Source organism: Canis lupus, chromosome 1, assembly GCF_003254725.2.
Source record: "Canis lupus dingo isolate Sandy chromosome 1, ASM325472v2, whole genome shotgun sequence".
Lineage (NCBI taxonomy): Eukaryota > Metazoa > Chordata > Mammalia > Carnivora > Canidae > Canis > Canis lupus.
Window position 1 is genome coordinate 84,177,450 of NC_064243.1, and position 72,089 is coordinate 84,249,538.

Below are 72,089 nucleotides of genomic sequence, written 5' to 3' on the forward strand. Positions count from 1 at the left end.
TAATTATAGTTTAACTATCATCTCCTTTCAGAGTGTGGCAGAGATTTTGTAAGTAGAAAAACATGCTAGTACTTTATTGACACCTTTCAATGCCTCCAGATCTGGTCTAAAAATTTAGAAGGGCAGTTATGATAATAATTAAGGTTGTCTTCAACTTTAGCCAAAAACCATCCCACCTTTCCACATGTCAGACAGTCAACCATTTTCTCGTAGTCCAGGCAGAATGGGGCATAAAAACCAAAAGCTAAGTCCCTTAAAAGACAATGTTTTCCTTTTCTGTATCAGTCAAAAATGATCACCAACAAATTCCGATTTATTAGGTAAGATTCACATTTTTGATTGGTGGTATTGTGGGAAGTCTTTAGGGAAATTCCCAAATAGTTCATGACATTGTCAATATAGTACCTTATAATAATTTACCATTCTTTTGAGAATGATTGGTACTCATAGATTAATACTTCTGTTCCTGCATAAAGTGAACAAAAGAGGCTGTGCTCTTTATCTGAAGAATTGTCTCTTGATGTGTACAGTGGGAAAAAAAGAGTAGTGACTACTAATCCTCCATGTGAAGCCACATTTCATTTGATTATTTGCTGACTGGCTATTTGATATGACTATCTCTGGAAAAAGATCAGACAAAAATGTCTTCCTTTGTACATCCCAATAAAACGAAAGGGATCCAATAGGATTTCTCTGTGTGCTCACCTTTGTAACTCTGGGAAAGCAATAGAAAACTAATACACTAACCACATGGTTAAAATTAATTGGACATTTAACACCAGGCTCTTAAAAAAAGTGTGTGGGCATTGGAGGAGAACCACCTATTTATTAAATGCAGTGGATGGAGAAAGAAGCCTTGGCCTATACCATCATCTCCTCTTGGACTATCGCTAAGATGTATATGATGCCCTACCTAAAGCAACTGACCCTCTGGAAAGCTATGGAGGATATCTGAGTCTCAAAGTGTTAACTAAATAAGGAAGATCTTCACTGCCCTGCCCTGTTTGAGGGCTTTTTCTTCTGGCAGTGGTCTCTCCTTGTCCACTGCTCTCATAGGCAGAATCCAAGAGTATGTATTAGCAGTCAGGTTTCCAGAGAAACAGAACTAATAGGATATATAGATAGATTTTGATAAATATAGATGTAGGTACAGGTATAGATTAGATAGATGATAGATAGATAGATAGATAGATAGATAGATAGATAGATAGATATAGATGGATCTATCTATCTATATAAGTATATGCACATATACATATATGTGAGGAGAGATGGATAGATTTTGATAAATCTATAGATAGATTTTGATAAATATAGATGTAGGTACAGGTATAGATATAGATTTATAGATAGATGATGATGATGATAGATAGATCTATATCTATCTATCTATATAAGTATATACACATATACATATATGTGAGGAGAAAAGAGAGCCAATTGAATTCACTCCTTCAATTATGGAGGCTGATAAGCCCCATGATCTGCCATCTACAAGCTAGAGACCCAGGAAATATGATGATATAATTCCAGTCCAAGTCTGAAGATCTAAGAACCAGGAAAGCCAGTGGTATAAATCCTAGTTCAAAGGCAGGAGAAGGCCAATGAAGTAGGCAGGCAGAAGGAAAGGGAATGAGTTCAACCTTCTTCCACTTTTTCTTTTGTTCAGGCCCTCAAGGAATTGATATGCAATTCAAAGGCTGATCTCATCCTGAAACAGCCTCACAGATGCACTCAGAAATAATGTTTAGCCTGGGCAGCCCATGGCCAGTTAAAGTGACACAAAATTAACCATCACTCCAAGCAAGGTTGCTCTTCAGAGCTGTCTTGGCCACACTTGTCAGAAGCAGGAGCTGGATGCTCATTGGTGCATTTTCTCTTAAGGCCAGCGACTTAGAAGTGCTCCACCAATTATTATGGGCTCAACCACTTTTGCTTGCATAGGAGAAAATGCTATGTATTACAAAATAAAACAGCTCATGATGAGGTGACCAGTGACTACTGGAAAATTCTTTTACCTTTCATAAGTAAATACAGTTCATACAAAGGCTGCTACTTAGTAACTTTTCCTCATTTCCTAAAACCATATAGTCAGAAAGAATTTTAGATATCTCCTCTATTTTCTGAGAAATTCAGCAGTTGCAGTCATTCTAACAAATATTTATGGGGTGACCATTTCTAAAATAGTCCTAGGGTGGCCCAGATGGCTCAGAGGTTTGGCACCGCCTTCAGCTCAGGGCGTGATCCTGGAAACCAGGGATCAAGTCCCACATCGGGCTCCCTGTAGGGAGCCTGCTTCTCCCTCTGCCTGTGTCTCTGCCTCTCTCTTTCTCTCTCTGTGTGTCTTTCATGAATAAATAAATAAAATATTTAAATAAAAATATAAAATAAAATAGTAAAGAAATTCACATTGTAATAACTGCCACTATTTATTGAATAGTAGGCACTGTGTTAATTGCTTTATATTTAATATATTTCATATTACACAGTGTTCTCATAGAATACATACAGTTATTTTTGCTATATGTTATACCAAGAGGTTCTCCTTTTGAACTCAAGAAACCTGTAATCCCAGAGAAAAAATTAGCCAGTAACATATGATATGATATAATACACGATAATATAATGGTAGGATAGCCTGAAGTCAGAATTGAAATTACTTACTTTTCATAAATGTAGAGAGGTGAGGCCTGCATAAAACGGTAAGGATGACTTCATGGAGTGGGCATCATCTGTGATGAGTTTAGAAGAATAATGTTATTGACTCTCCTCATTGAGCAATTAACATGCACTAGGATCTGCATATAACTTGTCTCTAGTCATTATAATTGTACTTAGAAGAAAGCTGTTATTTTTTCTATTTTATAGACAAAGAAACTTATCAGGTAGTTGAAGTTTGTGGTTTTCAAACTTGAACATGCATTAGGATCATGGGGAGTCTTCGTTTATAAAGCACAGATCTCTGGGATCCACTCCCCAAGTTGTAGATCTGAGGTGCTGTTGGAGGTTTTGTATTTCTGCCGTGTTCTCTGCTGATGCTGATGTTGGTATTCCAGGACCACACTTTAGAAAACACTGGTTTAAGAAATTTGAAGCAAACTAATCTCACACAGCACGCAGCAGGATTAGGACTTGAATCACTGATCTGTCTCCCTGTGTCAAAAGGCTGCATTTATTCCTGCCATTGAACCTAAACATTGTCTAAGTCTGTTTAGTGAATGAATGCAATTAAAGTCAGTTCATTATTGTCTACTGCTTTTCTTCTCTAGCTCTCCTTTCCCTCAATAATGCAATCTGTTGGGGAAATTATTTGCTTGTTTGCAGTTATGCACATGCTAGAACAGGTCAAGAGAGACACTCAAATGAACACACCTTCTGAAGAGTGACATTTAAGAAATGACCTCTGATGAGAATTAAGTATTACCCTTTAAACTATAAGTTAATCTTTGGAAACATCATCTAAATTTGGTATCAGCAAAAAATACCTGTATTCTTCCTACTGTACACCGCACATTTTTACAATGCTCTATTAAGTTTTGAAAATTCTAGTTCATTTGCACTAATTTCTTTGATCCTCATAGCATTTCTGTGTCTATTGGCAGGGCAGATTTTACATCACTGAAACAGGAAGCACAAGATCAGAGGGTGAAGTGACTTGGTCGAGGCTCATTGGCTGGTAAATCTTCTGAATTTCCATGTGGAACATAGTCCCACCATACAGAAGGACTCAAATGCATCTTTAAGAATTTAAAGAGTAAGTCTTTTTGGTAATAGATTGTTTTTTATTTAAAATATGGTTATCCAAAAATAAATAAATAAAATAAAATATGGTTATCTTAATTGCTGAAATAATGATTTTCTAATCAAGAATTAAGATTGAGAGTTTTCAGAAGTGGAAGCAGAAGTAGAATTTCAGTTTTAATCATATTGCCAACATTAATGCAGAGGGTTAAAAATGATTACACACTAAATGAAAGGCAAGGCAAATTCAGTATAAATTCCACTTTCTCAATATACATATATCTCTAATAATTCCACTTATATAACTAGAGATTCACTGAGTTTGCTGCCCAGAATAATGAAGATTACCCTTTTATAAAAAGAGCCTAGAACACGAGTAGTTTTGAAAGATGGTTCTTTTTACTTACACTGGGCAGGGAAACATCCTACTTCATGCAGAGCTTCAATGCTAAGGGGGGCTGAGTTGGTAAAGTGATATTTCTTCTTTTTTTAATAATAATTGAAGAAATTTATGATACTAGGCCTTCCTAGACTTAACTAGATTACCCTAGGCACTTAGGGAAAGAAGTCCCTAATGGAGCAGAGATCCTAAAAGTAGAACAAAAATTTCACAGTCTTTTACATCAAGAGGGACCTCTGTTTAGTGCCCGAGGTCCATTCAAATTGAAATCCATGCAATCCCTCTTTTACACTTATAAAAGGCAAGCTTTTTGAACCTACTTTGCTTCTCAGATTTGCCTCTGAGGAACTATCACAAAATGAACCAAATGTTTAACATGGCAAATTATGTTACTTATATAATAGGATTCCTGAAAACCTGCAGCTCGGGATCTTGAAAGAAGCCACAGAGAGAGGAAACGTTGTGGCAGAATGTATCACCTAAGGTTTTCCAGCCAGAGCTTTGGGGAAGCGACAACAGTGGCATTTCCTAGTCCTTTCTGCTTTGCAGCAAAGATAAGTTAACTCAGTGTAGGAAAAGAGGTCAGGCTTTTTCTGTGGCAAACAAAGTTAAAAGCAACAAAAGCCTTGCAAGTGGTGGTCCCAAGCACTAACCAAAGAACCAGCCTCTTGTGTACTCTGTGGAGAGGTCTGGGGTCGTACGTCGGTTCTTTTAGCAACCTCCAGCATGGAGGAAAGAGCATGGTCACAGACTTCATCTTCAAATACAGCGCTGATGACACACATTGACAGAGTCCTGTTTCTCACACTTGAACAGATGACAGGATTTACATTCTTCTGTTCACCAAGTTGTTGATCTCTTATGAGTAGCTCAGTCAGAGGCATCCTTTTGTTCTATATTGGGGGAAAATGCATTACTGTTGATAAGCTTTGAGCATCCTACAGATAAAAGTGCATCCCGAAGCTAAATTTCAACTTACTTTGTGTCTGGAATCAAGGTGTTTAAGTAATGCAGGCACACTCATGCAAAGACTCATTCTACTGATGTTCAGTGAGACTCTAATGACAACAGTTTCACATCTTAATAATTGCAGCTGCACAGCACAGAAGCTTACTGTTTCATTTTCCCTCAATTAGCCTTCCCGAAAGATGCTGAATATTCAGCATGATTATTTTAGGGCCAAAAATTTGCCTTCACTGTTAACGGTAATCGCACCCTATGGCTAAACACTTGTGGTGATACGTCCTGAAAGAGTTTGATTTTTGTTGTTTGTTTTTTTTTTTAATTTACTGTACATTTAGAAAACTAGACTTAATAAAGCAGAGTTCATGTTAGATAGTTAAAGGAAAGTGTCAGAAGTTCAGAGTATAAGTTTGCATCATTTTTCTTTAAAAAATGAACATGATTATCCTAATGAAATAATGTCTTACTTTTGCTTTATTCTTTCTTTAAGCATTTGTTGCATATTGCCTGTAATGCAGTACCACTGGGCAATAAAACTGATCCTTCACATGAAGGAACTTACTTACCAGTTAGTTATAAATATTAGCCATCAGCTTCCTGAAACAGAGACTCTGCTATGCCTGACACATTATAAGAGCTCAGAAAATCAGTGTTTTTTATGAATATTAAAATGAATATTAATGAACATTAAAATATGAATTAATATTTTTAAAGACACTTGTATGAAAAATAAATTCAACCGTTGTCAAATGGATGCACCAATAAACATTATAGACATTATGCCACCAGTGATAGAGAAAGGAGAAAGCAACCTAAATTTAGATGGTTAGGAGAGATCTCTTTAAGCCTTAGGATCCTTATCTGCCTAAATATATCAGCTCAAATAAAATGTATTAATTGAGAATGTGTTTGAAAACACAGATCTCTGCTTAGTAAGAGGGTGTTGTATTTCATAAGGAAAAATGGAATTTGGTCTCAAATGATGGTCTTGATTCAGTTGGCCAAGAATGTAGTAAATATATTTCTATGACTGTAGGAAAGAGGCAGGCATGCGCAGGAGACAGCAAAAGACCAGTATGCCCACCTGCATTCTTATATGGAGTGTAAGGTTGGTATTGGAAACATAATTAGAGTTAGAGGGGTAGAATATGGGGACTTCGTGTCATAGAAAATGGAGAGTCAATGAAAAGTTTCAAACTGGCAGATAGCATGATGAAGAGCATAGTGTTTTAACAGTGTAATTTGGAGGATTTTGAGTAGCAGAATTGCAAAAAAAAGGAGAGTTTAAACTCTGAGAGTCCACCAGCAGGGTATTAGTTTAGTCTAGATGATACTCACCTGAACCATGGGGGATAGAACAGGCATCCATAGATCAATAAGCCCTAATGGTGGTCATTAAATCCACTATCATAACATATAATATGTAAAAGATATAAAAAAACTTGTCTCAGTGTTTTTTAATATTTAAGTAATTATGAGGGTTTTTTAATATATCATTCTCAGGACTCCTTTGACTCACTACAGATAGGCACCCTTTGTGGTTATTTACTCTTTTTCCATTAAAGCCAATCTAAAATGACCATTATTCAGCAGTTAAAACAAAACTTGATTACTATAAACTACTTAAGGAGGTGTTTAAAATTGATAGATGAAACATCTCAGCTCAATTGGTGATTAGGCATAATTGAAAAAAAGAAAGGATGAACAGAAGTCCTTACTAGGTTGTCTCTGATAATATTTTATAGAGATATTCTAAAGAAGTTTTCAGTAAAATGTAGGCTATGGAAAATAAAATGTACTCATTCTGTTTCTTAGCATGCAAATTTCACTAGGTGACAGATGAAATGTCTGTAGTTAACAATAGGAAACAATTTTTGTCTCACAATTTAAAATTTTTTCGTTTTTTTTATTCAGGAAGATTAATCACATGCAAATTCAGTTATCAACACTGTGTGTGAGGGAAAAATCCTTGAAAATGTGACCTCTCAGACCTTTGTCATATTTTTATTTCTGAGAAATTGGAGGAACAATATAGAATGATATGTGTGAAAATTGTATCAAGGTGTCTGACTGAATTTAATTAAGAAAAGCACTTGGTTTTAAAGATGTTTTTGGCATCTTTAAGCATTATATGCTAAGGTGCAGTTTCTTAAAAGAAAGCAATTGTCTAAAGTGAATCCAAAAACTAGAAAATGGAAACATAGTTGAAAAGAAATGCATTAGAATAATAGCATGGAGAAACTGCTGAATAATATTTTGATTTATAGTGAATATGAATATGGATGGCTTTTCTCTAATATGGATTATAAAATGGGGAAAATATAAATACATAAAAGTTATGAGGAGCAGGGGAGTAGGCTTTAAAACTTAGACATGTCCTGGAAATCTTACTTTTTAAAGTTCTCTTACTTAAAAGGGAATAGTCAGTATTCAGCGATTGCCTTCTGACATTTTTCTCTTTCAAAAGTTTAGGCAGCAAATGAGATCTTGTGCTTAATTATTTCAAAAAGAAGAAAATTTATTGATGATTAAAAAACTGTTAGAAATATTAAAAGAGATTGGGTATCTTTTTAGAGTTTAATCAGCCAAGAAAAAAAGTGTCGTGTAAGTATAATTAGCTGTTAACTACTAGAAAGTGCTGTTTTCTAGATAAGGAATTCTTTACTTGGCTGGTGGACATGCTCTTAGAGGTAGTGTCTTATCTGGAAAATGGAGATCATAATAGTAATTACTGCACTATCCTATTTGACCTGAGTCTCTATGCTTTGGAGTGCCATTCTTGAAATTTTTGAGATCCCCTTTGGTGCCTGGGACCAGGCAACAATACTCAGGAAGGGTGCCCTGAGCCCAGACTCAATCCCCTGTGGGTTGTGGTTACACACGTCTCTTGTATCCTCACATGGCAGAAGAGACTAGGAATCTTTCTGGGACCTCTTTTATAAAAACATTAAAGAGGCTTCACCTTCATGACCTAATCACCCTGAAGTCTTCATCCACTAATCCCATCATCTTTGGGGGTTAGGATTTCAATATACTCTGTTTTAAGAGGATATAAACATTCAAATCATAGCACCACCACAGATGATAGCACCACTTCATCATAAATGTCCCAAGAATTTCCAGGACTCATGTCTGTGGGCTTATTTTTGAGCCCTATACTTGGGCCCTGTTTCCTAGAAGGCAGCCTTGCAAAACGATAACTTTGTAAAATGATGTTGCTTGAAATTGGACTATTGAAACATTGTATGCACACTGATCTGGGTTATTCAAATTATTTATCTAGCCATGGGCCTTGCACAAAATATTTATATGGAACTTCTACAAAACTTGTTAGCCACATTATTATTCAGAGATATGGTTTTAAAATCCCCTGGAATAACTGATTCAGATTTATTGCTACAATAGTCATTTGTGAGATTTAAACTCTAGTGACTGGGCAGCCCTGGTGGTGGAGTGGTTTAGCGTCGCCTGCAGCCCAGGGCGTGATCCTGGAGATTGTGGATCGAGTCCCACATCAGGCTCTCTGCATGATGCCTGCTTCTTCCTCTGCCTGTGTCTCTGCCTCTCTCTCTCTCTCTCTCTCTCTGTTTCTATGAATAAATAAGTAAAATCTTAAAAAAAAAAAAAAAAAAACTCTAGTGACTGACATTAGGCAACCAACTATGGTTTCCTGGAAAAAGACATTTTAAAAGTGATATTTTAGCACAGTAAAGATAGTAAGGGTGATTTATCAGAAAAGTCACATTTTTAAAATATATTTTGCTTCATAAGAAACTCCACATTTTGCCCCCTTTTGCCTACAGTTTATCATGAACTAGCAAAATCTGTCATGGCCTAATATACCTGCTCTTGGTAAACTCTAATTTAAAAAGAAAGGTCCGGAGTAATGCATTCTTAGGAGGGAAGCACAAAACTGGAATCTGCATAGAAGCAGCACGCACACATCTTAGCTTCTGCATATGAAATAGCGTTTGCACCTTTTCTTCTTTGTACCAAGCAACCGTCAAGTATCTTCCACTCCCATCCTGCTCTTTTTCCCCTTACAACCCTCTTCCAACAACAAACACAACACATAGTCACTTTCAGGGGTCGTGACAGTAGAAAACAGTCCTATATAATTGTGAGAATCTGAGGGCTTCAGGTATACAATATATCACGGGCTCTACTATGCTGGGGACAGGAGTCAAAGAATGAGAAATGATTTTGGTAGAGGAGATAATTTCCTCTACTGAATATTGTACTGAAAATGGGTCATATTTGAAAAGGAAAGAATGACTAGGAAAGAATATACTAGCTTATTATAATGAAATTAGTAATAAAACAGCAGGGAGACTTTGTCATGGAATTTCCTGAAAGACATACATGAATCAAAACTAGATTATATTATTACTCAATCTCAGATCTCTCAATTTTCTATTTTATTAATATGATGGTGGTCAATGGGTTATTTAAAAACATGTTTCATTTTTCTGTTTTTCATTAGAGTTCCAGTTTTCCAAAGTATTTGAAGTGTGTTGAAAGGAAAAACCACTTAGTAAAAGACGTATGAAAAAGATAGATTGGAGTTAGCAGATGTTGATCAGTTTATCCAGTGCAATCAATGTAGGGAAAATTGCATTTGCGATTAGCAAAGCTATGAATATATTTATATTCATTGGAAAGTTTAGAGGAAAAGGATGGGGAGGTCTGTATTTAAAAGAACACCAGTCTAAAATTCTAGAGACTACAAAAAATGACCAGAAATGTGGTATTGGATAACATAAGTCCATCTGTGCATGAGTCTTATCATTTATAGAATACAGTGATTAAAATAAATTATCTTTTGGATCTTCTCCAGTTGAAACATTTTATGCTTTAAAAATCTTAATTTATATCATTCTATCAGGTAAGATTTGATAGTTCAGGAAAGAAATTATAAATTTGGGGAGATAAATTACATCATATGTGCCAAGTTTAGCAACACCTTTTCACTGTATTTAAATTAAACTTATAACTAATAAGTACATTTTCAAAAAGGAATATATCAAACAATTTTGAGACATAAGGTTTTTTTTTTCAATGTGTCTTAGTTAATTTCTCATAGTTAAAAAGCCTACTATAAAAGTAAGATTCTCTGTGTGTGTGTGTTTGTGTGTGTGTATCTCCATACTGATTAGCAATCCTATCCAATTTGTTAGAATTTGGAATCATGTGTCTCCTGTTGCCTTAAAATGGCAAAACTGCGAACTAAGAGGAAAAACTCATTAGTTCAAAAAATATACATTATTTTTAAAAGAACAATATATCTTGCAGAATTGATTAAGCCATGGAAAGAAAACTGTTTTGGGGGATTAAATATAAAAATTGAGTGAAGAATCAATGGAACAGAATGCTTGACTCCATTGATGCCACATCAAATGAAGCTAAATTAGAGGTAATATAATACAAAATTTTAGAGAGTTTATTGGATGCTTTCCAGATTGCACAGGTGTGATCTTTTGGACTGAGAGAGATACTGTGTTGGCAATGTAGAGAAACAGGTGGAAAAAATAACCCATCTTATGATAATGTGTGAAGACTAGAAAATATTGATGGCACATTGATATGATTAATAGGATGTAGGATTATTAGAAGGAAAATAAAATTGGCAACATTAGTACTTGAAATAGGAACAGCTGAGAGAACTAGTGAAGGAGCAGTTGGTGAGAAGAGAGAATAGACAGTGTCTTGAAACTTGATTTGGAAAGGATCTGTTGAAAAATTTGGGAATTTACTATTTCAGTGGTTTCTAAGAAAAGAATAAAATTTACATTACTTTAGCCAACAAGCTATATTTTCCAAAGCAAAGTCATTAATTTTATTCTATTTAGCAAGTGTTAATGTTCCCATTCTTAAGTGAGGAAAAAAGTAAATAGAATAATTAAGTGGCTTTCTGAATTGGTATAGGTTATTGAAAAACTGATATAGGAAAGCAGGTGCTCTTGTTTTATGATTGACTCTGTACCATTGTAGTTAGTAGCTTGACATTGGAAATCTTTGTAAACACAAAAGTAAAAATGGACTATGAAAGTCAAACAGAGAGGACCCTGGGTGGCTCAGTCAGGGAAGCATCTGACTTCAGCTCAGGTAAAGATCTCAGGATCCTAGGATGGAGCTCTCTCAGTGGGGAGTCTGCTTGTCCCTCTGTCTCTGCCCCTTACCCCTGCTTGTGCTCTCTCTCTCTCTCACACACACATAAATAAATAACATATTTTTTTAAAAAGACAAAGAGAAAGCTGTTATTTATTATTTAATAGCATTAGTTCTAACATTGGTATATATGAGGGTAAGCATATTTAAGAAAGGTAGGAAAGGAGATCAATAGGATGATTAGAAACAGGAAGAAAATTAATAATAAAAAATAAGGATAGACGAAATCTGTATGTGTAGAATTGGACTACCTATAAATAATGGTTAGAAATGACCCAAAAAGGTTTTCAAAGATTGAAGAAATCAGTATGGGTGGCAGCCCATTTATTGAAGTTTTTAGGAGTCCTGGATCTGGCATCTGGACCCTTTGTGGTCTGTCTCCACAGTAATCTATAGCCTTTTTCTTACTTATCATCATAAACTCAAACCCCCACCTCCTTTTAGATCCATAATATTTTGTGAAACCTGGATACTTTACCCCAGAGCCTCATCACAGATACACCTCATTCAATTATTGTACTGTAACTTGTGTACAATCTTCTAGCAGTAAATTCTTCATTCTCACATCTTCTGTAATGTGCATAAATCTTCTTTGACAAATTGCCCTTTTTAATGTACTGAAATTTAATTCATGAGTAATTCTGTGTGCTTTTCTAAGTAGAAAGAAATAAACATTTTTTTTAATTCTGTGTTTTTAGTTTTTAGTATGAAGATTAGTCCCGAATATGTATTGTGGGATAAATAAATAAACAGATGATTTCTTGGTCCTTGAATGAATCACACTACTCCATGTGCTACAACATATTTTATGGTGAAGCATTTACTTTACAAAATATTTGAAACAAATGTGAAGCAAAGAAAAATCTTAGTTTAAATTATTATTTGAAAAAAACAACAAGATATTTAAAAGCAAGATCTTAAGAGTAAAGACAGCTGTCATACATACCTATATCTTCTCTCTTTGTCACAAATTATTTTCCTGTTCAAAGCAGCAGAACTGTTGGTGGAAACTAAAAGTATACCCAAGATTTCTCCACAAATGTCTGGAGAAGAATATGGTAGCCTTCATTCCCTAGATACTACACAAGAGGTGATATAAAATATCTCAGTGACTAAGCATAATAGTTATTCAAGACTGATATAAAAACAAAACATGTGAGTTACACTATGACCTCTGACAATGAAGTAGGGTATGCAAGTGAACAAGAAGAATTTTGATGAGTTCAGAAAAATAAGAAAGGGGAAAAGGAGAAATAAATACAAATATAGAGATAATTATAAAAATAATATTATTTGTATAAATATAAATATAGAGATAATTATAAAAAAGGAGAAATAAAAAAAAAGAAACTTCAGAAAAATTGACAATAGACTGAATTCCTCTGTGGAAAGACAGCAATATGGTGGTAGGAGAGTAAAAAAAAAAACAAAATCCAGCTATAACATGTAGATGTTTTTACAGGAACATCTTAAATAAATTGGCAAAGTGAAATTTAAAATATAGGGCAATATATATTACATATCTGATATATGTAAAATAAGACAGCAGAAATGGCAATATTAAAATCCAAGTGTAACGCAATAGCAAAAGATTTAAAAAGAATAAAAAAAGAATCTATTTTTAATACAAAATTTAAAAATTTAAAAACATGATATGAGATATATCTATGCATTAAATGTATATAGATAACACATTATGAAACAAAATCATAATTACAAGGGAAAATGATAATTAAAAAGTCACATTAAGTAATTTTGCTACCTATGTTTCAGAGTTTGCTAGGCCAATAGACAAAGCATAAGGGTTATTAAAAACTTGATTAATTGAATCAAGGTTAAGAATACACATATTAGTATCTTCAAAAATACTTCTTTAGCACTGACAGTAGATAGTTTTCTAGTCATTGGGAAAGTGGTAATGCATAGAAAACAATAATAACAAAAGAAACATAGAAATTTATATATTTCAAAGAAAGACTGTTCATTCTTCTCATGGTCGAGGAGGTTGTTGGGTTTGTTTGTTTATTTTTGTTTGTTTGTTTGTTCTAAAGAGCATTTAATGGGCCAAAAAAAAAAAAAAAAAGATTACTAAAGCATAGTAACATTTCACAACGATTAGTCTGAATTGCTATTACTGAATAGTACTGTTGAATAAATGAACAAATAATGATTTTTTGGTTCTTGATGATAAAAAACATAAATACTTTAGCTTGAAAAATATAAATAACCTCTAATTCAAAAAGTAAAAAAACTCCAAACACTAAAAATTATTTAGAAATAATGAAGAGAAATTAGTGAGACACAACTAAAGCTGTACTTAAAGAACCAAGAGGTTCTTAAGTACTCACAATTAATAAAGAAATGATATTATCTAAGGCTGCAATTAATTTTAGAGGATAAAGTAAAAACAAAATGAAACAAATAAGTCAGAAGGAGTCATAAAATAAAGCTGAAATTATAAAACAAACAATAGGCATGAAAGATAAAATCAAAAGACGATTCTCTGGATAGATTCCTGAAATGGAAAAAGAAAATGGTGAGGCTGATTAATGGAAGAAGAAATAAATTTAAAGTATCACAACAGGGATGCTTGGGTGGCTCAGTGGTTGAACGTCTGCCTTTGGCTCAGGGCATGGTCCTGGAGTCCGGGGATCGAGTCCCACATCGGGCTTCCTGTGTGAAGCCTGCTTCTCCCTCTGCCTGTGTCTCTGCCTCTCTCTTTCCCTCTGTGTCTCTCATGAATAAATAAATAAAATCTTAAAAAATATATCACAACATTCAAGATTGATAGAAGATATATAATCATAAACATAGAAATGAATAATAATCTATGTGCAACTTTCCAGTATTAATTTTAATATCTATAGTGAAGGGATAGTTTCCTGGAGATATATAAACTAATATAATCAACTCAAGAAGGCAAATAACCATAGAGAAATTGAAAAAAATAGCTGAAGACCTACAATTTTTGAAAAACTACCATGTATCCATAGTTTTATCACAAAATTATATTTAACTTTTAAAAACAGAGAATTCCTTTTTAAAACTATCTCAGATAATATAAAGTCTTAGAAAAATGAATTTATTTCATGAAATTGTCATACCCTTATATAATACTTGTAAAAATAATTGAAAACATCAAATCATGTGGGGAATCTGGGTGGCACAGTCGGTTAGATGTCTCAATCTTTGTATTGGCTCAGATTCTGATCTAGGGTCTTGAGAGTGAGTCCCATGTCAAGCTCTGGGCTTTTTGCAGAGCCAGCTTGAGATACTTTCTCTCTATCCCTCTGCCTATCCTGCTCATTCTCTCTCTAATAAATAAATAAATTTTAAAAATTCAAATATTGATTAAATAATATTATGAATGTAAGTGCTAGAATTTTAATTAGATAATAAGTTGCATACAATAGTGCATTAAAAGATTATTATACCAACACTAATTAGGATTTTCTTGAAAAATGGAAAGACATTTTAGACCATAAAAGTCATCAATATAATTCATTAAAACCAACAAAACACTTAAATAATATTTAGCAATATTTAGCAAAAACACCAAATAACCTGCTATGTAAAATAGGCATAGATTGAAACCAATGTGTTAAAGATTATTTCAACCAGGAAACTGCATTGAAGAGTGAAATAATAAGTCTATTTTCACTAAATTTGGATGTACATTATCCCTACTATCATTGAGCCCCATTTTGGAAGCACTAAATAATGAAACAGGACAAGACTGACAGACAAATCCCTGACCTCTATCTCTGAAACTAATAATACATTACATGATAATTAATTGAATTTAAGTAAAACAAAACAAAACAAAACAAAAACAAAGCAAGTAATGAAGTAATATAAATATTTAAAATAAAGAATTGAAAATATATATGTTTTAAGGGTATATTTGCTTACCTTGGAAGTGTCAGAGACTTGAGGAAAACTAAGACAGGATTACTCAATCAGTTGAGTATGTATAAAGTAAAAAGTTAGTAACAATTAGTTCAAGGTAGAAATGGAAGTGAAAAGATAATTAGAGAGAAAAGTTAAATCATAAGAAAATCTGAAAGGCTTTATTAAAATATAAAAGCAGTGTAATAAATGGACATAATATTACAAAATGTTATGGTGAATTGAAAATGTAAATACTATGCATTTAAACTTTTCATTAATATCAAATTAAAAAGTTATAACAAAAATTATACAAAATAATTTAATATTCATTGGGAAGAAAACACTTCAGAAGGAAGTCTGAAAATAGCAAAAAAAATAGCAAATAGGATTGCATTATTGCATATGAAGTTTTAAAATACATCATAGATACTAAAAAGAAATTTCTAAAGAAATTTAGAAAGAAAATAATTATTTAATAATAAAGTACTAATACAAGTTTGTTTATAAGAAAATACCTATTTAGCAATAATTTGCACAGAAAGTGAATAGAAATTTTTCATGGATACATACCTACAGGGAAAAAATACAATAAAAGCATAAAATCAAAAGGCAAATAAATAATTGGGAGAATATTAACAATATATATGAAAAATTAGTCATACCATACCAATTATGTGAAAAACATTGTTTTTTTTTTTTTAAAGACAACACTATCATTTAATTTTCTATAGATAAGTGGACACATGCAGTAATACATATACAAAAACCTCAAAATGGTTAATTAGTATATACTTGGTTGTTAGGAAAAAGAAACTAAAATAATAATGTAACCAAATACTGAGCTTATCTTCATTTGTTCATTAGATTGGCAATTTTTAGAATACAGTGTTCAAATGAAGTGTTAGAAAAGAAGCCAGTATGTCTGGGATGTCTGGGTCGTTCAGTTGTTAAGTATTTGATTCTTGGTTTCGGCTCAGGTCAGGATCTCAGGGTCCTGGGATCAATCCCTGTGTCATCCTCTGGCTCTCTGCTCAATGGGGAGTCAGCTTCCCCTCTGTCTTTCCCTCTACTTTTCTCCCTACTTGTGCACACACTCTCTCTCTCTCTCAAATAAATGAATAAATCTAAGAAAGAAAGAAAAAAAGAAGAAAGAAAGAAAGAAAGAAAGAAAGAAAGAAAGAAAGAAAGAAAGAAAGGAAGAAAGAAAGAAAGGAAGAAAGAAAGAAAGAAAGGAAGAAAGAAAGAAAGGAAGAAAGGAAGAAAGAAAGAAAGAAAAAGAAAGAAAGGAAAGAAAGAAAGAAAGAAAGAAAGAAAGAAAGAAAGAAAGAAAGAAAGAGAAAGAAAGAAAGAAAGAAAGAAAAATATGTTAATACTCCAAAAAATTATTGGTTAAAGCCTGGTTACTGTTGTGCCCAAAATTGCAAATTCGAGAAACCACCAAGGAGCCGACACTGATGCAAGTGCACAAGGGTTTATTTGCAAGCTCGAGCTTGGGTCTGAGTATACCTGACACAGCAGAGCAGGGACTTGGACCTCGAAGTGGGTTACAGCTGGGTTTTTTCTAGGGGATTTTCAGAAGGCGTGGAGGAATTTCTCAAGTTCTGTTTACACTCTGATATGGGGCTTTCAAGGGCATTGAGCTCTGTTCTCATTCTAATATGGGACTTTCTGCCACTGACTTGGGCTCTATTGTCTTTCTGATATGGGATTCTCTGCCGAGGGCAATTCTGAGCTCTTATTCACAGGGGCCTATGATGGCTGTACTTGTGCTAATGCTAAACTTGAGGTGGAATGGCCTTAATATTTCTTAGCCTGCACATTTCCCCCTCTCAGGGCAACCTAAGGAAGGACCCAATTATGGGTCCGGGTTGGTCTAGAGTGAGCCAGTGGGAATGATTCATATCAATCTTGTTGCTGTTCTTGCTCCTGTTTACGTCTAGCCAAACCTTTTCTGACTTTTGCCATAGATTCACAGACTATTCCTGAGTGGTCAGTAAAGAAGCAACATTCCTCATTTGGGGCAGCACATAAACCCCCCTTGCTTGCAAAAGCCTCTCTACAGTTAAGATGCTCTCATCTTTTTAAACCTTAAAAGACTTTAAAAGCAAGGCTGAATTGGGTGCACATTTTTAAATGGCTAATGGGGATTGGTTCTGGCGTGAAGAGGACAGAGCATAAGCAACATTAGTGGGGTAAGTGAGAACAGCGCAGTCTTAGCTTTAGGGGATTGTCCTTGTCTGGTTGGGCTTTCCATTCTGAAACAAAGTCCTTGAGAACGGCGTGTGGGTCAGCTGGCTGGACATGGGTATAGTGGACCCAGGGTGTAATCTCATCAACGTTGAGAATGGTGGGAGTGGTCGGGATCATGATGTAGGGTCCCTTCCAGTGAGGTTGAAGTGTCTGGTATTGGTATCTCCGCACATACACCCAGTCACCTGGCAGGTATTGATGGGGGTCTGAGGGTAGCCCAGTCTCATAGAGGGCCCTCAGCTTAGGCCACACCTGCTCATGGGTTTGTTGTAACATTTGGAAGGAGAAAGGAGTTAGTGATCAAATTCAGCAAACACCTCAGGTTTTAAACTGAGGACAATAGGTGGAGGAATACTGACCATGATCTCGTAGGGAGTCAGTCCCATCTTATATGGGAAGTTCCTCACCCTATATAGGGCGAAGGGAGGGAGAGTCACCCAGTCACCACCAGTCTCCAGGGCTAATTTAGTTAAGGTCTCCTTTAATGTTCCATTCATCCCCTCTACCTGTCCTGAGCTTTGGGGCCTATAAGCAAAATGTAATTTCCAATCTGCCCTAAGTACTAGTGCCACTCCCCATGTTACCTTCCTTGTTCCCATATGAGTACTTGGATGCATTTTGGATAGGTCTCGCCATCCTAGCTCCTCCTGCAGCCAATGGTCAATGTCAGTCATTGGGGCTGAGGGCATTTGGTGGAGACGATATTCGTCTTATAAACTCAGGACAAGCACCTGAATCGGGTGCCCCCTTTGTTTAGGATTTTTGCCCCTTTGGGATGGAAGTGAATTTGTGCCCCCATCTTGGTGAGCAAATCCCGACCTAACAACGGGTAGGGGCACTCAGGGATGACTATGAAGGAATGGGATACCCGGTCGATGCTGAGATCCACAGTTCTTCTGGTAGTCCATGAGTACTGTCTGGTGCCATGGCCTCTTGCACCCATGAAGTCTTGTTTGCCAATTTCCCTTGGGGTTGTAATAAAACCAAATGTTGTGTCCCAGTGTCCACTAGGAATTCAATGGGTTGCCCTTCCACTCTGAGAGTTACCCTGGGCTCGGGGAGGGGTGCTGAACCCCGACTCCCCTAGTCCTCCAGGTCCTCCGTCTCCAAGATCTTGGCAGGGGCCTTAGGTCTTTTGTTAAAACAGTCTTTCACCCAGTGGCCCTCTTCTTTGCAATAAGCACATTGGTTTTTGTTCAGCTTAGGGCACTTCCGACGGGGACCAGGGCCATCCTCTTTACCTGTCCTTGAAGCCAGCTTCTTGAGGTGCCTCTGTCTTTGCCATGGGTCATCCATGGTTGTGGCCAGCAGGATCTTGGCCAGGTTTAGAGTCTGCTGGTCACTTAGTTTGGTTTGTTGCTCTTCCAGACTTTCTTTATTATTATAGACTCTTTCTGCTATTATTACTAAGTCTTGCAAGCTCTTCTCTCCTAATATCCTCTTTAAGAAGGCTGCTGGACTCTCATCCTTACCCTGTCTTACATAACCATACCTTGTCCAGATTGGTAGGCTTGCGCTGGCAGCCTGGAGACCTGCCATTAGAGTCTGGTGGTGGACCCGGAGTCTCTCCTTACCTTCAGCCGAGTTGTATGCTTTGGGGGGTAAAAATAGTTTTAGCCAAGGAGGGGAATTCTTGATCATGTCCTGCCAGACCAGGATGTAGGGCACCTGGGTTAGGGTGGCTGTCCAGTTTGTCCCTGAAGATCACGACCTTAACCTGTAAGATAATAGGTAGGTGGAAAGTTCCTTCTTGGGACCATCCCACGTCAAAAGTTGGCCATTCTGGGGATCCCTGGGTGGCGCAGCGGTTTGGCGCCTGCCTTTGGCCCAGGGCGCGATCCTGGAGACCCGGGATCGAATCCCATATCGGGCTCCCGGTGCATGGAGCCTGCTTCTCCCTCTGCCTGTGTCTCTGCCTCTCTCTCTCTCTGTGTGACTATCATAAATAAATAAAAATTTAAAAAAAATTTAAAAACAAAAGTTGGCCATTCTGACATGCAATAAGTTTGACATTTTCCTCCCCTAGATGAACAGTTATGACAGTTAACAAAGACACAGTAACACAGACAAATGCACAAACAGTTAACAAGGACATAGTAACAGACAAATGTTCCAATGCGGCCACAGAAGCAAAACAGAAAGTAATCCGAACGGCTGGCAGCCGGTCCCCCTTACAGATGAGGACCTCGTCCTCCAGGCAGGGGCAAGCGACGTCTCCTCAAGACTCCCGGTGGACAGCCCGCCAGTGCGACCGCTTAAGCTGATGTCGGCCCAATACAGATTGGAATTCCTACAGGTAAAAGTACAGTTTAGAGCTCTCAGAAAATATGGCGCAAAAGGTGGAAAAAGTTGAGTGCACTCACCATGCATGAAACCCTCCGGATAGGGTCCTGGAGGTCTCTCAGATCCCAGGTGAGCCCCCAAATGTTGTGCCCAAGATTGTGAATCTGAGAAACCACCACCCTGCTCCACTGTGTTGAGTATACTTGGACCCAAGCTCAAGCTTGTAAATAAACCCTCGTGAGCTTGCATCGGTGTTGGCTCCTTGGTGGTTTCTCTGATTTGCAATCTTGGGCACAACAGTTAGAACATTTTATAATCTGGCAATTTCATTTAAGTGAATATTCCAGGATCCCACGTTGAAGAAATTATTTAACAAAGTTAATGGCATCAGAATGACTTCTCATATAAACACATACAAAAATAATATCACAGCATTGTCTGTTGCAGCTAAGATACAGAAATTAGAACTTTTTTCATTAGGGAATGATTGATTATGGTGATACAGAATATTACACAACAACAAAAAAGTAATTTACATCAATATGTATAATAAACTGAAAGATGTTGTCACTAAGTGTTCTAGTAACACATTACATGTTTTTTATATGTCTATGTATGTGTATATATTATATATATATATAAAATAAGACTACTTTGATTTTTTTTGCTATCTTTACTTTGTAATTCTCAAGTAGTGCTGTAAAAGTATAATACTTATTTAAATGTTACCTTTGAGATATAATACTCTTGTGTCTAATGTGTACACATAATGGTTATATCTTTCCTGATGGATTCACTACACTCAAATAAAAGAAACAGAATGAAAGAATTAACTAATTTTGATGACAAACTTGAGAGCTTTTTTTTTTTTTTTTTAAAGATTTTTATTCATGAGAGACACAGAGAGAGGCAGAGACATAGGCAGAGGGAGAAGCAGGCTCCATGCAGGAAGCCCCATGTGGGACTCGATCCCTAAACTCCGGGGTCACGCCCTGAGCCAAAGGCAGAGGCTCAACCACTGAGCCACCCAAGCATCCCTAGAGCTGTTTTCATAAAAACAGATGTTTGGTTCCATAGAGCGTTTTCATAACGAGAATGTTATTGAAGTAGACTGCTCACCTTCTCCCTTCAATGATGATAATGATATGAAACAAGAATGAACCATTAGGGGAGCCTCAATGGCTCAGCGGTTGAGCATCTGCCTGTCCGCTCAGATCCTGATCTCGGGGTCCTATATACAACATACTACATACTACATACAGCATACTACATACTAGATACTACAACAACATAGTATTGTTACCTGAAATAAATCCTTAAAGAAGAATACTATAATTCTGCACTGAAATTGCAATCATTAATTTGATCTGCCAAAATAATGGGGCACCAGGTATTGAAGGCAGAGTGCAGCAGAGTATTGTGGCCACATCAGGATGGCAATGGAAGTGAATCTAATCTGTAGAACTTCAATTTGATGTGTCAAACTCAACAGAAGATAGATTTTTCTCATTCAGGGCTATGCTGTTGAGGATTCAAGCATGAGATTTAGTAGTGGGAAAGAAAATAAGCCTAACTGAATAGTTTTATGTTGGAAGAGATGATGTGACTAGGAAAGCAAACAGATCAGAACTTGACCTTGGATTTTGGCTTAGGAGAAAGTGAAGAACTTGATATAACCTATAATAAAAGTAATATTTGAGCAGCGGTAGATTTCTTGGAAGAAGACTTAGATCTCTGTGTTTGTCCTACTGAATTTGTTGTGCATTTAGAACCTACAAATTGAAATACTTAAGCCAGTGAGAGATTCAGAAAAGAAAAATTAAAGGAAAAAACCAACATGAATCAAGATATGAAATCTTCCTGCTCTGGGTAATAAGAGGAATTATGAGAGAGACAAAAGTAGCTGCCAGTCTTTTGTTAATGGAAGTGCATAAGGATTATATCTCTAACTTTTTTGGTGGGGTATCAATCACACATTAGCCTGCATGCATAAGGAAGAGACCCAGAGGTATTTGTCTGAAATGTGAGATCTTAGCAGCTAAATGTCAATCCACCCAAAGTAGGACCCTGTAGGCCCTGAAGGGTTGACAATCCTCCCAAAGCATCTTACAGCCAGAGAGCCTGGTACAGGGGGGAATAGAGCTCAATTTCTAATATGATTTAGTCTAAAGATAATTAGAAATCTTAGTTCAGTCCCTAAAACCCTTCCAGAATTCACATGAGTTTGCTGGAACACTAATGGACTTGGCCTCATCATAAATTTCTGCTTGAACTTGCTTATTCTGAGTTATTTCAGTATTCACCAAAGAGAAGTTAGTGTACAGTTTTCCTGCTTGGGTATCTTCTGTCTCAGGGAGTGACTGATGAACTAGTTAGTGAGTCTACCCCCAGGTAACCACAAGGGTCAGACTCCACAGATTGCCCTGAAGGGCAGCAAACACTAATGAAAATAAGATGTGAAAATGGGACAAGAGAGAAAATAAAAAGAAACCCACTCAAATATTGATAGTTTAATTACTAGTTAATAGAGAGCTGAGGGACAGATAACTAGAGTCAAAAACTTACCCTTCTCTTCATTTTATAAATGTTGGCATTACAGAAACTTCTAGTTTACTCAGCTCCCTTCTCTTCATTTATAAGGGAGATTGTAAAAGGTCCAATGCTAACAACGGGCAGAACCCATAGTATAAACTGGATCTTTTGGCCTCCTCACTTCTCCCTTTTCTCTTTTGCTTTTTGTCAGATCACTTTGTTGGGCAGTAGTGACTGGGAGTGCAATATTCAACTCCATGAACCCTCTCAATTTAGCTAGATGCATAGATACACTGTATTTGAGGAATGCATTTGTCCCTCACAGCTTGTTTGTTCATAACTATAAGAGTCTTAAGAACACTGCCTGTTTTATTTATGGACCAAAATTATTATAAAGTTTGAGTAAGATTGTATAAACATATGATCAAATATATAAAGATGATCTACATATTGTAGTTGTAATCATCAAGTTTTTACAAAATAATTTTTAAGATTTTGGGGGCAGATTTAAAAAAAAACACTATGATTTCATTTCCTCTCTCCACTATTAACCTCATCATTGTGATGTGTTTGCACTGAAGAGAAGGAGAGAACAACTAAATTATGTTCCTTCATGTTGGAAATATGGGCTGGTCTGGGAATGACAGTGACATTGGGTAGACAGTCTCAATGTTGGGATCCCTAAGACACTTTGAAGGGTTCATGAGCTCAAAATCATTTTCATAATAAAGGTAAGCTATCAGTTGTTTTCATTTTTTTTCTCTCATGACCATATAGTGTAGTTTTCCAGAGACAACATGACATGTGATATTATAACAGATTGAATGCAGGACATTTGAAAATCCAGCTGTCTTCTATTAAGCCAGGCATTAAACAGCTTTTTAAAATGTAAAGCAATGCCATTCTTCTCAAATTGTTTTGGGATATTGGAAAATAGTTACTCTTCACCAAAGCATGTTGTTTACATTAACACTCAATGGACTTGTTACAGTTTTAAACTAAATAACTAAATAAACATATTTATCATTGTTGTTTTAATTTAAATTATAGTAAATTTTGATATTACACCGAACATAAACAAAAACTCCTAGGGGTTCTCACTCATCCTCAGAGAATAAAAGTCCTGAAGCCAAAAATGCTTAAGAACCACTGACTTAGAAACTAGCAGAGGATGGTCAGTGGATTGTTAAGATGCAGTAATAGTAAGTAATAATATAAATAAAATATTTGCAGCATTTTAGAATTCACAAGATGCTTTTCATTTCTTTGAATGATTCGAATCCATGATATTTTTCGCCATTAGATAATACTCCCTTTCATCATTTCTCTAATCCTCCCATGCCTTCAGTTCTCAACTGTGTATTATGTTGAACCCATTGGCAAGGGCCATTTCCATGCTAAGTTCATAACACCAGAAGAGTGGAATAGTAAAGTCCGATTCTGAAAATGAGAGTTAAGTGGGGCGCCTGGGTGGTTTACTCATTTGGGAATCCAACTCTTAATTTCAGCTCAGGTCATGACCTCAGGGTCCTGGGATTGAGTCCCAAGTTGGGCTCCATGTTCAGTGGGGAATCTGCTTGAGATTTTCTCTCTCCCTCTCCCTCTGCCCCACACACTTGCATGTGAGCTTGCGTGCTCTCTTGCTCTCTCTCTAACGTAAATAAATCTTTTAAAAAATAAATAAATAAAAATAAGGGTCAAGAGAAATGCGGTGAAGACATCTTTACTTTAGGCTCAGTTTCCTTTTGAGAACCGTAATAGCCTCTTGTAAGTGACAGTTGATGGATTCAACTGCACCAGTCAGCTTCTGCACCTGCTCCCCTGTAGGGGCTGTAGACTTTTTTTTTTTTCTCTTTTTGAGGCCATTAACAGGGTTCTGGCAGAATTTCCAAGATCCACATTGTTCCCAAGAGTCCATTTCTTTTCTTTTATCACATTCTTTTTAGACCTTTTAAACCTTCTTGTTGTAATCTGTATCCTTACTTCCTGTCTTTTCTGTTCTTCTGAATTGTCAAAATTTCTGTTCCATACCCACTCTTGAGTTAACATTAATTAAATGTTGTTGCTTAGATGTGGAGAAGGAAGGGATGGGAGAAGAAACTTTCTTGCTTTGTTTTATGTATGTCTGTACGAATTATATATGTATATATGAATGTATGCATGCATGTATTACTCAGACTACATAGGAAAGACATGAGTGTGCTATGCAGAAGAGGAAGAAAACAAATCCCACCCAAGGGAAGGAAATGAGTTTAGATGGGAAGACTTGGTAGAAATCTAGACAGAATTCTTCTCTTGATTATCTAGCCACGATAAAACTGTAAACTCAGATGAAAAAGTATTATAGGAACACTTGGGTATCTCAGTGGTTGAGTGTCTGCCGTTGGCTCAGATCATGATCCCGGGGTCCTGAGATTGAGTCTTACATCTGGCTCCCCATGGTGAGCCTGCTTCTTCCTCTGCCTATGTCTCTGCCTCTCTCTCTCTCTCTCTGTGTGTCTCTCATGAATAAATAAATATAACCTTAAAAAAAGAGAGAAAGATTATTATATTTGAAATGATATCTCTTAGAAAGCTCAGGTGTCTATGAACGCTATTCTGAGCAGAAGTTTGGGCTAATCTTTTGACATGAGAGCTTACTGCCTAGATAATTCTTGACTCATTTTCCCCTTCTTTCTTAATCTTAGCTTTCAGTATCCTCCTTCTGCCATCACCCGGAAGGCTGAAAAGATTAAGAAAGAAGGGAAAAATGATGGAAAGAAAAAAAAGAAGACATTTGTGAGGGTCATTGTTGTCATTGTTGGTTGCTGTTAGGAAAAGGGAGGGGAAAAAGGTACTTATGCATAGGGCAGAGGCCAAAGAGAAATATGGGAATTTTTTTTTTTTTTTTTTAGTAGGCAGATGAGATAATGGTTTATTTTCTCCTGTCAGCATTTTCATTGATTTTTAGTTGCTATGTTATTTCTTAAGTAACGTTTTATAACCTGGTCCTTGGGAACCGTAGATTAAATAAATGATTAATTTGCCAGGCTCTAAAACATGATTTTAAAAGTACTATCAACCTTGAGGGGGGAAAAATAAACAAACAAACAAATAAATAAATAGTAAATAAATAAATAAAAACAGTTACGTAAACAATTAGGTGGCAAATTGGAGTGTCAACATAGGTGCTAATTAGTCTGCTGAGGTCACTTTTCATGGAATTTTTTTTTTAAAGATTTTATTTATTTATTCATGAGAAACACACACACACACACAGAGGCAGAGACACAGGCAGACAGGGAAGCAGACTCCATGCAGGGAGCCTTTCGCGGGACTCGATCCCAGTTCTCCAGGATCAAGCCCTGGGCTGAAGGCAGCGCTAAACCACTGAGCCACCCAGGCTGTCCCTTCATGGACTTTTGAAATAGATGTCATTCAGTGTGTTCATCTACATTCTAGAGAAAAAAGGTGTCATTTCTTATTCTTCAGTTCAAAAACATTTCCCCTGAGAGTTGGCCAGTCCAGCCAAAACTAACTTCTCCTGGTTTCCTGAAAATGCTGAAAATTACTTTTAAACTTATGATTAAACAAAACAAAATTCAAACAGAATCAACAACTTATCTAAATAGATAATTTGAAAAATCCTCAGTTCTGACCAAGACAAATGGTTTCAAGTTTTCTTTTGTGTTTCCAGAAAATATAGCTCTGTTGAGTTGTTATTTTGAGCACTTCATGAGGCAGTAAGAGTATACAATGGGCTTTGGTGAGAAAATAAGGTAGTTTTTGAGGAGGCAGGTGGAACAGGATAGCCATATACTCTAAATATGTCTGGAAGAGTCCAGAGCAGAAATGGTAACCGTGTAATGAGACACCTAGGGGAGAGGCCTACAAAGAAATAACAAAATAAATGAAGCATCCCTTAATTTTGGCCTGTTCCTTGTTTTATTCTTCTAATATCAGAAAACAACTTCATGTTTTTAGATTTTCAAAAGATGAGTGTTTAGACTTGGATTAAAATGTGATGAAGTTGAAGAATCTTCCTAAAGTCTCATTGTCCTTTGTTTTTCATTACTTTTATGATATTGACCTAATCCATATATTTATTGTTTTTACACATGCCTTGTTTTCATCAGCATATAGTGAATTATTTGGAGTCAAGTTTCAAGATCTGTTCATCCATATACCCTCTGATGATTATAATAATATGTGTTTGTTGTTTTATATATTTATTTTAAATATTTAATTATTAATTTATTTGAGAGAGAGAGAATGAGAGAGCACAGAGGGAGAGGAAGAGGGAGAAGCAGACACCGCTGAGCTGGGAGCCCAAAGCTGGGCTCAATACCGTGACTCTAGGATCATGACCTGAGCCGAAGGCAGATGTTTAGCCGACTGAGCCACTAGGCACCCCAATAATATATTTTTTAAAGCAGGTAGTTATCTCAGTGAATGAGTAAAAGGTACTACTATGTCACCTGTTCTCATTTGTACTTGTGTTTTCATTCTAGATGGACAAGACAATATTACACATGTCCTTCATTCAACACTGTTTACTGAGTATCTATTATATGCCAAAACAAACATTGTCCTAAGCTCTGGGGGTATAAAAATGAATGAGAGATAAAAGGAGTTTTCTTGGGATCCCTGGGTGGCGCAGCGGTTTAGCGCCTGCCTTTGGCCCAGGGCGCGATCCTGGAGACCCAGGATCGAATCCCACGTCGGGCTCCCGGTGCATGGAGCCTGCTTCTCCCTCTGACTATGTCTCTGCCTCTCTCTCTCTCTCTATCTCTGTGTGACTATCATAAATAAATAAAAATTAAAAAAAAAAAAGAAGTTTTCTCTTAAATAGTTCAATGCTTCTGTTGTCATGTTCCCTAGGAAAGAACCAGATTCCATCTAGTTCCTTGGTAATGGTATAGATGTCTGAGTTTATGAAGCACAAGGGCTTTCAAGTTACACATGTTTTTGATTTAGTAAGTTGATGTGTAGTGATATCTTTTATTTTTTTTTAAGACTTAAAAAAATTGTTTCAGAGAGAGAGAGAGAGAGAGACTAGGGCAGAGGGGCAGAAGGAGAAGGACAAGCAAACTCTGTGCTGAGCATGGAAATCCCCTTGTGGGGCTCTATTTTAGACTCAAATCATGACCTGAGCTGAAACCTCAGCCGCTTGACCCACTGAGCCACCCAAGCACTCCAGTGGTATCTTTAATTAAACAGAGGATGAGAATTAATATTTATTTAAATAAAACTTTATATCCTATTATTTTATCTGTAGTACCTAGTGCAGTAACTTCCATATAGTGGGGACTTAATAAATATTTGTTTACTTGCTCATTGAGTAAAGGATGAATAAAAGTATAGTGTTAGAAGAAAATTTAGTGGTCAAGTATCTTTAAGTTATTAAGAAAGAAATTGAAACCTAGAGATTTGCAGACTCCTGCCAACACTGTAAATTAAACTAGTTTGTTACAGATGGGATCTGGAACCCTATTACTTTGACTAGTAGTCCAGTGTTGAGTTCCCTGCATGCCGCAGTGTCACTTCTTAAATCATTTCTAAGTAAATTGAAAGGTGGAGAGGCTAATGGCACATTTTAATTTTAAAGTCAGCTTCAATACTTCCCTTAAAAAATAAGTTATGGATTAGGTAAGACATATTAAGTCATTTTATAAACCTGTATGTTCTAGGAAGTGATTATTGCCATCACAAAATTAAATTGTTTAGCGTAATCAAGGTCAGCCAGTATCCTATTGCTTAACTTAGTCACCTGCTTTGAAGCTAAATACTCTTATGAAAGATTTTAAATATAATCTGAGATCATCATGTTTTGCTTAAAGTGAATGTATGCTAAGAACTCACACTTCTATTTATGATCCAATTTCTACTTTAATTATTTATTAGTGTAAAACATTTGGTTTTTGTTTTGAAGTAATTTTTCCTGCTACAGTTAATATAATTAAAATTATTTGGATCTCCTAATTATTTTTGGATATATAACAGACATTTTGTTAGACATTATTCAGTAATAGGATGTTATGACTTTATTTTAAATGTCTTTCTTCATAACTAATGTCCATTAATAATTTGTATTTGAGGTACAAACTTCTTATGGAAACATATGAAGTAATAACTTTTCATTACTGAAGTGGGGATAATGTTGATTGATTAAGTTTCAGAAAAGATCCATATCCTTATATTGATATTATCTAGGTAATCTTGGATAACATAATCATCCTGAATTATGTTTCTCTTAGATTCAAACGCCATTGGAAACCTTTTTCAAAACTCTTGGAAAGATTCATTGTTTATAAGAGTCTCCTATTCCTATTGAAAATTCATATTCCTAATGAGATAAGGTTGCAAGTGCAAGGATTTCCACTGTAGTATTGACTGTACTAGAGAAAATTTGGAAATAGCTTAAACTTCTCAATAGAATACGGAAAAGCAGTTTAAAAACTTAAAAAAATTTCAGGGAGATAATATGCCATGGTCTCAAATATTCTTTTCTAATAAAGGAAACAACTACAGAAAGCTTCTATTTGTTCAAAGTAATTAGTTCAAAGTAACCAAATGCAAAAACCCTAACAACTCCCCCTTCAAAACAAACATATCAAACTTGATTTTCATTAGAATGTTATTTCTTCACACTAATAAATAAAAAAAACAAAGACCCAGATTATATATATATATATTATATATATATATAATATATATATATATATATATATATATACAACAATTATTGAGCTTCATCTTCTGGACAAGAATACCAAGTTAGTCTCTTCATAAAACACAATTACAATTTGAGGTCACTTCATATTTGCCTCTTTTGCCAGCACCAAGTCTGCCTCATCTGAATCTTTCCATTTCATGAGAAACATTAATTCTCCACTGCTGTCTGTGGCACCAATTATTCGTTCAGGGTCAAGACCTCTGGCAAAGCCTCTTGGTTTACCAGCCTTTCGCTTCTGGCTGCATCCAGAACCAAATTTGTAGTCAACCTCTCTGCTTCTCATAGCATCTCTTTTCTTCTTTGATTTGCTATCTAACATCAGATTTGCTGTCAGATACAGATTTTCTTTTTGTACCATCTTTTTCTTTACCAGCTTTTTGAGAATTAAGAAATGCTTCAATTAACGCTGGACAATCTAAATTTTCTTCAGGTTTCCAAGTATTGTCGGCATCTGTAAATCCCTTCCACTTTAGGAAATACTCCTTCCCATTCACTACACGGCAGTTCAATACTTTTTCCACGACAAATTCTTCAGGCTCCGCCTCTTCTACTTTTTTACTCTTTCCATTCTGTTTCTTTTCCATTTTTTGCAATGTAGTTTTATTGGAGGCCAATTTTTTTGTTTGTTTGTTTGTTTGTTTGTTTTGTTTTTTTCAGACTTGAAGAGCTATTATTCACCGCCTCCGAGCTGCTCCGGGTCCCGGGTCTGCACCATCACCGGCCCTGCGTGCCTCAAGCTCCAGCCCAACATTTATAGAATACTACATCCAGCAACAGCAGAATACACATTCTACTAGAACTTATATGGAACTTCACCAAAATAGACCACATTTTGGGACATAAAACACACCATAATACATTTTTAAAAAATAGAAAACATTAAAAGTTTGCTCTCAGATTCCAGTGGAATTAAACTAGAAATCAGTAACAGAGAGCTGGAAAATCTCAAAATATTTTGAAATTAAATAATTCCAAATATCACATTGGTTAAAAAGTCTTGATAAATATATATATACATATATATATGTTTCCTTTAGTCACTTTATTGACTATATGTAGTAATAATATATTGATAATCAATATACATATTGACTAAATGAAAATGAAAATACAATTTGTCAAACTTTGAAGGATACATTAATAATATTTAAAAGAAATTTTATAGCATTAAAAACATACATTAGAGAATCAGAAAGACCCAAATTCAATAACTGAAGCTTTCATCTTAAAAGAGAAAAGTGGAAGCAGGGAGAGGAGGAGGAGGAAGAGGGAAAAGGGAAAAAAGGGGAAAAAAAGGAGGAGGGGGAGGGAGAAAAGGAAAAGAGAAAAAGAAAGAAAAGAACAAATAAAGAGTAAGCAGGACAAATAGAAATAATAAAAAAATAAATTGATAAAAATTGGAAACAAAACAATAGAGAAAATCAACAAAAATCAAAAGCTAGTTCCTTGAGATGATCAATAAAACTGATAGATTTCTAGACAATTTTTAACCAAAAAAAAAAAGGCACGAGAAGATGCACATATCAGAAAAAGAGGAATAATCACTAGTGATTACCTGAACATTAAATGGATGATGAAGAAATATTATGAATAACTTTATGCCCACAAATTTGAAAACTTAGAAGAGATGGACCACTTTCTTAAAGAATACATATCCCCAAAACTCACACAAAGAGATGGACTAAATAGTCCTGTAATGATTAAGAAAATGAAATAATAGTAACTTTTTTAAGTAAAAAAAGTTCAGATGTGTCTATTTGGTGAATTTTATCAATAATAAAAAATAATACCAATTCTTCTCAAACTATTCTAGAAAATAAAAGTAAAAGAAACATTTCCTAATTAATTCTGTAAACTCAGTACTATACTACTACTAAAACCAGATTATAGGGTTACAAGAAAGGAAAACTACAGACCAGTGTCACTAATGAATATAGATGCAAGATTCCTCAACAAAATACAAGGAGATAAAATCTAACAAGGTGTTTAAAAAAATGCTTTACAACCTAGTGAGTTTATTACAGATATGATAGACTGGCTCAATATCAATCAGTGCAAACCACCATATCAGTAGCCTAAAGAAGACAATTATTTGATCATATAATTTGAGAAGGAAAAACAAACTATTTTTATTTAAAAGAAGGATAAATACTTAGTAGAAATACATATATATTAGTCATTGCCATTTTCTTCATGGAAGAAATATAATTTTTTTTATCCTTCATGATTTTAAAAAAATTGATTTTACCTTAATGAACAGTCTGAAAATATAAAATTTGAAAATATACATTAAATTTCACTTGTTTCTACTGAATTCATTTTTAATATGTTTTGTTCAATAGTAATAATTTTCCTATGACTGGTAAATTGATATTACTTACTAACTCAGTGTATCTGAACAGGTATGTGAAACTAGGCTTACTTATTTCAAGCATCCCTAATGCACAGAACATTATACTTTGAAATCAATCTACATATTTTCCCCAACATTAAGACAAAAAAAAAACATATTCAGAGATACCTTTAATTATAAAGAAATAATTGTTTTAATACCCTGGCAGAAATAATGTTCTGTATTTATCAGTTTTATTTTCTACATGATTGATGTGGCAATAATAAGTGAAAAGATTCTCCTTTAGATTAGTGTCTTATACCTTTGTCCCTTTATCAAACTATAGCTGAATACGTATTCCAAAATTTTGCCAAGAAGCTATTCTATGGAATCAAGGTTTCCTGTTTATCTCTAACTACTATTTAATAAGGTCTTTCCCAGATAAACTAATTGCTGCGTGTGTGTGTGTGTGTGTGTGTGTGTGTGTAAACAATGAAAAGTTACAATGTTTCTGATTTGGTTTTATATGCAAGCCCCTATTTTAGATTGTCTTTAATTCAATTCAGAAAACTACTTCACATCATTTTGGACATAATAGAAATATTGTATAAACAGATTTATGAGGAAATAAATGCTCAAAATTAGACAATCACTTACATTACTCATTTACTTATGATAATGGTTCTTATGTTTATTCACTAAAATGAAAAATATAATTGTCTATTTCTTGAAAATCTGTCAAATATATGTATGTCTGAACTAAATCATTTAGTGTGGAGACTTCCACACTAAATGATTTAGTTCATTTATGTGTGAACACTCAGGGCTTATATACATAGTTCAATTTTTGAGAAAGATGCCTAAAAAATTATTAACTTTGAAAGTAACACATGTGCAAAGAAGTATGGTGAAAATTATGAAGAAGGAATCCCTGGGTGACTCAGCGGTTTAGCGCCTGCCTTCGGCCCAGGGCATGACCTTGGAGTCCCGGGATTGAGTCCCACATCAGGCTCCCTATATGGAACCTGCTTCTCCCTCTGCCTGTATCTCTGCCTCTCTCTCTCTTTCTCTCTCTTTCATGAATAAACAAATAAAATCTTTTAAAAAAAAGAAAATTATGGAGAGCAAGGACAAATATTTTGTCAACTGCAGAGAAAAAATTAATTTGGATAAACATGCATAATAGGAATTTGAATGTTAAGAATACCACAGAAATGTCATCATCATCATCATCATCATCATCATCACAATTTCTTTGAAATGACCTCATGTCACAATTGTTCATTTTGGAATTTAAGAGTAAAAAACAAAAAATGAGTAGTTTACTTAATATCCTTCTTATTTTAAAGTCTTCAATCTTCTGCTTATGCCACATCTTTCATTTTCTTTTTCAGTTATTTGCCTAGTATATATATTTTCATTTTTAAGTTTTCAGTTTTTGTGTATTTTTTGTTTTATTTTATATAGCATCACTGATAGTATATAGTGAAATTTTATTTTTTTTGTTTTAGTCCAGATTGAGAGTCAAGAATTTTTTAACCAGTTCGTTTAGCTCATTTATATTTATTGTAATTTATAATATTTTGTTTTTATTTCTGCCACTTTATTTTAGGCTTTTATTAACTATGATCTTTATCTTTCTTCTTTTCTATCTTTTGGATGGCTAAAGTTTCACTAGATGTTTTGTTTTTTATTTTTATTTTGTAATATTTGAATTATTACTTTTTATTCTTTCAACCCTTGTTTTATTTTATGTTTTTTAAAGATTTATTTTTTTATTCATTAGAGATGCAGAGAGAGGCAGAGACATAGGCAGAAGGAGAAGCAGGCTCCTGTAGGGAGCCTGATTCGGAAGTTGATCCCAGGTTCCAGGATCACGACCTGAGCCGAAGGCAGGCGCCCAACCCCTGAGCCACTCAGGCATCCCTCAACCCTTGTTTTAAATATAACTTTACTCGCAGTTGTTATGAAGCTCAGATTTATCTGATTTTCCTGGATAAGTCTTTTTTCTTTTCCTTTAATACAGATATGTCATAACAAAATACAATGCATCTACATTGTATTGATTATATCAAAAAGAATTGTATTTCTTTCTTATAAATATTCACGCTTTCATCAATTCTGATTTTCAATCTCCTCTTAAGTTCTGGCACCTGAGGATTTTTTAATTTGCTCTATAATGCATGTAACCAAGAATTTTTGAATATTTTTGCTGTGAATTCTAGGTGTTTACATGTATTAGAAGGTAATTTTAAGCTACCAAATGGAATAAACTGGGAGACTAAATTTTTTTCCTCATTTTCTTTGTGTGTGAATAAATCCACTTTGCACTCATTCAGTCATCACGGGAAGGCACAACTTCCATATGACATGGTGAGCTGTTTTATGTAGCTGTCCTTGTTATGAGGAGTTATATTTGTTCTACATAATAGATAATCTCTGGGAGATTTCAGAATTCACTAAATGTGTTGTGCGTTAACTGTCTGGCATTTTCAGCCCCACACCGTGCCCCATGTCCCAATTTCATTTGCTGTTAATTCCCTTCCTTTGTTGTCTTCTTCATTCTGCTCACTGAGTTTTTCCTGGCCTCAAAATGGGCCTCTCTCCTGGCTCAGTTTTTCTGAACCATGTTATAACATGGATGAACTTCAAAACACTAACAAAGCTAAATGCAGTACATCAGATGTTGTATCATTTCCTGTATTTGAAATGTCTGGAAAAGACAAATCTGTAAGACATAGAAAGTCTCACATTAGTGGTTGGGAGTGCTAATGAGGATTGATTGGAAAAGAGCATTGGGACCTTTCTGGAAGGAAGAAATTATTCTAAAATGATTGTCGTAATGGATGCACAATATTCCTGGTATATTCACCAGAAACACTTAATAGTACAATCAAAATGGGTGGAATTTATGGTATGTAAATGATACTTCAAAAAAGTTATTTAAGAAAAACAAAGCTAAGACTTCCTGAACTTTCTCTTTTTCCTAACCTAAAACACTGATGTGAATCTTGGAAGTAGAGCACATTTATTGCAACCTTGAAAAGAAAAGTTACCTGCTAAGTGTGGTGAGAGAGGAATGTGATCTGTTGCTAGTACAGTGAGCTCAGCATGGCCTGTTTTTATCTGGACTCCTTTTATTATGAAGAAACAAACATATGTATTTTTCTTTCATATTTTTAATACATATTATGCATATATCCGTGTTTCTTTTTAAAAATTTGAGTATTCCATTGCTTGGATGTACCACAGTTTATTCATTTACCAGTTGAAGAACAAGTTGGGTTTCCTGTTTTTGGCATTTATGAATAAAGCCACTATAAGTATTTGCATACAGATTTGGTGTATACTATTTTAGTTTCTCTTGGAGTGGGATTTGTGGTATGTTTAATTTTGTGTATGTTTAATTCTGCAAGAAACTGCCCATTTTCCATTTCTCAAGCAATGTATGAGAGTTCCAGTTGTTCTGCATTCTTTCCACAACTTGCTATTATCCTTTTTTTAAAAAGGCCACTTTAATTAGAGAGTATGTGGTGTTTCAGTGGGGTTTTAATTTCCAATTTTTTTAGTGTAAATGATGTCAAATGTCATTTTCAATTTTTAACTACTCTAAATGATACTGCAATATTGGGGTAATATTCAGAGTACTTAACGACCACCAGCATAGAATGGACACCAATCAGTAACTACAGACACAGGGCAATTGGATCAGAGCAGAGGTTCTTTAAGAGTTGAGATATAACCAGATGTACTACTTAACAATCAGCTCAACATATGTCATCTCACATGAATACGAACAAAATTATAGGATAATATCTAGATGTAGAACTGAGGGAGGAAATAACAACTGCATTTATAATTTGGGTACTTTTTTCTTTTCTTTTCTTTTCTTTTCTTTTCTTTTCTTTCTTTCTTTCTTTCTTTCTTTCTTTCTTTCTTTCTTTCTTTTTTTTTTTTTTTTTTTTACTAAATTTCCTTTTATGGTCGATATGGCAATTAGCACTGCTATCACGGAAGAAGAGACAATTTGCTTTCTCACATGTTTGGTGCCATGATGAGATCAAACTTTTTGCTCTTTGGCAATCTGCCCAGTGAAAACTGGTCAGAGAAGTTTAATTTGGGTTTCTTATTGTAATTGAGACTACCTTTTCACATGTTTATAGTTATGTATATTTTCTTTTCTGTGAATTGTCAGTTTATGTTTTGTGTCTTCTTTTTTCTTTCTAATGCATTCAGAGTATTTTTCTTCAGGGATTTTAACAAGTTTTCATCTGTATAAACATTATTGCATAGTGACATGATATATAAGTAATTTTTTCTCATTTCAGTTTGTATTTTGGCTTTGTTTATTGTGAGTTTTTCCATGGAAACTTTACAAAATGTAATTAAATTAGTCAATCTTTTCTTTTATGACTTTTGGATTTATACCTTATTTACAAAGTTTTCCCACATTGCAAAATTAATTTTTAAATTCTCCTATATTTTCTTTTAATGTTATTATGCTGTTTATTTTTCTTTTGACATTTATATATCTGATTCATGTATGATTTATCCTGATGTAGTGTGTAGGCGTGAAGGTTATTTTGCACTTATTTATTTTTCCGGGGAATTGAAAAAAAGAACAACCAAAAAATTTTCCTTCACTGAGTTGAATTATTACTTCATCATAATCATAAATATAATTATCTCTTGTATTTCAGGCAATTGAACTTTTACTTTATTCTATTGATCTATCATCTATACCTGTGGTGGTAGTACACATTTTAAGTATTGTAATTTTAAAATGTATTTGACTAGTAGGGAAAATCTCTCATCTCTCTCTCATGCTTTTTCAGCTATACTTGTATGCCTTTATAATCATCATGGATTTTTACTAGGATCACATTAAATTTATTGATTAAATTATGGAGAGTTGACAACTTATAATATTGAGTTTTTCTTTCTAGAAACATGATACAACTTTTGATTTGTGCAGTATTTTCTTTTATCTCTATTTGTATAGATTTTTAAGTTAATTTTTAAGAATTATGATGTTTATGATCGTTAAGATTATTTTATTGTAAATTAGGCCATTACTTATGATTTTTATAAGACTGCTGATTTTGAATATATGAAGGTTAGTATTTCTGTGTGCTGATATTGTCTCTAGCCTCTATGTGATTGAATTAGCTTTTTGCTTATGATACTTTTGAATTTGGCTTTCTTTGGTTTCCTCGATAGCTAGAAATTTATCTGTAATTAGTTGGGTTTTTTTCCTCCTTTTCAATTAATTTTATTTATTTTTTCTTTCTCTAATTGCTTCAGTTAGAGCATTCACAACAATTTTAAATGGGTAATTTCAGTTTAAATTGTTGTCTTTTTCTTGACTATAAATGGATATATGTCTAGTGTTTTTCCATTTCAAAATGATATCATCCTTGGGCTTGTAAAAGGTATTAAAGAAATATCAGTCTGATTCTATTTTATTAAGAATTTACTTTTTAATAAAGAAAGATGCAGAAATGTAGATTTTTAACCAAATGAGTATATAACATTGATCAGCATGAGTAAGTTCTTTTTTCCCTTAGATCTATTCATATTGTAATTTGTATTAATTATTTCAATATTTTATTTAGTTTTTATTTTTATTATATTCTTAAGTGATATCAGTGATTCCATAGTTTTAGAATTTTTGCTGGCCTTGGTAACAATCTTAAATTTTAGTTATAAGAATGTATTAGAAGAAATTCTTCTTTCTCTAGGCTCTTAAATATTTTTAAAAATGAGAGTACCCTTTATTTTGTAATTTAGTAGAATTTTACAGTGAATCCATCTTGTCCTTATGTTTTCTATTATTTGTTCTTTGTAAACTTTATTTGCTTTTCCTCACCTCTGCTTCCACTTCCAATGCTAATTGCTTTGTTTAGATCTTTTATTATCCTAGGGTCTGTTATGGTGCATTTCGAATTATTTAATTAAGATATTCAAGTCTTTTGCATAGATCTAATAATTTTTTTGGATCCTTTAATTCACTCAATTTCTATATTTGCTTTCTATTTAGTATTTATTTGCTCTTTCACTTCTTCTTCATTTTCTAATTATATGCTGAAAAGGTTAAATAGTAGGGTTTTTTTTTTTCATTTTTAGAAGAACCAGCTTATAGATTTCTGTTTAACTATTTTTTCAATAATTCAGTATTTTTTGTTTTATTAGATTTTGTGTCAGCATCTTCCCTCCATTTATGAGTTATATGTTTATTTAACTTATTTTTATTACTTCATAACATAAATATTTAGTACTGTGAATTTCCCTTTGAGCATTGCTTCATGTATACCCATGAGTTTTAATCACAACTATTTTTTTTACAATAGTTATTTAAAGACGTAATTTTAAAAAATTCCAGGTGATAGACATGATTTCTAGTGTTTTTAATTTTCTACTTTTTTGGATGGTCACCATACAATGAAATTACTGCATTTTTATATTTATTTTATGGCCAAATACAATTCAATTTTTATGAATGTGTCATGAGCAACTGTATTTAGAGTAGAGAGTTACCAATAATTATATCTAAATCTATATCTCAATTAAGTGCACTTTGCTGATTAATCTGTAGTTTCTTTTTTTTAAGATTATATTTATTTATTCATGAGAAACACAGAGAGAGAGGCAGAGACATAGGAAGAGAGAGAAGCAGGCTCCATGCAGGGAGCTCTATGTGGGACTTGATACTGGGTCTCCAGGATCCACGCCCTGGGCCAAAGGCAGGGGCCAAACTGTTGAGCCACCGAGGTATCCCTAAACTGTAGTTTCTAATGCATTTTGCAAAGTATTTCTGGTACTTCTTACTTGTGGACATAGTATAGGATTGCATCTCTCTTCCTCCACCGTATGTTTGGGTGGGGCCATGAAATAAATTGCAAGCCAAAGTGACACATGTCATTTAATCGCTGGGGAGATGGCCCAGAGTTTCTTTTCCATCTAACACAGAACCTGGCAATGTTAGAGACCATGGATAATCTAGCATCTGGTGTCTCTTAGTGAGTACTCTGAGTGGAGGCCCCATCTAATGCTTGAAGACATGTGGTAAAAGCAAGAAATAAACATTTGTCGTTTTAAGCCATTGGTATTGAGGTAGTTTGTCATTGCAGTTAAACCAAAGCAGTATTGATAGAATCTCACATAATCTTACTTAATTTTGCTCACTTGATTTGTTATTGTCGGGAGAATTACCATGTTTGTCTACTGATGTGTTTCCTGCCAACTTCTACTTGAATCTTCTATAGTTTTTGTTTTATGGAGATTGATCCCAAGTTAACTGACATGTAAGTCTTATTAACTGCTACTTTATCATAATTACACTATTTATCATAATGAAATCACCTTTTTTTGTTTCACTTAATGCCTCTTTACATGATCTTAAACTCAATTAAGATAGCAACGCATGATTTATTTTTGCTTTTATTTGTTAGATTCCACTGGCCATCTTTTTATTTTGAACATTTCTAGGTCACAAAGTTTTAGGTATGTTTCTTCTTTAAATCATAGAGTTTGGGAAGTTTAGAACAATTTTGCATAAATATCCAAAAGACCAATGATTATTCTCAATTCAGTCTTGCAGTATCTTAAGACTCCCATTTTTAAATTTTTTTAATTAAAAAAAACTTTTTTTTAAAGATTTTATTTATTCATGAGAGACACACAGAGAGAGACAGAAATGGAGAATCAAGCTCCTCACAGGGAGCCTGAGGTGGCACTCAATCCCTGGGCCTACGATTGCACCCTAAGCCAAAGGCAAACGCTCAACCACTGACACACCCAGATATCCTAAGACTCCCATTTTTAAAATAGATCTTAAAATTGTGCTCAATGTGTGGTTATTTTTGCTTTTTTGTTTTTGCTTGATAGAAAAGTTTTTTTCTTTTCTCTATCAAGTGGTTCACTCTATATTATATTCTTTTTAAAAAATATTTATTTATTTATTTATTTATTTATTTATTTATTATTTGAGAGAGAGAGAACTGGGGGAGGAGCAGAGGAAGAAAGAGAGGCAATCTCAGACTCTGTGCTGAGCCCCCAACTTGGGGCTCAGTCTCACAACCCTGCGATCATAACTTGAGCTGTAATCCAGAGTGGATCCTTAACTTACTATGCCATCCAGGTGCCACTCTATATTATATTCTTAGGTATATAGAGACACATGAACACATGCACACATACACAAGGTATAAGGTTTCTATATTTATTTACTTTTCCACTAGATACAGTTATAAAATTTGTATATTTCTTCCTTCTCACCTTCTTTTTTTTCTCCTCCACTATCTATTTCTTATTATATTCATAGTATTTTAGTGTTAACATTCATAGAAAAGATTATTTTTTTCATTGTAGGTTTGTGAATTCTATCTTGACTTTTAGCAGCATGGTCTCACTACTTCTGTGCCTTTTTATTTTCCTTTAGCTACCAAGTTTTCTTAGTTTTAATATTCCTTAGCATAATTTCTCTTTTTATTAGTACTAAACTTAAACAGATGTTCACTAACATTGACTTGGAAATGTTTTGAGTTCTTTCTTGGTTGGTTCTTTTATATCCCTTAAGAAGAGTTAATGGAAACCTTGTCCCTTGGTTTCTACTAGTGTACACTCATGGTTTGTTGACTTGCTTTTGTAGTAGAATGAGAATATTGCCAAGTTAAAAAAAAAAATCTTTCTTCCCCATCTTTAAAATTGTAGATATTGCTTCACTGACTTCTAGCATTTAATGTGGCTGTAGAAAAATCACTGATTTTTCTTTTATAAGTGTCTTTTATTGTTTTTATACTTAGAATTCTTGAAATATAAAAGATCATCCTTTTTTTTTTAAGTATGACAAATTTATTAGGCTAGGAGCAAAATTCATTAGTTTGATCAGTTTGGAAAAATGTTCCCAGTGTCATGGTGACCTTTTTAATAGGTAACCAATTCTTCTTTGAAAGACCATTTTCTTGAATAACATCGTTAAATAATTGTTTGTTTCTGCTATTCTCATTTTTTTCATGGATTCTAATAATGCAGTAGGAGAATCTCTTTTGGCATCTTTCATCCCTATCATTTTCTCTAATTTTTAATCTATTTTTATTTCATTTTCAAAACCTGATTTATTTATTATGCTCTGCCTCATCCATTGGATTGTTAGCACTATCCTGTTGCTTTAAATGTAATCTTCAAATATGAAATTTCATTTTTTTCTCATTATTTCCCAAGATCTACTAAAATATATTTTGAATTGGTATGTTGTCCTCTATCTCTTCCTTGAGTTCTTTAACTCTAATTTATGCTCTACTTTCTATTCTTGTTCATAGAGACTATCAATATTTTTATTATTATTTTTATTTTAATTTATGGTAAGTATTCTTCATGGCAAAATTTTCTCTGAGAATTCTTCATTAGGCATTTGTTTTTACTTTTTTTCCCTTAAAAAAAATTCTTGCTGAAGGAAGTACATTTTCTTATACTAACCATCTTGGAGGATATTTGTTTTAAAAGAGACTATGTGCAAATTCTAAACCAATGGAATTTTCTTTGGGAACTGAGTTATTGTGTTAATCATTTAGTCTTTCCTTCTCAACATATCAATGAGATGAATAGTGAGGGGGTGGGGAGGTGGAGGGGGTAGTTATACAGAACATTTTCTTTTTAATTAATAAACTTTATTTTTACAGAAGTTTAGATTTATAGCAAAATGGACAAGGAGTACAGAAAGTACAAGGGGTTCCCATATACTTCCTGTCCTCATACCTATACAGACTTCACCTTTATCAATAACCTCCACCAGAAAGTTAAATGTGTTATAATTGATGAATGTACAATGACACACATTATCACCCAAAGTCCATAGTTTACATTAGGACTCACTCTTGGTGTTGTGTATTCTATGGATTTTGACAAATGAATAACACATATCCATTTTTGTAGTATCATTCAGAATAGTTTTAGCACCCTTAAATTCTCTATACTGTCTTTTCATCTCTTCTTCTCTCTAACACCTGGCAAATCATTGATCTTTTCATTACCTTCAGAGTTTTGTCCTTTGCAGAATGTCATAGAGTTGGAGTCACAATTTTTAGCCTTTTCAGATTGGCTTCTTTCACTTAGTAATATGCACTTTAAGTATACTCCATGTCTTTTCATGGCTTGATTGCTCATTTGTTTTTAGTGCTGAATCTTAATTCTGAATCTTAATCTTAATCTTCCATTGTCTGGATATTCCACAGTTTATTCCTCCAATCACCTACTGAAAGACATCTCAGTTACTCTAAATTTTGGCAGTCATGAATAAAGCTTCTATGTAGATACATATGCAGGTTTTTGTATGCTTTAGTTTTGTGTTTTAATTTCTCAGTTCGTTTGAGTAAAGACCAAAGGAGTATAACTGCTGGATGGTATGATAAGGCTATGCTTAGTTTTTTAAGGAACTGCCAAACTGACTTCCAAAGAGACTGAAATTTAATGAAGAAGAATAAAACCTATTAAATGTATTTGTAAATAATAGAAAAAGTAATTATTTGAAGAATAATGTAATTATTCATATTTAGTCCTATTTTCTTCAAACACCCAGAAAGCTAAATTTTTCATCCTGCATACTCTATCTGAAGGAAAAATTAATTTAAAAATTGAAAAACATAGAGACCCAAAAGTTCAGTTTTGAGGGTAAATTTATTTGTAGAGATTTAGCTTTTCATAGCATTAGTATTAATTAATCTTTTTATATTTGACAAGTACTTCATCATTTTTTACAACTTATTTCTCATATAAAACATATGGACCACCCAACAAATAGTTGAAAACAAAACAAAACAAAATTACTCTCCTTATTTTAGGCTATGTCTATGCCAGTTCTGCAAGTGATTTTGTAAAGCTAATAAGGTTCCTATAATTCTATTAGGTGTATAAAATTTGTATTAAACCTCTCCACAATTAATAATGTCAAAATTCCATTGAAATGCTTAACTCTTATTTATTTTAATGACACCAGACTAAGGGGAAATATTCAGACTTAAGCAGATGAGAAGAGCGAAACTGACCTTTAAAAACACCTTTTGTATGCTGGGCATTCTTTTGCCTACAAATATTATATGCCCTTCTTCCAACAATTCTGCAAGATAAAGATTGCAATCCTATTCATAAGTGAGAAAATAGACACTCAGAGTATTTGGTGGAACTAAAGCTGTCTGATTCCAATGGGTGATCTTGCCTACTTCAATATACTGTATCCCAGCAGCAGTAAAACACACTCCAGATTCCTTCACTAACAGGAACATCAAACAAAATTACTCTGGAATGCATGTCTGAGACATTTTGTGTTTAGTGATGAGCAATATAGCACAATGCAATGGATGAAACATGGTCTTTTGACCCAGGGGAATGTTGATTAAGAGATTGGACCTGCTTTTGTGTCTCAGTTTTCTCTTTTGCAAAATACAAGTAGTAGTAACTACTTTGAAATGTTTTTATGAGAATTTTCAACCATCTATTTTAATACACTTTTTCTAAAACACCATGGTTTTGATAAATGCTGTATGGATATATATTGAAAACATACCAGTTTCAGTTGTACAAATTGTTGTTTTTCCTGTTGTTTATCAATCTGATTTCTCTGGCTGCTAAAATGCAAAGGATTTGTGAAAATATGCACATGGTTAGATTTCATTAATTCTATTTTTACTTAGAAAGTAATGCAAGGGGTCTTTTCCCCAAGACTAACTCCTTTCTTCTCCTTTCTTCTCCTTCTCTCTTTCTCTCTTTCTCTCTTTCTTTCTTTTTCTTTCTTTCTTTCTTTTTTCTTTTTCTTTCTTTCTTTCTTTCTTTCTTTCTTTCTTTCTTTTTTTCTTTCTTTCTTCTTTTTTTCTTTCTTTCTTTCTTTCTTTCTTTCTTTCTTCTTTCTTTCTTTCTTTCTTTCTTCTTTCTTTTTTTTCTTTCTTTCTTTCCTTCCACCTTTTTGTTTCAACTCAGAAGGAGGGAGACTGGTGAACAACCATGCTGTATGTCCCTCATATTAAATGTATTAATTTCTCTTTTAGCTATTTTGTATAATGGGATTTAATAAGATTTTGCTTTAAGAAAGCTCCTTAAAAAACAGACAAGCAAAAAACATATAATTTTTGCCCAGTCTTTTAAATTTATGGATGTATGACACACAAATCTAGAAAATATGGCCCCAAATCACATAGAATCAGGATAATGATGTTCTGATGTCTAGGGAATTTCATTAATATGTAACCCCAAATTTATAGTATAAAGCCAGGTTAGTTACTAGATAATAGGTTTGAGTGGAAAATAAATTGTATGTGTTGCTTACCCCCCCGATATTTTCTCTACAATAATTGAAAATTCTGAAATTTAAATTTCTTTATATTAACAATACTTCTTTGAAAATTTAAATTCTCCATAAGGATAACCAAAGTAGTAATCATAATCATAAAATTAATATCAGATTGTTTTCCTTTTACAAGCACTCTGGAGGAAATGGATCTTCAGTTGAATAAGATCATAGCAATAAAGGTAAATTTGAAGCCTATAGAACTAGAATAAAAAAAAAAACAAGCTTAAGGGAAACGTTACACTGAGAGACACTAAGATATCAGGGATCAGAAAATGATACTAGGACCTTTGTGTAGATTTGGAGAATGATGCTAAAAGGTTAAAGATTAAAGATGAAAGGTTAAAGATGAACTTTTCTCTCTTGTAGTTCTGCTTTAACTATGCATTGGTTGTAGTGAATTGGGGAAGAACTTTTTTGGAATGTATGTTAGACTACATTTCCTGGGTTCTACTCTGGAGAGTTGGATTTTATAAATCTGGAATGGGCTGTGGCATTTGTACTTTTAACAAACTCCTAGGAAATGCAGATAAAGTGAATGACCATGATTTGAGTACCAGTGAATTAAGGGATATGCAGAAACTAGAATTGTGATTCCCAAACCTGGATACATGCACAGTAGAATCACCCAGGGAGCTTACAAAAATGTCCCCTGGCCACTTCCTCAGAGATTATGTTTTGATTGATCATGATGAGTATAGGAAATTGATACTTTTAAAAGTTCCACTAGATGATTAGTATGTTCAGCAAATTTGAAACTACTGCAGGCCAACGCTAGAAGGGCAACCAGCATTGCGATGTGAATGACTGAGATGGTTCTTGCTATAATGGGATTAACTGCAGAATGCTGAGAGGCAAGCAGTCAGTACCGTCTCAGCAGATTATTTCTGAGGGTAGGCAGACCCTGTGCTGATCTTCACATTGTTCCAAAAAAAGATAGATATCCAGTATTTTGAGAAATGTCTACAATATTCAAATATTGACAGCCATTTCAAAGAAACTTTAAACGACTATGTGAATAAAAGATAAAATGTTAAGGGCCAGATAGAGCCCACAAAATACAGATTGTAAACTAGTGATTTTGAGTATTTCCAAGCAAATGTTTTATTGGTTCTAATTGGTGTCCAAATACGGTGTGGGTTTTTCATGTAGAATGATGTCTAGTTCTTAAAATCAAATTGGAGTTACAGCTAAGTTGAAAGAATGACCTTTTCTGTCTTTGATTGAAAGTAGTAGCCCGGATGAAAATGGCTTGAAAACTTTAAATAGGTACTCAAATATGATGGATTAATGTCATTTTGACACAATAGGTAAATTCTAAGATTTGAAAAGAAAAACCACTATATAATGAAACTTATGTTGCCCTAATGATTTGGGTTCTCACAGTTCATTTCACAAATATATCTACATCATACTTCAGCTCATTCAACATCGAATTTTGTCTTTATATCTATCCAGAATATTAGATTATGCTTTAACTGTAGGAAATTTCCTGTCCCACAACTAATCAATTCAGGGATAACTCTGCCCTGAAATACTGTACATTTTATAACTATAAAAATTTCATGCTGTGTGTGTTTAAATTTGCAGTGCTATAAATGATGATAACTCAACTAAAATATTATTAAAATTAAATATGTAAAGTTAAAAAGAACTCTAAACAAAACATTTTGTTTATACTGTTAGAGCATCTGTTAGTCTAACAGACCCTTCTGTGTAATTATTGATGAGGTCTATATAACAGCTCTCCTACTACTGAATTAACAGAGTTTTTCAAAAATACAGCAAGTCTGTAATTGAAATATGTTTCAGAATTTTCACACACATGTGTTGCAAAATGAATGTATCATGTAAATGTAAAGCATAAAAAAGAAGATGAGTCAGGAGTCCTTCTATACCATAGTAAATACATCAAAAAAATATCTCTTCCCTTTCATCTGGCATCGTATTATCATTCTAATACCGTAGGTAAGGACACTCAAAGGTTTCCAAGGTGGAAGGGCTATAGTATGATTTTACATAACATTAACTCACATTTTGTGCCAAGTGTCTTCCTCCAATCTTTTGGTTTTAATAGGGATTCAATAACAGAGACTCCATTTCTCCAATCAGCAGTCATATGACCCTGACCGCTGGTTTCTCTACTTTTGTCAACATTCTCAAAATGCAAATCAGAATAAAAGGAAAGCTACAACTGCCAAAAATGACTTACAGCTGGGGTCAAAAAGTCAAATGCCTACAGGGGACAAGCAGGTGACATAAATGAGGGAAGAAGGCCAGAAATACATGCCCAGTCTACAGGTAGAGCAGCTCTTCAGATATGGCTAATGGCTGTCATGAACAATTGTAGGTCATGTGTTGTAGTAGCAGATTGTTCAACAGAAGCCAGAAATCTGAATTTTTCAGGGAAGATATTCTGCTTTTTAAACATTTCCAATCTATTGAAATGCCTTTATGACCTGTGTAAGCCAAATAAAATATCTATGTGCAACATCAACCTCTGGCGTAAAGGGGCAGAGATTGACAACTAAAGAAGCTGAGATAAAATTCTTACAGTAACTATGTTACAGAAAACATATGTTGGAGAAGTGTTATACAAATGCCTACATGCAGAAACAAGCTTCTCTCTAAAAATGGGTCACCGAAAGTTTGGTTAAATGTAAATGAGGTAGAGGACTGGGGGCTGTGATAATGGCAGACTTTTTATTCATGCATTCATTCATTCATTCATTTGGTGAATATTTACCAGGTCTTATTCTAGGTACTGGGAATATAATTCTTAAAAAAGAGAAAGAGAGAAATCTTTTTTCCTTTGCATTTACACCTCATTGAGAATATAGCCAAACAAATAATACCTGATAAGCATTAAAACCATTCACTGTAATGCAGTAAGTGGTATCAACGATATTTAATTATATTAATTATAGGATTGTCAAGTTGTGAAGTTTATGAAAAAATGCTGTTTAGTTATTCTTCTAGTTATTTTGCAAAGAAGGAAAGGTGAAAAGAATTTTCATCTATATTAAGTTTATTTCATGGATGAAAAATAGAATTATTAAAACAGAGACAAAGTAGAGTGGTGGTTGCCAGGAGCCAAGAGGAAGGGGGGATGGGGAATTATATTTTAATGGATGTAGGGTTTTAGTTTTCCAGAATGAAGAGTCCTGGAGATGGATACTGGTGATCGTTATACAACAACATTATTGTGCTTAAAACCACTGAAATATAAGCTTAAAAATAGTTAAGATGGTAAATTTTATATGTATTTTACCACAATTTATAAAAGGGGGGAAAGAAAACCGAAAAACAGGTAAGGGCCAGAATGTAGTCTGTGAGCCATTGTTTGCTGACCCCTGGTTTAGTGTATACCCTTCTGGGTTATCTGATTCTGATATGATGTTAGCTTTGAGTTATATTATAATCTGTAAATTGTAGATCACTGACAGCAATGCAAAATAATAATTTTCTAAACAGAAAAATAAACTCTGTCCAATGCAAAATCAGTTGATTACTTTCTCCCCATGGAAAAGTGATTTTCATGTCTATTTGTAAATTCATTTTTGATATTTATTTCATATATATTTGTATTTCTTTGACTTTTCCTTTGGACTGCTTATGGCATCTTGACTGGGTTCCTCATTTAATCAGTTCAATCACATGTTTGTTTTACAGCTTTAGAAGATTTCTGATTTTACCTTTTTTGGAATATAATCCATTAACAGCATTCATATTGTTGATGCCTGTTTCTTTGAGGTAGAAGTTGTATCACTATACACTTGTAAAATTATGTGGCTCACCATTATAATTTGTTCCTGGGGGTATTAGTTGAATGGGCCATTTCAACCAATTTTTTAAAAAATATTGTGTTTTCACTTTTAAAAATTGGTTAAGTATTATAAGCAAAATGTGTGTTGTACATGAAAGTGAAAAAGTCCCAAGTGAGGCATTCCAATCCAGTCATTCCCTATCTCGTACAGAAGGTAAGAAGAATATAAGTATTCCCTTCCTCAAAGCTGGCATGCAATTAGCAAAATACCTCACACCTGAATTTATGTCATTTGCAGGTTGCCACTTGATGCAAAGCAAGTATTGAAAAGTACTCTGCAGAAAACTAAAATAGTGTAAGGGGATGGTGAGTGGGCCAAGTCTGGGTAGCAGTGCTAACTGACGGAGGCCTTTTTGGATGCCAGCGGACAACATCCATTCAGGTTCCCACTTAGCAACAGTGTTATACCTTATTGAACCTCATAAAATGAAGAAAAACATGAGAAGCTTTATATATGGCAACACAGAGCAAGGTCTATGTTCCATTTTTATTAGTTAGGTGCAGCCTACAGAGGTTATACTTTACCCTACCTAGTTGATGCAGAAACGAATTTATTAAAGGGCCATACATGGCTAGGAGGGCAGAAGAAGCAAGTGTTAGGCTGACTGTGCAGGTCGGCTTCACAAACCCACCCCATATAACTGGGTCTCAGAGAGAATTGATGATCTTGCCAACATCAGACTGGGAAACCTTGTCTCATTGGGAAACCCAAGGTGTAGCTGCTGGCTCTAGACCAGTCAGCATCTGCTAAAACCCAACCGAGCAAAATGGAAGATGCAAGCCCTGCTTCTTTTCTCACAGAATTCAGTGCATGTTGTCTGCAGTGCATCTGATTGGTGTCACTGAAACCACAAACCTAGGTTTGAGCAATTCTGGGAAATGTACCCTATGACCTTCCATCTCTGTGACACAGGAAATCATTAGAAAGGAGGTCAGAATATATGCCAAGAGAGTTAATCTATGTATCCAGCACACAACTTTTCCCACAATTTATTGACTCAGAATGGTGCTCATTACAGCTCTTCCCATTTTCCAGTTGTTCTGGAAAGCTAAGACTGAGGGTAATGGGAGTGGGGAGATGTCCACCCTCATGCATCATTGCCTTCTGGCTCTTTTAAACCAACATGTTGTTTATAGTTTAAGGTTTGTTCAGCAATTATGAATAAACCTGACATAAACATTCACATATAGGATTTCATGAGAACATAAGCTTTTATTTCTCTTGGATACTTAGGAGTGGCAAACTGAGATGGGTGGAAAGTATATGTTTAATGTTATTAGAAACTGCCAAACTGTTTTAAAGTGACTGTAGCATACTGCTTTCCAACCAGCAGGTTAATGGGGAAAAATAAAAGTATTGCATAGTTCTTCTTCAACTTACTTTGCAATGAATGAGAGTTCCAGATATTCCATACCATCACCAGTACTTAGTATTGCTAATATATTGTTTTAGTCTTTTCTTGTAGGTGGTAAACTGATTGTGCTGTTATTTTTTATTTGCCTTTAATTAGTGATGAATGGGCATGTAGTCATGTGCTTTTTTGGTATCCATACATCTGTTTTCACAAAACACTTTAAAATTTCATATATATATATTATTGTATTGTTTTTCATAATGAGTTATGAGCCTCCTTGATATAGTCTGAACACAAGGTTTTATAAGCTATGTATCTCACAAATACTTTTTCCCAGTCTGTGGTTAGTCTTTAAACCCACACGCGCACATGTGCACACGTGCTGCAAGCACACACACACACACACACACACAGTTAAATTTGTTAAATTCTTAATTTATTACAGTTAGTGAACAAATCTTGATATATTATTAACTACATTCTTCAGTTGATATTGAAACTCACTCTTTGTGTTGTATAGTTCTATGGGTTTTGACAAGTGCATAATATCACATATCCATCAATATAGTATTGTACAGAATGGTTTTACCATCTAAAAATCTCCTGTGCTTCATTTATTCATCCCATTTTTATACCCCTGAGACCCTTGGCAGTGATCTTTTCATTGTCCCTATAGTTTGCCTTTTGCAGACACACATAAATTTCATCAAGACTGCTAAAATAGTAGATTACCAGCTGTTTTCAGATTGGATTCTTGCACTCAACAATATGCATCAAAGGTCAGGGGGATCAGCACAGATGTGGGTGTCCTCTCACTACAAAGAGAGCCCTGAACAAAAGGCTCCTGCAGTTTTACTGACCTGGGCGTTAGTGGGAAGAGAGGGTACTACTGAGTCTGAGTAGAAAAAGATTTCTTAAACCGTCCCTTTGCACCACCATAAGGAAGCTCTGGCTGAGGTGCGTGAGGAAGGCCTTGGCTCAAGGACCCAGATAAAGAAACCTTCAGAATGAAGGCACCTGGGCTAGGAATGCATCTCTCCCTGAGAACATGACTGCCCAGGGAGTCAGAATCCTTGACTGCAACTTGTTTCTGAAGTGGCAGAGACTGGAAGAGGGGGTCAGTTCTCCCTTCTGAAGCCTGCCAGGTAAAGCTTTTATGGTTACCTATGGGCAGGCCTGAAAACTCATACCAGAGTCCTCAGAAGATTTCATTGGTGTTTCAATATGCTATTCCCTGTTGGCATATGGTGTTGAGAATCTTTCAGGTGCCTCTTTGGTGAGGTGGCTGTTCAGATCTATGGTCCATTTTTCACATTGGATTACTATTATTATTTTTTATTTTTGAGTTTAAAGACTATATTCTGGATATAAGTCCTTTATCAGATAATGTGTTTTTCAAACATTTTTTTCCCCAGTCTGTATCCTGTCTTTTCTTTCTTTTAACAGTGTTATTGGCAGAACAGACGTTTTTTATTTTAATGAAGTGCAACTTAATTTTTTTTTGTTGTTGTTTGTTTCATGATTTCTGCTTTTGGTGTTATAACTAAAATTTCTTTTCACCAAACCCCATAGATTTTTCTCCTGTGTAATCCTCCAATACTCTTATAGTTTTATATGTTACCATTGGATATGATCCATTTGAGTTAATTTTTTAAAGATTTTATTTATTTATGAGACACACACAGAGAGAGAGGCAGAGACATAGGCAGAGGGAGAAGCAGGCTCCATGCAGGGAGCCCGATGTGGGACTCGATCCCAGGATTCTGGAATCACCCCTGAGCAGAAGGCAGACACTTAACTGCTGAGCCACCCAGGTGTCCCTATTTGAATTAATTTTTAAAGATTTATTTATTTGAGAGAGAAAGCACGTGCATGGGTGAAGGGGCAGGGAGGAAGAGGGAGAGAGTCCCAGGGTGACTCTGAACTAAGCACCAGCATTCATGGGGCTTGACCCATGAGATGACCTGAGTGGAAACCAAGAGTTGAACACTCAAACCACTGAGCCAACCAGGCACCCCTGAGTTAATTTTTATAAAAGGTGTAGGGTTTTTGTCTAGCTTCACGCTTTTTTCTTTTGAATATCCAGTTATTATAACACCATTTGTTAAGAACAGCAACAACAACAACAAAAACTATCCTTTATTGAGTTGCCTTTGCTCCTTTGGCAAAGATCAGTTTCATATGGGTCTACTTCTGGCTCTCTGTTCATTTTCAGTAGTTTTTTTCTATCCTTTCACTGGTATCATAGTTACTTGATAACTGTAGCTTTTGAGCAGGTCTTGAAGTAGTATTGGTGCTTTGACTTTATTCTTCAGTTTTGTGTGTTAGCTAATTTGGATTTTTTTGGTCGTTTTGTTTGTTTTTGTTGTTCTGACATAAATTTCAGAATCAGTTTGTTGATATCCACAAAACACCTGGGATTCTGATTGGAATTTCTTTGAATCTGTATATAAAGCTGGGAAGAACTAACATCTTAATAATATGGAGTCTTCCTATCCATGAACATGGAATACCTCTACATTTACTTAGATCTTTTTTCATCTTTCTCAGCAGAAATTCCTTATATTGATCTTGTACATGATTTGTTAAATTTATACTTAAGTATTTGATTTTTGGAGGGTGCTAATGGAATTATCTCATTTTTTCTAAGTTATGTTTCTGGGCAAATAATTGTGTAAAATATTTCCTTCTTATCATTTTAATGTCCATGGGACCAGTAGTGATTACTCCTCTTTTATTTCTGATATTAGTAATCTGTTTGTTCTCTCTTTTTCTCTTGGCTACTCTCTGTTTTCAGCTGCATTGGTTTCTGTGCTAATTCTTATGATTTGTTTTCTTTCACTTACTTTGGCCTTATTTTGAACTTTTCTTTCCTCTATATTTCTAAGGTGGGCACTTATTATTGATTTTAGGTATTTTCTTTTCTGACATATGCATTTAATGTTATGCATTTCCTTTTGAGCACTGCTTTTGCTGCTTCAACAAATTTGGGTAATTAGCATTTTTATTTTATTTTAGTTCTAAATATTTTAAATTTTGCCCTGAAACTTTTTATCCCCCATGTGGTATTAAGAATTGTGTTGTTTAATGTCCAAATATTTTGATGTTTTCTGCTTATTTTAATTAATTTTTTGTTTAATCCATTGTGGTATGGGAATATATTTTGTTTGATTTCTGTTGTTTTAAATTTATTAAGGTTTATTTTATAGCCAGTCTTTATTACTTCTTTACTTTTGGAAGGATAATTTCACTGAATACGCAACACTAGGTTGGCAGATTTTATCTTGGTGAATGTTTCATGTAAGTCTGAGAAGGATATGGGTATATTCTGCTGCTGTTGTATGAAGTATTCTATAAATGTTAATTAGATCTACTTGGTTGAGTGTGCTGTTCAGTTCAAATATATCTGTACTGACTTTCTGCCTGTTGGTTTTGTCATTTCTGATAGAGGGGTGTTGAAGTCTCTAATAGTATTAGATGTGTCTATTTCATCTTTTAGTAAACTCTCAGTGTTTGTGTCATGTATGTAATATGACTTATGTGCATACACCTTAATAATTATATCTTCTTGAAGACTTAACCCTTTTTTTTTTATGCAATACCCAGATTTATCCTTGGTAGCTTTCTGCTTTGTCTGAATTAATGTAGCTATTTCTTTTTATTAGTGTTAGCATAGTATATCTTTCTCCATCTCTTTACTTTTAAACTGTATGTATTTTTATAGACAAACATATAGTTTGATCTTATTCTCTTTAAATCTATTTCAATAGTCTCTGTTTTTGATGTATTTGGACAATTCACATTTATAATGATTATCGGTATGGCTGAATTAATAGTTACCATGTTTTTAAGTGTTTTCTAGTAGTTGTACTTCTTGTTCTTTTCTTTTTTTAATCTTCCACTATATTTCTGCCTTCTTGGTTTTCATTGGACATTTTATATGATTTCCTTTCTTTTCCCCTTTCTTTGAATGTAAATTACACTTAAAAATATATTGGTTGAGGGGCACCTGGGTGACTCAGTCTAAAGTGTCTGACTTTAAATATCAGCTCAGGTCTTGCTTTCAGGGTATTGGGTTCAAGCCTTAAGTTAGACTTCATGCTGGGTATGGAGCCTAGTTTAAAAAAAAAAAAAATATATATATATATATATGTGTGTGTGTGTGTGTGTTTGTGTGTGTATACATATATATTTATGTTCAATCCAAATATATCTTTGTATATCATATCATATGTATCATAAATACATATGTGGTTGAATAAAGTGTATAATATATATTCACAACTAATCTAAACTTATTTTCAAGTAACACTCTACCATTTCACAGCTAGTACAGATACCTGCTAACAAAGTATTCCCAGATCTTCTCTCCTGCCCATTATATTATCTCTGTCATTCATTTCACTCATCTGTATGCTATAATTATCCATAACATTGTTGCTATTATTACTTTGAATCTATGGTTTGTATTAGATCAATAAAGAATAAGAAAAATAAATGCTTTTTATATTATTTTCATTTATTCCTTCTCTGGCATGTTGCTACTTCTGCTGCTGCTTTTTAAAAAATAGATCTGAATTTCTGTTTTATATTTTTTCTTTATCTCTGAGGAACTTCTTTAATTTTTCTTTTTTTTTTTTTAATTTTATTTATGATAGTCACACAGAGAGAGAGAGAGAGGCAGAGAGACAGGCAGAGGGAGAAGCAGGCTCCACGCACCGGGAGCCCGATATGGGATTCGATCCCAGGTCTCCAGGATCGCGCCCTGGGCCAAAGGCAGGCGCCAAACCGCTGCGCCACCCAGGGATCCCTAATTTTTCTTACAAGGTAGATAAAATTCCCATAGTTTTTGTTTTTCTGAGAATGTCTTTATTACTTCTTCACTATTAGGAGATAATTTCTGATGTTCCTCTGTAAGTCAGGTGGCCTCTCTTTTTTCTCTGGCTTCTTTCAAAATCTTCCCTTTATCTTTAATTTTCTGAAGTTTGAGTATAATACACCTAGCTAGATTTTTTTGAGGGGAAATAGGGACATTTATTCTGCCTGGTGTTCTTCAAGTTTTAGTCTGTTTTGGTATCCATCGTTAAGTTTAGGAAATTCGCATTATCTCTTCCAATATTTTTTGTTGTTGTTCCTTTTTCTTTTTCTCCTCCTTCAGATATTTCCATAATATATATATATATATATATATATACCATATTATATATATATTATATTATACATATATTACATATTGGAATTGTTCCACAATTCTTTTTTTAATTAATTAATTTTTTAAATTCTGATTTTCCATTTGCATTGCAGCTTTGGAATTTTATATTGACCCATCTTTAAGGGTATTAGTTCTTTTATTGGCCATGTTTGTGGTGAGTCAATCAAAGGAGTTCATTTCCATTACAGATTTCAAGCATTTTGTTTTGATTTTTTCTTATCTGCTTACTTTATTTGTTCGTACATATTGTTTTTTTTTTCATTAGAGTTCAGAATACATTAATCATAGTTATTTCAAAATCCTTATCTGATCCCTGCTCAGCGGGGACTCTGCTTGTCTCTTTCTTACTCTGCCCCTACCCCCTGCAGGTGTGCTCTCTCTCTCTCATAAATAAATCTTTAACAAATAATTAATTAATTAATTAATTAATTAATTAATTCCTTATCTGAGAATCCAAGTCTATGTCTGGCTCTGATGCTTTGTCTTTTCAGACCATGTTTGTCATCGTTGCTGTTTTTTTTTTTTCTTCTCCCTTTTAGTTTGCTTGTAATTTTTATTGATTGGGATGCCTGGGTGGTTCAGCGGTTGAGTGTGTCTGCCTTTGGCTCAGAGAGTTATCCCAGAGTCCTGGGATTGAGTCCCACATCAGGCTTCCTGCATGGAGCCTGCTCCTCCCTCTGCCTGTCTCTGCCTCCCTCTCTCTATGTCTCATGAAAAATAAATAAAATCTTAAAAAAAAAACACACGGAAATTTGGATTTGATGAATGTGGCAGGAGAATCTGAAGTAATCAGGCTTTTAGTGTGAAAGTCATGTTAATGTGCATAGGAGCTTTGACTATGTTTAATTTTATAGCAGCAGATGTTCCCTCTAGTTTTGTTATATTTCTTTTTTTTCCTCCTCTGTTGTATTGGGGTCTTAAATAGGGTCTGTGTCTTATAGCCCATTCAGTTTTAATACACTATTGTTGTATGGTAGCATAGTTGATGTGGTGTAAGATATTGGAGAAGAGAGACATTCTATAATCTTACAATTAAATTAATGTGTGTAAGTGTGTGGGTGTGCACGTGTGTATTGTAAATGCCCTTCCTCCAGATCTGTTAAGGCTCTGGTAAAAGGAACTTTTCCTGAGGGGATGCCTTTGTCATAGTTGTTTTCCTCTGGGCATATCTCATTATGGTTTTTTTTTTTTTTCCTCTTCTACCTAATACAAGAGGACATATTTTCTCTGAACATCACCACAACACCTGATAGGGTTCCTGAGGGCAAACCCACAAAGTGGGGGACCTCCCTTAGACCTGGCTCCCTGGTAGGTTTTAAACTTCAGCCTTCAGGAAATCATCATTTACTATCTAAGTGTCCCAACCAATGACTGCTTCTAGCAGCTACTATTTCTAATAGCTGATCTCAGCTGTGGTTCTCTGTATTTGTCTCTCTTTAGTTTTGAGGTGGTGGTTTGTTCTCAATTACCTAATGGATCTAAAGAAAGTCATTGTGTTTTATTTTTTGTTTGTTTAGCTTTTTTCTCTTATTTTGATGATTGAAATGATGACTTCCAAGCTCTTTATATGGCTCAGCTGAAACTGGAGTCCTCTGGATTACCTTTTTAATTTTTTTTTTTAATCAATGTCTTTCAAAGTCTTTCTTATTTTTTTTTTACAATTAGTTTTTTAAACCTTTATTTTTTTTTAATTTTTATTTATTTATGATTGTCACAGAGAGAGAGAGAGAGGCAGAGACACAGGCAGAGGGAGAAGCAGGCTCCATGCACCGGGAGCCCGATGTGGGATTCGATCCCGGGTCTCCAGGATCGCGCCCCGGGCCAAAGGCAGGCGCCAAACCGCTGCGCCACCCAGGGATCCCCCTACAATTAGTTTTGATGTAATTGAATATATAAATGATTTTGATGTTGATTTGTGAAATCTTTCTGTACCCAAGGTCACAAGAATTTTTGTTCTTTTGTTTGTTTTTCCCAAAAGTCATAATTTTAGGCTTTGCATTTAGGTTTATTACCCATTTAATATTAATTTTTATATGGCATGAGGTATTCATTGAGGGTACTTATTTTTTTTTCTTTGTGTATGGGTTTCCAATTGTTTCAGTACCATTTGTTTTAAAGGCTATATAGCTTCTTCTTTGAGTTGACTTTATAACTATTGAAACTATTCCAAGCTTCTTTCTTCTGTCCCCATTTATTTATATCTTTATCTTTTATGAATACCACATTGTCTTCAACCAAGCAACATGAGTCTTATTATTTTGTTTATTTGTCAAATTGGTTTTGGCTTTTCCAATATTCCAGTTCTTTTGACCTAGTGGATAAGGCAATTAGAAAATTCTATCCTGCTCTATACCTTCATTCTCATGTAGGGGTCAGGGGAAACAAAAGGCCAATAAATGTTTCTTAAGGTCACAACCCATTCATTCATCCACTTTAAATGAAAAAAAAAAAAAAAAAAAAACACCACAAAACAAAACAAAACAAAGTCAGAACCGTCTCAGATTTAATCATAATATTATGGAATGGCTCAAAAGGGATGAGAGTGGGTCTCTTTACTTATTCCCTATCTTAGGGAAGTAGCATTCAGTCTTTGAATATTTGGGATGATGGTAGCTGAAAGTTCGTTTGCAGGCTCTTTATCAGGTTGAGAAAGCTCTGTTTTCAGTTTTCTAAATCTTTTGTCTTGAAAGGACATTGACTTTTGTGAGAAGCCTTTTTTGCAATGATTGAGATGATATATTTAGTTTTCTTTAATCTGTTGATGTGGAGAATTACATTAATTGGTTTCTAAATGTCAAACCAGCATTGCATTCCAAGGATAAATGATTTTTGGCCTTGGTGTATTATCTATTTTATATATTGCTGGATTTGATTTGTTCATATTTGGTTGATAATTTTTATATCTATGCTCATGAGGAATATTTGTCTGTTATTTTCTTTACTAGTAATGTTCTTGACTTATTTTGACACTGGCATAATATTGGCCTCATAAAGTGGCTTGTTAGTACTGCCTCTTTTACTATTTTCTCAAAAATTTTGTGAAAGCTTAGTAGTATTATTTCTTAAATATTTTGCTTATTCAAGAATGAAATAATCCAGACCTTAGTTTCAAGGTCTGTGAAAGGTCTGAGATTTATGCTACTTGCAAGTTAATAGGTTATATTGACAGTTTCATGGCTGTGGGTAGAGGACATGCAAGTCTTGGCTCATAGATGGAGAATAATTTATTTCTCACAATAATAATAGCCATAATTATCATCATTTTTACCTTTTATTTCCTGTGCCCAGTTCTCACAGGATGATACAAACAGATCAGATGAGCCTTGTGCCCACAATGAATTGCATTGCAAAAGACAAATAACTGAGTTTAACGGTTTTAAAGTTTTCTAATGTTTCTAATTTAGAGTTTTTAAGTACACATGCTTGGCTTTTGGTCTGGTGAGAAACATAGGCTCTACCTTCCGATACTATTTGCTATCCAAAGATCCTTAAATAAAGATTATTATTTTGCAGATAAGATGGGTAATTAGTGCCTTATCCCAAGACATGCAGAAATGCAAGAAATACAGAGTCAACAATCACAAATTCAGATGTTTTGGGTTTTTTAAATAAATATGAAGAGTGTTATTCAGGTTAGGTATTTTATTTTGAATGAACTTTGGTAGTTTCAATTTTTAAAAGAAAATAGTCCATTTCATATAATTGGATACATTCAATTATTGTTGAATTGTGGGGTGGAGTATTTTTTGTAATACTTTTTTTTAATTCTTCAAAACTTGAGAACTTGTAATGATTTCCTCTTTTGAATTTTTTTCAGTAATTTGTATTTTCTTCTTTTTTTATCAACCTGGTTTGAGATTAATCAATTACATTAATCTTTTCAAAAAAACTAATTTTTAGTTTAATTTTGGTTTTGTAATTTCTCTGACTTATGTTTCTGATTTTTTGTTATTTCATTCCATATGTTTGCTTTGTGTTTAATTTGTTCTCTTTTGAATAGATTCTTAAACTGGATTATTGATTATGAGACCTCCTTCCCTGATATAAACATATAATACCATAAATTTCTAAGCATTGGTTTAGCTACATTCAACAAATTTTCTTATATTTTGTTGTCATTTTTATTCAATTCCAAATATTTTTAAACTCTCCCTGACCCATGAATTCCTTCTTTTTTGACTCATGAGTTATTTATATATTCCAAGTGGAGGGTTTTTTGTTTGTTGTTGCTGTTGTTATTGTTGTGTTTTTTGTTTTTTGCTTTTGAGAAAGAGAGCACGAGAGGGGGCATGCTTCTGAGAGGTGGGGTCGGGGTACAGGGAGAGGGATAGAGAGGATCTCCTCACTCAGCATAGAGCCCAACACAGGCCTGGATTTGATCCTGAGATCATGACCTAAGCCTAAATCAAGAGTCAGGTACTTAACCAACAAAGCCACCCAGGTGCTTCTGTATTCCAAATGATTCTGTGATAAACTTTCTCATTTTAGGTTTTATTTCTCTTAACTTGTCATTTTTATTTTTGATGTTGTTACTTCATTCTTGATATACTGTTTAGATATATACCCCAGGTCACCAGTTCTCTCTTTAGTTAATCTGGTATACTATACTATTCATTTATCTTAACTTTCAGTAGTTGTCTTCTCAATTTGATGATGCTGTGTTTGTGCATAGGGGTGTGTGTGTAGGGTGTGTGTGTGTGTGTGATCATGAGAGATTTTAATCACTGGCAGTTTTTTTTGCCTAACATGGGGATACTTTGGAAAGAGAATTTGACTTTGCTCAGAGGCCCTAACTCTTTTTTTCCCCCTAATTTTGAGACCATAATTCTTGGAGGCCCATTCCAATTCTTGGTCTTGTGTGTTCCTACTTTGCCTTCGGATCACACATTTGGGTTTCTGACCAACATTATCTCCTCATCCCCACTCATAAAAATGAGATTTTCTTATTTGTTTGCTGCTTTAGGAAGTATGGGGAGACCAGTAATGCTACCAAGAGTGTCCAATATGGTAGTCTAGTTATGGATAAGGGGTCATTATTATAGATTAGTAAGCATAGGTAACACCAGTTTATTATAATCATTATATATTAATTACTACAGTTCTGAATGATCTAAACTTAATTTTAAGAAATTTCTTAACTAGTCTTCTCACCATTGGGCTGTATCTTCCACATGACTGTAAATGAGAAAATTGATTGTGTTCTATCCCTAATTAAAATCTGTATTAATCCCCCCTTGCTTGCAAAATAAAATCCAAGATCTCCAGCAAAGCATTCAAGTCCTTTTATCATCTTTTTCCAGTCTATATTCTTAAACCTTTTCTTCTACTTTTCTGTATAACCTGCACATGGGTTGCATCAGAACATTCTAAGTTGTACTGAATATGCTATAATCTTTTATCCACTATTGTTTTTGGTGTTTTCTCTGTCTACACTGCTACTCCTTTGTTGAAAATCAGATACATTTGTTTCATTCTTCAAACTCCTTTACAAACACATGTACTCCTGTGAAGGCTTATCCATGTTTCCTTTATAAGAAAAATAAATGCTACCTTACTCTCTTCTTCCATACACTCAGAGCCATTTCTTATGCCCTGTTACAGTTCATGGTTTTAATTTTTTAGTGCCTACTTTGCCTTATATGATGATGCTATCCTTAAGAATGGGGAGAGTATCCCCAGAGTATAGCAATCTATGGCACAGCCAGTGATTGTATGTATTGAGACAGAAACAGTATGTTATATGGAATTGTTCTATAATTTAGGTAACAAAAAAATACATTCTGAGTTATCTGTATTACTAAAACTTACTGCCTGGCTCTGGCCAAATCTTAATGTTGACCATATTAAAGTTTACTTTTATTATCAACAGAAAAATAAACACTTGCTTCCACTGAAATGTGTTAGGTATATAACATCTTCCTACTTTGCTAGGTATATATGTTAGGTATATGACATCTTCCTACTTCGAGAAACATTGTGAGAAATGACTCTAAGAAAGACAAAGTGTATATAATGAAAGGTGGCTTTTGAAATTGTTGCTGTTTTCTTTTTTTTGGAGTCTTATTTGAGGAGAGAAAATTCTGTTTTATTATTCAAGAATGATTAATTGATCCCGAATAACTAGTTTGTTGTTATTCCTTATAGTCCCTGAATCATATATTGTGTTTCCCTCTGGTTTATTTTCTACAAATCCTTTTCTTTTAAATTTTGTATATGTAACTTCTCATAGCTATATTGGGTGTTCTGGCATGGCTTTTAACTTTACCTTTACACTAATACATATATTTTATTTCTTCCTTGACTTTATGATTATAATAATCCTGGTCATCATGTTGTATTGTGTATATTATTACAAATCTGTCACTAAATAATTTTTGGAATTATGAGACTTTTTCAGTTATTAAATTTTAATCCCTTCTTTGGCTTGCTCATACAGTTGTTATGAAAAATAGCTGAGTAGGAGTGAGTGAAAATGCATTGCATATTATTGAGCTTTTTGTTTGTGAAAATAGTTATTATTTGATCCCATGACTAATGGAGATATACATTGTCTGTGATTTATAAGCAAATTAGAGTCAAACAGAGACTGATCTAGCCAATAATTTGTATATATGATCTCTTTTCAAAATTAATACATTATTGAATAAGTTTTAATGATGCAAATTCTGTTATGAACATTATTATTATTATTAATAAAAGTCTATACTTGTATCTAGTGCCAAATCCATGGCTATAATAAAAGTTTATAGATGTGTTTTAAAAAATCTTTCACTTTTCCAAAAGAGCTAGGTTGAGGTTGTTACACAGGATTCTTAACTAGTATAGTGTAAATAGCATGGATTATCATCTTGCTCAAATTAGTTGAAGCTGAAATATAATTTGCTCAACTATGAAATCCTGAAAATGTACCAGCAAGTAGATGGCAGGAAGGATTACATTACACAATGCATTCTTGCTAGACAGTCATTAAATGTTACTTTTATTTTCTTTTTTCCTTAGTTAAACTGAGAATTATATGAATAAACGGAATCCACCAGAACATCCTCTTAACTTTTGTTTGTTTTCTGAGAGACCTTGAACAACATTTGGCCAAAATCTTGCCATTCCCTTGACTTGCCTGTTTCATTCCCAGTATACTTAATCCTCAAAAAACTCTTCCTCTTTGCTCCCTCAATTTCCCCCACCTTAGAGGAAACAAAACAAAACAAAAAAACAGTGATTGATTTAACTTACATTTTAGTGTAAAAGACTGCGTTCCTTACTCTAAAAAGTTAACAAAGATTTCTTTCCTTTGCAGTTTCGAAAGGGTGTGTTTTATACTCCATGTAGATAATAATAGAAAATTAGAAAATAAACCACTTCTTTATAGGAAGATATAAAAAATTTCTAGATGTACCAATTAAAACATGCCTAAATCAATTATACATTTATCTAAATTACAAATATGTTTAGCAGTCACTCTCATTTTTAGAGTGTTCACTTTTAATCTTTGACATGGATACACATCAATTCAGTAAAACTGCATAATTTATTTTATCAGAGATTTTCTATCTTTGCCTGCTGGCTACATAGAACCTAAATTAGAATTTTTCAATTTTATACAATGGATATTCTCACTTGCAAAGATATTTAAAATTTTTGGCTATTCGAAAATCAGTTACTAGATACAGAATTTACATGAAATTAATTCCGTGGCTGCTTTCTCAATATTATAGAATGGTATACAATTATTTCTAAAATAGTTCTTTTCTATTTTAGTTATGCTACTTAAATATTATGTCTTCAGCTTTCAGTGTCAATTAAACATTACTGTATGTGCTTATAAATTTTAATGTCTAATTAAATTTCGATGTTCAAAACTTCATTATTCAATTCTGAGATCTATGAATCAACAAGAACTTGCTAACAGTGCCAAAAAAGAAAATAGTTAGTATTAGTGGAATCACTAGCATAGATGTAAATGCTTATTCATACACATTCAAATCATTTTAACTAACATTTTTTTTCTTGTAAGCCTCATGGATCAAGGTACTGCTCTTCTCACTTTGATGAATTACAGCAGTTCTTCTCAACTGAGGAGCTTTTTTGTCCCCAAGAGTACATTCGACAACTTTTGGAGACATCCTAGGTTTCCAGAAGATGGGACATCTAGTAGATGGAGGACCAGGTTGTAACTGGACATCATAGAGTGTACAGGATACCTCCCCTTCCCTAACAAAGTATTAATAAGTCAATCATTTCATTCAAAACCAATATTACACTAAGAACTACTGGAATTTTAGCTACATGCTACATATGATGGTAATGTCGCATACATCTCAATTGCACTACTAGGTATAATTAATATAAGAGAGCAAATAACCCACCAACTAGCTGAGTTTCCAGAGAGAGAAGGAATAGAAATGAATCCCATAATGAATCCCAGGGTTCACTCTCAGGGTAGGAAGCAATTAACTTTTTGAGCATTTACTGTTCTATGTATTTTTTAACACATTTGGTTAAATATTATCTCATTTAATTCTAACTGCTACCCTGTGAAATAGATATACTGCTTGCATTTCATCCTGGGAAAATAAAGCATAAGAAATATGACAAAATAGCACAAAACCAATCAATAGTACATGGGCTTTATATCCTAAATGCACCTACTTACAAAGAATGCTCTTTCTAAATCTGTGTGATCTCTTCCTTTTTTCTCAGAGATGAAATATTTTACTGTCTGGATTAATAGAAGATACCCCAGATTGGTAATTATTACAAACTTAAACAAACAGTGCATAAGTAATTTCCAAGGGATAGCATATAAATTTTAAATTTCAAAGGCTAAGTGTAATCTAGATTAAAATGTCATGCTTATTAGGAATGGCTTTGGCTGCAACTAATAGAAAACTTTGCTAATAGTGGCCTAACCAATAGGGATGCCTCCCATAATGAGAAAACAGGAGGTAGTTCTTCTAATTATACTGGGAGTGTTAAGTGATTCGCTGAAGTCAGGATCCATGGTCGGCACCTTTTTTATTCTCGTGGCAGGGAACATAAAGTCAAAACTGAAACCTTTCAAAGCAGTTTTCATAGAAGTATGGTCACTAGTTGTTTGGAGCATCTTCAAGCATTATTTTGTCACACTATAGAAGGCAAAGAAGAGAGAAGCAGAACGGGCTTTATTTTTTATGATAATTTTTTGGGGGGAGTTTAAGAAAAAGCCCTTTTCCAGAAGCCCTAACTATACTTGCTTTACATTTTATTGGTCAGAAATAGGTCACACAGTCATCTCTGGTTGCAAAGGAGGCTAATTATTATTTGAGTTATTTCTTTTTTTAAATTTTTTTTATTTATTTATGATAGTCACAGAGAGAGAGAGGCAGAGACATAGACAGAGGGAGAAGCAGGCTCCATGCATCGGGATCCCTACGTGGGATTCGAATTCGGGTCTCCAGGATCACGCCCTGGGCCAAAGGCAGGCGCCAAACCACTGTGCTACCCAGGGATCCCCTGGTACTATAAATTTTATAGTTAACAAAGCAGTTTCACATGTTTCATCTCATTTGCTATATCTATAAAAAAAAATAACAACAGAATGTTACATAAATGTCCTGAATAGTATTATTCATTAGTTAACAACATGCATCAACATGCATTTAATCTGTTCCAAATATCTTGTTGGAGCACCTGTGTGGCTCAGTGGTTGAGCGTCTGCCTTTGGCTCAGGTTGTAATTCTGGGTTCTGAGATGGAGTCCTGCATCAGGCTTCCAGAGGGAGCCTGCTTCTCCCTTTGCCTATGTCTCTGCCTCTTTATCTTTGTCTCTCATGAATAAATAAATAAGATCTTTTTAAAAATCAAAAAAAAAAATAGGGCAGCTCTGGTGGCTCAGCAGTTTAGCGCTGCCTTCAGCCCAGGGTGTGATCCTGGAATCCCAGGATGCAGTCCCACGTGGGGCTCCCTGCATGGAGCCTGCTTCTCCCTCTGCCTGTGTCTCTGCCTCTCTCTCTCTCTGTCTCTCATGAATAAATAAATAAAATCTTTTAAAAAATTAAAAAATATATCTTCCATCTATTTCTTGCAATACTATGAGCTAGTTAAATTTACTATGTCTGATTTAATATACATCTGTTTTATAGGTGAAAGAATTTAGGTTTAGTGAGGTTAAATAATTTGCTAAGGTCAAACAACTGTCAGAGAAGAAATGGAATGCAAATCCATGTTCAACCAACTCCAAAGCTGAACTATAAATGATTACATAATTATTATGATTTTTAAACAGCTCATCCATTTTCTTTCTCCGTTTATTGGGCCTACAGATGAGATTAACTCTATCATGGAATATTTCCTTTAATTATTATTTACATTTTCCTCTTCATCATCATTATCATCATCTTCACTGTCACAGACTCATGCTGACTTTCTAAGTCAGAGACTCTGGACTTTGCTTCCCAGCATTGCCATCCTTTTGCCTTATCCACACTTTCATTTCTCTGCTCTGTCATCTCCACTGAACACATATGTGGCTGCCTCTCCATCTGACTTTTCCGTGTCCCTATTTCAAGGCCTTTGCACTAAAACAAGCACTTGTTCTCTTACAGATCCTCAAATATTTATTTTTGCCTCTTGTTAAAATCCATATGTAAATCATTGTTAGCCATAACCTAGAAAGTCTGTTCAATAAAAATACAGACTGAGGGCAGGGCAAGATGGCAGAGAAGTAGGGTCGGTCCCAAGTCACCTGTCCCCACCAACTTACCTAGATAACTTTCAAATCATCCTGAAAACCTACAGATTCACCTGAGATTTAAAGAGAGAACAGTTGGAATGCTCCAGAGAGAAGAGTTTGCACTTCAAACAAGTACAATTCATTTTTTTTTAATTTGTTTTTTAATAGTGAAGGTTTTTTTTTTTAATTTATTTTTTTTTATTGGTGTTCAATTTACTAACATACAGAATAATACCCAGTGCCCGTCACCCATTCACTCCCACCCCCCGCCCTCCTCCCCTTCTACCACCCCTAGTTCGTTTCCCAGAGTTAGCAGTCTTTACGTTCTGTCTCCCTTTCTGATATTTCCCACACATTTCTTCTCCCTTCCCTTATTTTCCCTTTCACTATTATTTATATTCCCCAAATGAATGAGAACATATAATGTTTGTCCTTCTCCGACTGACTTACTTCACTCAGCATAATACCCTCCAGTTCCATCCACGTTGAAGCAAATGGTGGGTATTTGTCATTTCTAATAGCTGAGTAATATTCCATTGTATACATAAACCACATCTTCTTTATCCATTCATCTTTCGTTGGACACCGAGGCTCCTTCCACAGTTTGGCTATCGTGGCCATTGCTGCTAGAAACATCGGGGTGCAGGTGTCCCGGCGTTTCATTGCATTTGTATCTTTGGGGTAAATCCCCAACAGTGCAATTGCTGGGTCGTAGGGCAGGTCTATTTTTAACTGTTTGAGGAACCTCCACACAGTTTTCCAGAGTGGCTGCACCAGTTCACATTCCCACCAACAGTGTAAGAGGGTTCCCTTTTCTCCGCATCCTCTCCAAAATTTGTTGTTTCCTGCCTTGTTAATTTTCCCCATTCTCACTGGTGTGAGGTGGTATCTCATTGTAGTTTTGATTTGTATTTCCCTGATGGCAAGTGATGCAGAGCATTTTCTCATATGCATGTTGGCCATGTCTATGTCTTCCTCTGTGAGATTTCTGTTCATGTCTTTTGCCCATTTCATGATTGGATTGTTTGTTTCTTTGGTGTTGAGTTTAATAAGTTCTTTATAGATCTTGGAAACTAGCCCTTTATCTGATATGTCATTTGCAAATATCTTCTCCCATTCTGTAGGTTGTCTTTGAGTTTTGTTGACTGTATCCTTTGCTGTGCAAAAGCTTCTTATCTTGATGAAGTCCCAATAGTTCATTTTTGCTTTTGTTTCTTTTGCCTTTGTGGATGTATCTTGCAAGAAGTTACTATGGCCGAGTTCAAAAAGGGTGTTGCCTGTGTTCTTCTCTAGGATTTTGATGGAATCTTGTCTCACATTTAGATCTTTCATCCATTTTGAGTTTATCTTTGTGTATGGTGAAAGAGAGTGGTCTAGTTTCATTCTTCTGCATGTGGATGTCCAATTTTCCCAGCACCATTTATCGAAGAGACTGTCTTTCTTCCAATGGATAGTCTTTCCTCCTTTATCGAATATTAGTTGCCCATAAAGTTCAGGGTCCACTTCTGGATTCTCTATTCTGTTCCACTGATCTATGTGTCTGTTTTTGTGCCAGTACCACACTGTCTTGATGACCACAGCTTTGTAGTACAACCTGAAATCTGGCATTGTGATGCCCCCAGATATGGTTTTCTTTTTTAAAATTCCCCTGGCTATTCGGGGTCTTTTCTGATTCCACACAAATTTTAAAATAATTTGTTCTAACTCTCTGAAGAAAGTCCATGGTATTTTGATAGGGATTGCATTAAACGCGTATATTGCCCTGGGTAACATTGACATTTTCACTATATTAATTCTGCCAATCCATGAGCATGGAATATTTTTCCATCTCTTTGTGTCTTCCTCAATTTCTTTCAGAAGTGTTCTATAGTTTTGAGGGTATAGATCCTTTACATCTTTGGTGAGGTTTATTCCTAGGTATCTTATGCTTTTGGGTGCAATTGTAAATGGGATTGACTCCTTAATTTCTCTTTCTTCAGTCTCATTGTGAGTGTATAGAAATGCCACTGACTTCTGGGCATTGATTTTGTATCCTGCCACGCTACCGAATTGCTGTATGAGTTCTAGCAATCTTGGGGTGGAGACTTTTGGGTTTTCTATGTAGAGTATCATGTCATCGGCGAAGAGAGAGAGTTTGACTTCTTCTTTGCCAATTTGAATGCCTTTAATGTCTTTTTGTTGTCTGATTGCTGAGGCTAGGACTTCCAGTACTATGTTGAATAGCAGTGGTGAGAGTGGACATCCCTGTCTTGTTCCTGATCTTAGGGGAAAGGCTCCCAGTGCTTCCCCATTGAGAATGATATTTGCTGTGGGCTTTTCATAGATGGCTTTTAAGATGTCGAGGAATGTTCCCTCTATCCCTACACTCTGAAGAGTTTTAATCAGGAATGGATGCTGTATTTTGTCAAATGCTTTCTCTGCATCCAATGAGAGGATCATATGGTTCTTGGTTTTTCTCTTGCTGATATGATGAATCACATTGATTGTTTTACGGGTGTTGAACCAGCCTTGTGTCCCAGGGATAAATCCTACTTGGTCATGGTGAATAATTTTCTTAATGTACTGTTGGATCCTATTGGCCAGTATCTTGTTGAGAATTTTTGCATCCATGTTCATCAGGGATATTGGTCTGTAATTCTCCTTTTTGGCGGGGTCTTTGTCTGGCTTTGGAATTAAGGTGATGCTGGCTTCATAGAACGAATTTGGAAGTACTCCATCTCTTTCTATCTTTCCAAACAGCTTTAGGAGAATAGGTATGATTTCTTCTTTAAACGTTTGATAAAATTCTCCTGGGAAGCCATCTGGCCCTGGACTCTTGTGTCTTGGGAGGTTTTTGATGACTGCTTCAATTTCCTCCCTGGTTATTGGCCTGTTCAGGTTTTCTATTTCTTCCTGTTCCAGTTTTGGTAGTTTGTGGCTTTCCAGGAATGCGTCCATTTCTTCTAGATTGCCTAATTTATCGGCATATAGCTGTTCATAATATGTTTTTAAAATCGTTTGTATTTCCTTGGTGTTGGTAGTGATCTCTCCTTTCTCATTCATGATTTTATTAATTTGAGTCTTCTCTCTCTTCTTTTTAATAAGGCTGGCTAATGGTTTATCTATCTTATTAATTCTTTCAAAGAACCAACTCCTGGTTCTGTTGATCTGTTCCACAGTTCTTCTGGTCTCGATTTCGTTGAGTTCTGCTCGAATCTTTATTAACTCCCTTCTTCTCTTGGGTGTAGGATCTATTTGCTGTTTTTTCTCTAGCTCCTTTATGTGTAAGGTTAGCTTTTGTATTTGAGTTCTTTCCAGTTTTTGAATGGATGCTTGTATTGCGATGTATTTCCCCCTTAGGACTGCTTTTGCTGCATCCCAAAGATTTTGAACGGTTGTATCTTCATTCTCATTAGTTTCCATGAATCTTTTTAATTCTTCCTTAATTTCCTGGTTGACCCTTTTATCTTTTAGCAGGATGGTCCTTAACCTCCATGTGTTTGAGGTCCTTCCAAACTTCTTGTTGTGATTTAGTTCTAATTTCAAGGCATTATGGTCCGAGAATATGCAGGGGACAATCCCAATCTTTTGGTATCGGTTCAGACCCGATTTGTGACCCAATATGTGGTCTATTCTGGAGAAAGTTCCATGTGCGCTTGAGAAGAATGTGTATTCAGTTGAGTTTGGATGTAAAGTTCTGTAGATATCTGTGAAATCCATCTGGTCCAGTGTATCATTTAAAGCTCTCGTTTCTTTGGAGATGTTGTGCTTAGAAGACCTATCGAGTATAGAAAGAGCTAGATTGAAGTCACCAAGTATAAGTGTATTATTATCTAAGTATTTCTTCACTTTGGTTAATAATTGATTTATATATTTGGCAGCTCCCACATTCGGAGCATATATATTGAGGATTGTTAAGTCCTCTTGTTGAATAGATCCTTTAAGTATGATATAGTGTCCCTCTTCATCTCTCACTACAGTCTTTGGGGTAAATTTTAGTTTATCTGATATAAGGATGGCTACCCCTGCTTTCTTTTGAGGACCATTCGAATGGTAAATGGTTCTCCAACCTTTTATTTTCAGGCTGTAGGTGTCCTTCTGTCTAAAATGAGTCTCTTGTAGACAGCAAATAGATGGGTCCTGCTTTTTTATCCAGTCTGAAACCCTGCGCCTTTTGATGGGGTCATTAAGCCAGTTCACATTCAGAGTTACTATTGAGAGATATGAGTTTAGTGTCATCATGATATCTATTCAGTCCTTGTTTTTGTGGACTGTTCCACTGAACTTCTTCTTAAAGGGGAATTTTAAGAGTCCCCCTTAAAATTTCTTGCAGAGCTGGTTTGGAGGTCACATATTCTTTTAGTTGCTGCCTGTCTTGGAAGCTCTTTATCTCTCCTTCCATTTTGAATGAGAGCCTTGCTGGATAAAGTATTCTTGGTTGCATGTTCTTCTCATTTAGGACCCTGAATATATCCTGCCAGCCCTTTCTGGCCTGCCAGGTCTCTGTGGAGAGGTCTGCTGTTACCCTAATAGTCCTCCACATAAAAGTCAGGGATTTCTTGTCTCTTGCTGCTTTAAGGATCTTCTCCTTATCTTTGGAATTTGCAAGCTTCACAATTAAATGTCGAGGTGTTGAACGGTTTTTATTGATTTTAGGGGGGGATCTCTCTATTTCCTGGATCTGAATGCCTGTTTCCCTTCCCAGATTAGGAAAGTTTTCAGCTAGAATTTGTTCAAATACATATTCTGGCCCTCTGTCCCTTTCGGTTCCCTCGGGAACCCCAATTAAACGTAGGTTTTTCTTCCTCAGGCTGTCGTTTATTTCCCTTAATCTATCTTCATGGTCTTTTAATTGTTTGTCTCTTTTTTCCTCAGTTTCCCTCTTTGCTATCAACTTGTCTTCTAGGTCACTCACTCGTTCTTCCACCTCGTTAACCCTCGTCGTTAGGACTTCTAGTTTGGATTGCATCTCATTCAATTGATTTTTAATTTCTGCCTGATTAGCTCTAAATTCTGCAGTCATGAAGTCTCTTGAGTCCTTTATACTTTTTTCTAGAGCCACCAGTAGCTGTATAATAGTGCTTCTGAATTGGCTTTCTGACATTGAATTGTAATCCAGATTTTGTAACTCTGTGGGAGAGAGGACTGTTTCTGATTCTTTCTTTTGAGGTGAGGTTTTCCTTCTAGTCATTTTGCTCAGTGCAGAGTGGCCAAAAGCAAGTTGTATTGGGAAAAAGAGAAAAAGAGAGGAGAGAAAGAAGGAAAGAAAAGAGAAAGAGAAAAAAAAAGGGAAGAAAAAGAAAAAAAAAACACGAAAAAAAAAAAGAAGAAGAAAAAGAGAAAGAAAAAGAAAGGAGAAAAAAAGGGGGTGGGGGAAGGAAACAAATCAAAAAGCAAAACAAAACAAAAACAAAAACAAAAACAAAACAAACAAACAAAAAAGAACCACCGGGGAGTATCTTCTGATTCTCTGTACTTTAAGTCCCTTGGCTTCTCCTGGAAGTTGTCCGTCTAGCTGGTGTTCTGGGGGAGGGGCCTGTTGTGCTGATTTTCAGGTGTTAGCACTTGGGGGAGCTGCTGTGCCCCTGCCTGGTGCAGGGCTCAGTGGGGGTTGTTTACCCCGTGAGGCCGCAGGAGGAACAGCCCCAGTGGCGGGGCAGCTCTGGAAACCTGGATTCAGCTCCGGCAGGAACTCCGTCTGCAGGGCCTGGAGGCTCCGGGCGGGGCCGCTGATCTGCTCAGCTGGGGCAGGAGCGTCCTCGCTGTCCTGGGCCCTCCCGGCCTCTGCCTGTCCCGGGGGAGGCGGGAACCTGGGCTGTGTCCCGGCGCCCTGTGCTCCGGAGCCTGCGCTGTTGGATTCGCGCTCCCGGGCCGCGCAGCCCCCTCCGTGGAGCCGCCGCCCGAGCCCCTCCGAGCTGCTCCCGGGGCCGCGCAGCCCCCTCCGCGGAGCCGCCGCCCGAGCCCCTTCAGCTGCTCCGGGTCCCGCCGGGTCCCGCCGTGCGCGCTGCAGCCCTTAGGGAGCTCGGCGCACTCTCCTGGGTGCGCAGTTGCTGTTACTGTCCCCGGGAGCCCGAGGGCATCCCCGCCCTCCTGGGTCCTGCTCCAACTCCCCGCGAGCCCCTTTCCCCCGGGAAGGTCGGTGCAGCTCCTGCGTCTCCGGGACGGGGCTCTCCTGTCCTGGGGTCACTCGCCCCGGCCTCAGCCCGGCTCCTCGCGGGGCCCCTCCCCCTTGGAGGCCTTTGTTTCTTTATTTCTTTTTCCCCGTCTTCCTACCTTGATAGAAGCGCGAACTCTTCTCACTGTAGCATTCCAGCTGGTGTCTCTTTAAATCTCAGGCCGAATTCATAGATTTTCAGGATAATTTGAAGGTTTTCTAGGTAGTTTGGTGGAGACAGGTGATTTGGAGACCCTACTCTTCCGCCATCTTGCTCCTCCCAATCACAAGTACAATTCATTTTTAGCCACTCTGCACTGAGCAAAATGACTAGAAAGAAGAACTCACCACAAAAAAAAGAATCAGAAACAGTACTCTCCGCCACAGAGTTACAGAATTGGATTGCAATTTGATGTCAGAAAGCCAATTCAGAAGCACAATTATAAAGCTACTCATGGCTCTGGAAAAAAGCATAAAGGGTTCTAGAGACTTCATGACTGCAGAATTTAGATCTAATCTAAATTGATTAAAAATCAATTAAATGAGATGCAATCCAAACTGGAGGTCCTAATGGTGAGAGTTAATGAGGTAGAAGAAAGAGTGAGGGACATAGAAGACAAGTTGATGGCAAGGAAGGAAGCTGAGGAAAAAGAAAAGAGAAAAACAATGAAAAGACCATGAGGAAAGGATAAGGGAAATAAATGACAGCCTCAGAAGGAAATATATACGTTTAATTGGGGTCCCAGAGGGTGCTGAGAGGGACAGAGGATCAGAAAGCATATTTGAACAAATCATAGCTGAGAATGTCCATAATTTGGGGAGGGAAACAGACATACAGATCCAGGAGATAGAGATGCCCTCCCCTAAAATCAATAAAAACCCTTCAACACCTGGACATTTAATAGTGAAACTTGCAAATTCCAAAGATAGAAAATCCTTAAAGCAGCAAGAGACAAGAGATCCCTAACTTTATGGGAAGAAGTATTAGGTTAACAGCAGACCTCTCCACAGAGACCTGGCAGGCCAGAAAGGGCTGGCAGGATATATTCAGGGTCCTAAATGAGAAGAACATGCAGCCAAGAATACTCTATCCAGCAAGGCTCTCATTCAGAATAGAAGGAGAGATAAAGAGCTTCCAAGATAGGCAGAAACTGAAAGAATATGTGACCACCAAACCATCTCTGCAAGAAATATTAAGGGGGACTTTGTAAAAGAAAGAGGATGCCCAAAGAAATAATCCA

General features: G+C 35.1%; 1 pseudogene; it reads right to left on the minus strand.

Moving 5' to 3' along the window:
* Positions 1-28,949: 28,949 nt before the first annotated feature.
* On the minus strand, positions 28,950-29,560 carry LOC112643845 (chromobox protein homolog 3-like; annotated as a pseudogene).
* Positions 29,561-72,089: the final 42,529 nt, after the last annotated feature.